The sequence below is a fragment of the Haliotis rubra genome, unplaced genomic scaffold (genome assembly GCF_003918875.1).
Source record: "Haliotis rubra isolate DU_JTF1 unplaced genomic scaffold, ASM391887v1 Scf1776, whole genome shotgun sequence".
NCBI classification, from domain to species: domain Eukaryota; kingdom Metazoa; phylum Mollusca; class Gastropoda; order Lepetellida; family Haliotidae; genus Haliotis; species Haliotis rubra.
In genome coordinates, this window is record NW_025765754.1 from 5,904 (window position 1) to 77,992 (window position 72,089).

Sequence of the window (72,089 nt, forward strand, 5' to 3'; positions counted from 1 at the left end):
ACATATGATTCGATCACTTAAAGAAGTCACGAGTACGAGTACAGTTCTGAAATAGCAACATGGAACTCGCCCGCGATCACTTGAGTCTATCTTGCCAAAGGGATGCAAATCGGTGCTGTCAGTTGCGGCGCCTGTGGACAAGTTGGCAACCGGGATCCCATGGCCAAGAATCATACAATAGTGGAATTGGTGTGCTTCTTTCTGTATTTAAGTTCTTTCAGTTCATATGGAACATTCCATCATCACTAAAGCACCGATCTGTTTCTAGGTCTTCTGCTTGAACCTCCCGGCCCCTGTTGGCCAATGTAGATCTAATGTAACCCTCTCAGACCCACAAGACCCGTACACAGCTGTCATCGACGGTCTCTACATCCTCGTCTGGGTCAGCAACGACATGACGACAATGATACAACAAGCCACGAAATGAACTCAGCATATCTCGACTCCTTAACATTTCTATGGCTATTTTCCTGAAGTAATCTCTCTCTGTATGGATATCTTAGTCTTTCGTCCATGCATTCTAGTGTGCATTTGTGTGTACGATGTTTTGTACAATTTTATATGTTTTGTATGTGATTAACAATGTTAAATGTTTTGCACACATTTCGTCCATGCATTCTAGTGTGCATTTGTATGTACGATGTTTTGTACAATTTTATATGTTTTGTATGTGATTAACAATGAAGCACACAGCTAAATGAGTTACAACTTCTTGTTTATTGCACGGAGCGACATTTCGTCCATGCATTCTAGTATAGATTCTTTTAGCTTGAAAACAGTGAAAGGCTCTACACCTAAACGCCGCTCTATGTAATCAACAAAAATTTGTTCTCTTTTAAGTCATGTGCTTCATTATTGACCAAATATTGTAGACATATTATGTCCTTAAAACCTACAAACCCATTATCCATGAAGAGAATAGATATCTGCTGCAAACATAGTCCTTGAATTCTGAAACATGTTAGGTTATACTTAGGTTATTGGTGGCACCTCAACGATACTTAAACTTCATGTTTACAAAACAAATGGTGAAGTTCATTTCTATTTGTATAGGACTATGACAATAATTACTGATTTACTTAAAATATTCATGACTACAACACAAATAGGTGAAGTTCATTTCATTGTTGTATATCGACTATGACCAGCTGTTTTAAACCAAACTAAATTATCTTTGCTGAAGCACTATAACTCTATGTGATATCTAGACCATTTTACAAAAGCCCTTTCCATAATGATAAGGGCGCTATACAAGTACACATATCCATTGTTCGATGTCCAAAACATATGTCACTATGTCTAAGCACTATCTAAATCACTATATATACTTATAAATCTGTCTAAATGTTTGATCTGTGGCTTATAAATATAATAATAGTGGCTGTAAATTGAATATTTTTACATTCAGCGAGAAATCACTTCATTTCTACTCTTGCTTTTAATCTGAACGTTGTTGTTTGTGACACGGTGTAAGTTGGTAACTGAATCTGCATTAGCTCAATTTTGTTAACCATTTTATACGCCATATATCGCATGCTTATACTTTCTGTTTGTATTTTTATATGAAGGCGATAGACGTCAAGCTATCGTTGAGTTGACAAAACATGATGTTATTTTTACAGCTTTACGATTGTCATTTACTATGCATTTACATTTACTCTCTAACAATGTGTATTCGTTTGTCTACCTACAACCCTACATATGCTTTGAGAACGATTGTGAATTATTTGGATTGTACATTATATTGCAGCATCAGCGTTTTCTATCTATCTTGTTGTTTACATTTGAAATGTTGTATATTTGAAGGTGTATAAGCATGTCATGAACATTAAACTATACACTGCCAGTTATGTTTCGTACGTTTGCTTATCATGTGTTGGTCGTATGCCCTTATATCTGAGCCTCTACAAATGAATATGTATCAGATGCCCCACGCATCAAGGATTACAAAGGATGTGTGTTCTAAAGGTGTGTAATGAGTCTGTGACTGGATTCCCACAGTTGTGGTTGTGCTGTGGTTGTGCTTTGGTTGTGCTGCTAGGATAGTCAGCATCACATTCGTGGGTTCACTGAGGTAAACTCCAGAGATTGGCATCACTGGCTTCCTTCCATGTCAAGATGCCACTCCGTGACATACGTGAGGTACTCTTTAATGCCTCGTTTGACCAAACTTTGACCTCCAGCCCATCCACCCAGAAATACTTCCACTATTTGTATCCGTGTGTTGTTGACGGTTTACTTATTGCAATAAACAAAATACAGTAATTTTGTATTTCTTGCTTTATTCAAAGCCAAAGCACATTGCATATTACATCTGTCATTGATTCAATGATTACCTCCCCTACCCGCAAGCTAACAGAAGATAGATATTCATTACAGAACAGCATAGTACAACAAAACGACCTCAAGCAAGCTAAAGAAGATAGATATTCATTACAGAACAGCATAGTACAACAAAGCGAATAAGTGAATCAGTAAGATTTTACGCCGGTCCCCAGTTCAAGCATCATCAAGATTGAGGAACACCAGAACACTCGGTAACACTGGGGGACCGTATGTTGTCGCAAGTTAGAGTGAGTCAGTTGGTTTTAGGTCCCCTTTGAACAGTATTTCACCTCTGCCGCGGTATGTCAAACTCAGTATCAGGAAATTATTGATTTAGGTCTCAGACGACAGCTGCCATGTTGCTGGAATGTTGGTGAGTGCTGTCTAAAAAACAAACAGACACTGTGGTCAAATCCAGAGATTGTGACATTCCAACTCGAGATGAGTGGATATCGCCACGCCTAAGGGCCGCAACTCCAGATCTGGCTTGGGCGACTGAGCCATCTGCGTATCTATGTTACTTGATGTACACGTGCCAGCTACTGATAGCGATGACAGCTACCTCTTCAAATCCAGCTGGGAGAAGGCAACTGATTGCTAACTGATCACGCCTTCACAGTGTAGTAGCGATTATTCGAATCTTGATCGCCATGGTCTACATACAACAAACAGAATAGAATGTTATAACAGACATTTTTTATTAGTTAGAATATTGTTTTGTCCCTAAAATTGTGCACGTTGTACTACCTTGGATTAAGGCAATACTTTAAGATGACACAAGCGAAAAATTTATTTCAAGGTCAAAATAAATCCGTTAAGATGGCCCTGTTCTAAGTTTGAACAAAACGTTCCCCTCAAGTGTTGAGACATTCCGCCAGTCCCCCCCAAGCCCAACCCCTTTACAGTAATGTGGATCTTCAAATAGATTTTTCGAAATACATGTACAATCATATCAATTTCAATCCAACTGTACACAGTATCAACGGAACTTGTTGTGCAATACCTACACAAAGTTTGAGAACAGACACTTTCTTTACATGACCACGTTTAACCTGTGATGACCAATAGTTGGAAGAGAAGCGGACATAAAGGACCGAAACTATGAAGGTTTACTTGGTTCCGGATCAGAAGGTTCCTACAATGTATGTAGGAAGTTTATTGTTATTCAAATCCAGAGGTTCAGTTTGTTTGAATATCATTAGAATTCGAAAACACAGCCCAGCTGATACTTGTGATAGGAATTCCCAATAACCTCAGCGTATTGACTTTATAGGTCAGGTATTAATATCTACTAGTCAGTGCACATTTTGGATATTGACCCTTATTTATTTGTGCCATGATATTTAATTTCCCTCAAAACAAACGAGGAATTTGGTATTTATGATGCAAATATCACTGTTATTTCTAAACACGCAACCAAGCAATATTCAATATAGAGTTATTGTTAGATTCCACTTAATTTGTAACAGTATGTCATTATCGAAATTTTCAGGACCTCGTCAAATAGATTAATGAATGATTGCACTCACTTTTCCTTTTCGAAGCTACAAAATGAATGATTATATTGGTGAATGGATGGATGGATGGATGGAAGGATCGGTGAGTGAATGAGGGAAACGATTTACAGATTTACATCAATGAGTTTTATGCATATTTGAGGTCCATGTTCTAATTGTGTAAAGAAAACTTCACATTTACATTAAACGTATCGATAATACTAGTATTTCATTGAACCAAGCAAATCTGTTTAAATTTTACATTTTACCCGGGGGTATTCTTATATATGATGTTATATTACGCCGCGCTGAACATGATGCATTAAATCATTTTTTCCAAGCCTCATATATCCAAGGACGTGTTCAAGCAATATTGTGTTTGTAGAGTCGGGAAGATCGATGTTATCACTCATCTCAATCGGTGTATCGTCATATAAAAGTGATACTACTTATTGTCACATGTATTTATCCGTGTAACAACCATTTCCTCGGTCTTCAACACATCACACCCACAACTAGCTAAGTGATCTACTTCAAGTGACTGCATTGATACCTTGACACTGCTGTATGGCAGTTCTTCATTTCGACATGTACAGGAATCAGTGGGTAGCCTAGTGGTTAAATCGTTCGCTGGTCAGGCCGAAGACTTGGGTTTGATTCCCCACATGGGTACAATGTATGAATTCCATTTCTGGTGTCCCCCGCCGTGATAATGCTGGAATGTTGCCAAAAGCGACGTAAAATTAAACTCACTCACTCGACATGTACCCGGCTCATTACGTTATGTATCTTTCATCTGATAATAATCACACATTGCATTGATTTGTGTATCGGAGACAATGCAAAATCAATTTACTATGAAGTCTGTTCTTGTCGAATTAAAGCTACATCAATGAGCGTTCCGTTATTTTCACTTAGTGTTTCCGGGCATAACCTTCCCAGATACAACACTTAAGAAAATCTCGATTCAAGCTCCCGAACCAATCTTCATCACTTTCTCGGGATGACGTGGACTGATGCTCTAACCTGGGCCTGCCCGAGAAGCTGAGACTCCAGATATCTCATTGGTTGATGGTATCGCTAGAGATATCCACTGATTGTCACAGCGAGATAATGTAGCATCTTGTGGATAGTACACTGTAAATGTCCAGTTTCAGACAGAAAAGAATTCCCAATAATTCCTATATAAGGAATATGTTTGACAAAGTTTGTATCATTCAAGACACTTTGAGAAACGAAATATATTTCTGTCTTGCTACCCATACTCAACATGAAATGTAAGTCAATCGCTCGTTTAAATGAAAATATGTACTTAAAACAGAGTATAATGATTACAGAATAGACGTATGTCTTGTATTCTGTTTCAATGCATTTCAGAAATTAATCAAATAGACCTAACATTGCATTATATTTCACATGTATTTCGTCAATTAGAATTCAATAGATATTTGACAAAGCAAGTAATGAACAATGCCATGTACATATCATGTATACTTCACAAACTTCAAACACATGGATTTTTGACTTATGATTAATTGATATTCATAAATGGAAACCTATTTATCAAAAACTATTATATTCCAGTCTTTTGGACAACTGCTCTGGCTTCCTATTTCCTGGGATCTTTGTTCTGGCACCAATTTACAGCATATGGGAGCCCAGCAGCCTCATGTGACGTCAGACACACTGACAACCCCGTGGTCAACGATGCAGTGACAAAGGAGCCCTTGCTACCTGCTACCCACCAGGGAAATAACGGACCAAGCAATACATCAAGTACAGTCGATGTTGATGACGTCAATGATGCCGCGGGTAGCTGCGAAGAATATTCTACCCGTGTGCTGACATCCCTGACGCTGGTTCGGAATGCAGTTAACATTGCATTTTCTAAAGCCGTAAGTACACAAAACCAGAGCGACAAAATAAAGAGTTTATGCTTTATTAAAGTAATGATTGAAAACGTTGTGGCTAAAGTAATTTCTGTCTATTAAGCCAACTCATGCATCACTCTTTTTACAATGTGTAAACAGCAGTCTTTGGCTCTGTATTTTCGTGCAAAAATTATTGCTTTATTGAAGACTGGGGAAAGAAATGAATTTGCAACCAGATTACTCCTACCATGTTTGAATGGATGTTTTGCTGGGAAAAGCAAATATATATTTTCAAAGATGTCCTATTTTCCTAGCATCGCTTGTATGATTGTATTTTTTATTTTACCAGTAAAATTTGAATATATTTCCAATATTGAAACATGTGGAGGTATTCTTTGAGCGCCGACCAAACGCCCTTCATTTCATTGTAAGGATATGATATCGCTGTACCCAAAAATCTAAATTCAAAATCAAACATATGATAAAATAATCTGAGAGGTTTCTTTTTTTTCTTCTTTTGTCTATATCAAAGTTCATCGTGATGTTGCTGGAATATTGCTAAGACCAGAGTAAACTCATACTTGTATCGTAGGAACATGGGTTGTCATAATGGCTTCAGGGATTACATTCGTAAAAGGAATTTACCAATGACTATGTTAATGGTCACTTGAATTGAGAATTGCTGCCCTTCGTCTGCATGGCGTTTCCTCATTCGGGAGGAGAAGGAGTATGGAGTGAGTGCGTGAGTGAGTTTTACGCCGCACTCAGCAATATTCCAGCTATATGGTGGCGGTCTGTAATAAATCAAGTCTGGACCAGTGATCAACAGCATGAGCATCGATCTACGCAATTAGGATACGATGAGTCAACCAAGTCCCGTTAGTCAAATCTTACGACAAGCATTGGTTACTGAAGATCAGTTCTAACACGGATCTTCACGGATGAGGGAGAATGCAAAGACGCGCAAAACGCTCCAAATGTCAAGTATATACATGCTTGTATGTGCAATGTTAACGCGGGAAATCAATTTGCTGGATATATGCATGCAATTATACCCCCACACTACCCTGTACATACCCAGTTTTACATTTTTATGATAAAAGACGCAGTTGTTACACATAAACTGTTATTCAGTGCTGTACCAATTTCCGTGGATCGTTCAGTTTCAATCCAGCAATCATCAGGATCCTTTTGATACCAGGGTTGTTGCTATTATACTTCGCGAGTTGATCAAAGTGGCATTGTCAAACTCTGGCATTAACGAAATCATAAACTGAATAAACTGAAATCACTGCATGACGAGTTCTTTCTTGAAACCCCTTTGATTCCAGAATTCGTCCCCGAACCCAAGCAAACCTGCGGGTGCTAAATGGGAAGGTATCCGAAAGATTTCAGGAATACTGAAGCCTGATTTTCAATGCATTGAATGCCTCTCAAAGCAGTGCAAAATCCAACTCACTCACTTTGTAACATGTCCAACTTTCAGTGTTCAACACTCTGCAGTCACTATCCCAACAAATGCAAGTCATCTAATTTCTGTGATGTCATCAAAGAGCGGGCGAGCAACACCGATTATATCCCCGAATGGCCACAAAACACGCCCATCAACTCGCTCATGGTAAAGTTGTTTTCATTATGTTCGAAAAAAGACATGTTCCGATTAAAACCAATAATTTAGAACCAATTCCTAATAAAATATTGTATTGCATGGATACATGAAGTAATTCCTTTGTAAATCATTCTAAAACATAACATTATTTTTCTGACAAGTTTATATTTCCTAAGTGTGAGCAATTACTACTTGGTAGGGAAAATGTATAAAATATGAATGAATTTATGGGAGTTTTATCGCCAAAAGACAATTGCGCGGCCAAATGTTGGTAACGAATGACACCTATATACAAGCGGAAGTCATTGAGCAATCCAATTGGCTTTGCGGAAGTTTGTTAAAAGGAAATGGAGACTTTTAGGATTAGAAATTAATGTCATTAGTCCTATTCAGCCTGCTGTGGGTCACATCCTGGATCTTCTGGCCTGTCTTGAGATTGGTGAGAAGAACGTGAACCAGGCTCCCATGAGTTATCGTCATCAAGTATCAGCCGCTTTCAACCGGACACGAACCGAGGTGTCGGGCCTGAACATCGCCATGGACGAACTGGTAAGACTGTCCAGAATGTTGCAACATTATTTCGGTTCCAGGATGATATGCGCGTTGCATCTTAGTGGGAACGGTTTCTGTGTCCTGCTTTGACCATTACATTTAAATAAACTACGGTTATAACGAACTCGAGGTGTCCGTTAATGTCAGTTCGTTATAACCATTGCTGATTATATGCAATTTGACTAAACTATATACCTTATGCCAGACCAGGAAACATGGTTTGTTACATCTGTCAGTAACTGTTCTTTATGAGCGTGTTCGATATAAACCGTGTCTAAATTTTCTGACACATTCCAGATTCTGACAAAACTCATTCCATTGAGAGTAATAGGCAAAACATATGATTCGATCACTTAAAGAAGTCACGAGTACGAGTACAGTTCTGAAATAGCAACATGGAACTCGCCCGCGATCACTTGAGTCTATCTTGCCAAAGGGACGCAACTCGGTGCTGTCAGTTGCGGCGCCTGTGGACAAGTTGGCAACCGGGATCCCATGGCCATGAATCCTACAATAGTTGGATTGGTGTGCCTCTTTCTGTATTTAAGTTCCATAAGTTCATATGGAGCATTCCATCATCACTAAAGCACCGATCTATTTCTAGGTCTTCTGCTTGAACCTTCCGGCCCCTGTTGGCCAATGTAGATCTAATGTAACCCTCTCAGACCCACAAGACCCGTACACAGCTGTCATCGACGGTCTGTACATCCTCGTCTGGGTCAGCAACGACATGACGACAATGATACAACAAGCCACGAAATGAACTCAGCATATCTCGACTCCTTAACATTTCTATGGCTATTTTCCTGAAGTAATCTCTCTCTGTATGGATATGTTAGTCTTTCGTCCATGCATTCTAGTGTGCATTTGTGTGTACGATGGTACAATGTTGTATGTTTTGTACAATTTTATGTTTTGTATGTGATTAATGATGAAGCACACAGCTAAATGGGTTACAACTTCTTGTTTATTGCACGGAGCGACATTTCGGTGTAGATTCTTTTAGCTTGAAAACAGTGAAAGGCTCTACACCTAAACGCCTCTCTATGCAATCAACAAATAATTGTTATCTTTTAAGTCATGTGCTTCATTATTGACCGAAGTTTGTAGACATATCATGTCCTTAAAACCTACAAACCCATTATCCATGAAGAGAAGATATCTGCTGCAAACATAGTCCTTGAATTCTGAAACATATTAGGTTATACTCAACGATATTGGTGGTACCTGGGCACTATCTGACGGTTTTACTGACTTAAACTTCATGTTTACAAAACAACTAGTGAAGTTCATTTCTATTTGTATAGGACTATGACAATAATTACTGAATTATGTGACAAGTAATATAACTATAGACTACAACACCCTTTCCATAATGATAAGGAATCTCTGCTAAATACACATTCCATTGTTCGATGTCCACAACATATGTCACTATGTCTAAGCACTATCTAAATCACTATATATACTTATAAATCTGTCTAAATGTTTGATCTATGGCTTATAAAAATAATAATAGTGGCTGTAAATTGAATATTATTTAGATTCAGCCAGAAATCACTTCATTATGCTCTTGGCTTTAATCTGAACGTTGTTGTTTTGTGACACGGTGTAAGTTTGTAACTGAATCTGCATTAGCTCAATTTTGTTAACCATTTTATACGCCATATATCGCATGCTTATACTTTCTGTTTGTATTTTTATATGAAGGCGATAGACGTCAAGCTATCGTTGAGTTGACGAAACATGCTGTTATTTTTACAGCTTTACGATTGTCATTTACTATGCATTTACATTTACTCTCTAACAATGTGTATTCGTTCGTCTACCTACAGCCCTACATATGCGTTGATAACGATTATGAATTATTTGGATTGTACATTATATTTCAGCATCAGCGTTTTCTATCTATCTTGTTGTTTACATTTGAAATGTTGTATATTTGAAGGTGTATAAGCATGTCATGAACATTAAACTATACACTCCCAGTTATGTTTCGTACGTTTGCTTGTCATTTGTTGGTCGTATGCCCTTATATGTTTAGATCTGAGCCTCTACAAATGAATATGTATCAGATGCCCCACGCATCAAGGATTACAAAGGATGTGTGTTTTAAAGGTGTGTAATGAGTCTGTGACTGGATTCCCACAGTTGTGGTTGTGCTTTGGTTGTGCTGCTAGGATAGCCAGCATCACATCCGTGGGTTCACTGAGGTAAACTGCAGAGACTGGCATCACTGGCTTCCTCCCATGTCAAGATGCCACTCCGTGACATACGTGAGGTACTCTTTAATGCCCCGCTTGACCAAACTTTGACCTCCAGCCCATCCACCCAGAAATACTTCCACTATTTGTATCCGTGTGTTTTTTGCCGGTTTACTTATTGCAATAAACAAAATACAGCTATTTTGTATTTCTTGCTTTATTCAAAGCCAAAGCACATTGCATATTACATCTGTCATTGATTCCGTGATGACTTCCCTTACCAGCAAGCTAACAGAAGATAGATATTCATTACAGAACAGCATAGTACAACAAAGTGACCTCACCAGCAAGCTAACAGAAGATAGATATTCATTACAGAGCAGCATAGTACAACAAAGCGACCTCACCAGCAAGCTATCAGAAGATAGATATTCATTACAGAACAGCATAGTACAACAAAGCGACCTCACCAGCAAGCTAACCGAAGATAGATATTCATTACAGAACAGCATAGTACAACAAAGCGACCTCACCAGCAAGCTAACCGAAGATAGATATTCATTACAGAACAGCATAGTACAACAAAGCGACCTCACCAGCAAGCTAACAGAAGATAGATATTCATTACAGAACAGCATAGTACAACAAAGCGACCTCACCAGCAAGCTAACCGAAGATTGATATTCAGTACAGAACAGCATAGTACAACAAAGCGAATCAGTAAATCAGTATGATTTTACGCCGGTCTCCAGCACTTTTCAAGCATCATCAAGATTGAGGAACACCAGAACACTCGGTAACACTGGGGCCGACCGTATGTTATCGCAAGTAAGAGTGAGTGAGTTGGTTTTAGGTCCCCTTTGAACAGTATTTCACCTCTGCCGCGGTATGTCAAACTCAGTATCAGGAAATTATTGATTTAGGTCTCAGACGACAGCTGCCATGTTGCTGGAATGTTGGTGAGTGCTGGCTAAAAACAAACATACACTGTGGTCAAATCCAGAGATTATGACATTCCAACTCGAGATGAGTGGATCTCGTCACGCCTAGAGGCTGCAACTCCAGATCTGGCTTGGGCGACTGAGCCATCTGCGTATCTATGTTACTTGATGTACACACGCCAGCTACTGATAGCGATGACAGCTACCTCTTCAAATCCAGCTGGGAGAAGGCAACTGATTGCTGACTGATCACGCCTTCACAGTGTAGTAGCGGTTATTCGAATCTTGATCGCCATGGTCTACATACAACAAATCAGAATATAATGTTATAACAGACATTTGTTATTAGTTAGAATATTGTTTTGTCTCTAAAATTGTGCACGTTGTACTACCTTGGATTAAGGCAACACTTTAAGATGACACAAGCGAAAAATTTATTTCAAGGTCAAAATAAATCCGTTAAGATGGCTCTGTTCTAAGTCTGGATAAAACGTTCCCCTCAAGTGTTGAGACAATCCGCCAGTCCCCCCAAGCCCAACCCCTTTACTGTAATGTGGATCTTCAAATAGATTTTTCGAAATACATGTACAATCATATCAATCTCAATCCCACTGTACACAGTATCAATGGAACTTGTTTAGCAATACCTACACAAAGTTTGAGGACAGACACTTTCTTTACATGACCACGTTTAACCTGCCATGACCAATAGTTAGAAGGGAGGCGGACATAAAGGACCCAAACTATGAACGTTTCCTTGGTTCCGGATCAGAAGGTTCCTACAATGTATGTGGGAAGTTTATTGCTATTCAAATACAGAGGTTCATTTTGTTTGAATAACATTAGAATTCGAAAACACAGCCCAGCTGATACTTGTTATATGAATTCCCAATAACCTCAGCGTATTGACTTTATAGGTCAGGTATTAATATCTTCTCTTCAGGTGATAGTGCACAATTTGGATATTGACCCTTATTTATTTGTGCCATGATATTTAATTTCCCTCAAAACAAACGAGGAATTTGGTATTTATGATGCAAATATCAACACTGTTATTTCTAAACACGCAACCAATCAACATTCAATATAGAGTTATTGTTAGATTCCACTTAATTTGTAACAGTTTGTCATCATCGAAATTTTCAGGGCCTCGTCAAATAGAAAAATGAATGATTGCACTCACTTTTCCTTTTCGAAGCTACAAAATGAATGATTATATTGGTGAATGGATGGATGGATGGATGGCTGGATGGATGGATCAGTGAGTGAATGAGGGAAATGATTTACAGATTTACATCAATGAGTTTTATGCATATTTGAGGTCCATGTTCTAATTGTGTAAAGGAAACTTCACATTTACATTAAACGATAATACTAGTACTTCATTGAACCATTGATTTGTGTAAACTACTGTTTAAAACTGTGCTAAACAAACTCACTCATTTGTCTAATTTAGAATTAACTGTGATGTAAATATTTTCCCTGTCACGATGCACATATTTCTAACACATGTTCTATGATTATTGCAGCCTTTCAAGGAGATACTGAAACAAACTATCCTTAGACTCCCACACAATGTACAATATTCTGACACGTCAATATTTCTTCAGATTCTGAAAATAGAGACAGATTCTCCTCATTCCTGTTATACGTAAAATACTATTTTCAATTTAACCCACAATAAATATTTTACATATTACATATTAGAACAGACACGACACATTGTTTCCAAAAAGGAATGTCAAAGACAGCAGTAAAGACATTCGTGAGTATTAAAGGAGCAAGTAATTGTGCTCATAGACATAAAGTAATAGTTATGCACAGACTATACGATGATATGATAAATAAAAACATCTAAAATGTAATAAATAAAAACAGAGTCCACTCCTGACCAGGTTGAAAACATCACTTCTTACACATGAATTCACAAGATGTGTCCCTTATTTCATGGCAATATTCACACCTTTAACTCATGGATTATTATGTTTTAATAAAAAAATGACATCATGGTATGAAAATGATACTTTTGGAAATGTTTCAGAGAATGATTGAGAGAGGATAAGATTCTTCTATGGGATAAAGGAGCAGAATGAAGTGCTGAGGTGTTGTCATTGACAACCGCTGTTACTCCTCTTGTGCCTTATCTTCCTCAAGGCGAATCCTTTCTTACGGCACAGCAGAACATCATAGACAAAACCATTCCTATAATCTGTAAAGGAAACACAAAGTACGGTCGGAATTATCTCGATATTTGCCATCAATCTCTTAATGGTCATATTTTATAAATCACTAATATTTAGGTATAGACGCTCACAAAGATAAACAATTATATTTGAAGCTATGTTGATCGAAATCAGTTTACTCTGAATTCTTTCAATTGATTAGAAAACCTCCATCTGCAATGTGAAGATTTCAACATCTCACATTCAACCTTCCCCTGTCACTAAGGATCTTGGTGTATATCTTGATGCCAGTTTGTCTGTAAGCGATACAAGTACCAAATTTTCACTCAATGTAGACAACACTATTCTCCGTCGATTCAACGCACAGGGGAAGTTGGCCGGCAGGTCAAAGTTTCCGCTATTTTGAAAAAACTGAATTTTTTGTCGATTTTCACGTTTTGATGGTGCTTGTGTTCAAAATTCGTCTCCTCCAGAACGGCATATAGTACAATCGTGTTCAACATATCATTTTAAAGCCCACACTCCGGACTACTTAATCTCTTCAAGGCATATTGATATCTTGAACATTTGATGAGTTATCACCCTTGGAATTTGGTTAATTTTTCTAAGACGCATTTGGATATGGTTCATAAAAATATCACAGCTCTGCAAAAAACACTATGGATTACATTGTTCAAGGTACCAAAATGTAGATAATTGAACGAGAAACATTTCACATTATGATTTTGTAAAATTCAATAATTACGTCACAATTACGACACAAACACAAACTGTACGATTTTTCACATTTCCGCACGTTTTGACGGTGCCTGTGTTCAAAAATCTTCTTCTCCAGAACGGCATATAGTACGATCGTGTTCTATATATCGTTTTAAAGCCCACACGTCGGACTACCTAAACTCTTCAAGGCATGTCGATATCTTGAATAGTGTCGGAGTTACTACCTTTGGAATGTTTATCAATTTTGTCAAAACGCATTTTTGTAGGGTTCACAGCTCTGCGAAAACACAATGGATTTTACAGTACCAAACTGTAGATGATGAAATGTGGAACATTTCTGCTTCACATTATTGTTATGTAAAAGTCAATAATTACGCCACAATTACGCCACAAACAGGGAGGGACATTAGGATTTTCGCATTTTGTCAGTTGTGAGATAACTGAAGGAAGCGACAGTAAAATCTAGCAACAATCGCCACTTCCTGGTTTTCCAATGCCCAAAGAAATAGTTCCCCTTATAACAGGCCGTAGCTCCTTTGTTCTTAGGCCTACAGTCAAAACCATTAGTGTTTTGGCTTCAATACTTCAAACACCCAAAACTCCGAGTTAAATCGACGCTCCAGCTGGCGTCCAAAGAAGCAGTACAAGTAAAGCCAGCCACGGGGAGTGAATGGGGGAGTCTGAAGACGGTCAGTATTGCCCATGAGGCAATCCTAGTTATTATTATTATTATATTTTGATGGTACTCTTTAAACGGATGTCAATCGATAAACATGCACCACTGAACTGAAAATGTATGCAGTCTTCAAACCTATCGATTTAAAATAGACAGTGAACATTTTTACTTCAACGATTTGCGATGCCCTTTTTTACCATGAGTCGCAACTGTTTCAGTATATACTTTGATGGAAATCTGGAATACATAGCTGTGAATGTTTTATTTTACAATCAGACATTTGTGCAAATAGATAGATAGATAGATAGATAGATAGATAGATAGATAGATAGATAGATAGATAGATAAACTTTACTCACCATAATAACAGCGCCAAGAAATGCCACTGCCGCCGTGATACCAAGGTTAGGTGCCAGTGTTTTGAAAAACTCCTCGGCACAAGGCTAGAAATCAGAGAATTTGTCAATGTTTAACACAATAGATTTCCACAAAGTGAGGAGTTCAGCCTCAAAAAACCCAGAGCTTTAAGAACATTTTGATAATATTTCAATTGATGAAGTTTTTATGCTGAAGTCAAACATATTCATATGAAGTTCCAAGGGACCCGATACACGTGAGATCTGACAACAGTGTGGATTAGGTGGCATGGCTCGGTCACTTCGCTAATTGTTTGATCGGCATTAAATCGGTGAGTCAATAATGAGACACGTGACTTTATGGATGACAACTTCTTGTTTATTGCATAGAGCGACGTCGATGTAGATTCTTACACTGCTAATTTCGTCCTAAACCGATTGCGTAGTTCGTTTCATATTCAATCATATCCCAGGTTTGAATATTTACTGACTGACGTCATACTGCTGGACGTGAAACATCATCCACCACGCACTTGGAACTTGTCAATTCGATATTCGACCCTGTAAATCCGCACGCTTATCCGGAGAAACGTCGGGTAATTAAAATTAACGAAAAGTGACAATTAAAAGGTTTATGTCCCCTTTTCATTTTCAAAGCCGGATCATCATGCGGGTTGCATTTCTGTAAAGGAGTTAACTTACCTTCTGATAAGTCTCAAGTTTACAGGAGACTTCAGTTAAGGTGTCAACAGGATAATCTGAAATTCCAGATTTGGCTCCACAGCAATGGAACTGCAACAAATGTTATAGGTCTCATTTCCCGGTGTGACGTTTCTCGATCTTTATGTGTGAGTGAGTGAGTGGTTTTCCGTTGCCTTTTTGCAATACTCCAGCAATATCACAGCGGGGGACACCAGAAATGGGCTTCACACAATGTACCCATGTGGGGATCTTGATCTTTATTAAGAGGATAGCAATTACGTCAATAAATCTGGGAGATATGATCCCATGTTATAAATATTCCATCAAGATTTAAATATCTAAGAACCACTATTTCGTTATTTTATGATGCCATTAAAGGGTACCCGTAAGTGCAGTGTCTTACCGCTTCCTGGAAGTTATGTATGAAGAGTTTGGCATCTGTGTCGCCCTTGTAGACATTAACTTTGCTCTGGAGGTAATTGCCGAATGCGTCTTTCACCTGTCAAGAAAGTGAAAGCAGATAACATAATGTGCAAGTGAGTGACTTTTTAAGTCACTACACATACGTACAGAAACACAGTATTGTTTTATAAGTGAATCTTGTTTAACTCCGCTCTGAAAATTTCTCCAGTTTCAACTTCATGAAACCAATCAGCGTACTTTAGTTTAATATTAGGTTGGGCATGGGATTCGACTCTATGATAATTACATCCTGGCATGCACAAGGGACGCAACTCTGAACAGCGAATTGGTAAGGCTTAAACGGCAAGTGATGCCGCCTATCTTACACTGATGCCTGGGCAATTTGCTTCGTCCAGCTGTTAAGGATATGGTGTGGCTATAATAATAATAATGAGTTATATGAGCTCGAGGCTGCTGGTATACATACGTTATCCATCTGGATGAGAACAATCACTCCAGCCGCAAGAAGAACCACAAATACGATGCACAAACTGATGAAAAACTGAAAATATGAAAACATACATTGAAACATTTTTTAAATAATATTTCAGTCATAATGTTCCGATAACATATCACAACGAGTTGTTGAACTGAACACAACTTTCAACTAAATTTCATTTTGTTTGTTTTTTGATTGCTTATATTTTTTATGTTATTTTTAACGCCGTATTTAGCAATATTCCAGATACAAATCAGGCCAGCGAGTCTGGACAAGAAAGTCTAGTGATTGATATTATGAGCGACGACCCATGTGGTCGGGGTAATCAAACAGGAAGTGACCTCACCACAACAAGAAGGCACTGGCTCCTTCTGATTGTTCCACAAACTCCGACAACGCCGACAAGGAGGATGACGCACCCGATGCTGATGAAAATGCTGGAGGCTGTCAGTAACGCGTTAAAATCGACAGACTCGTTTATGTATTCACCAGCGTCTGGGTCAACCCGAATCCAGATTCCAAATCCTACAATCCCAAGCCCAAGAATCTGAAATGAAATGATGCATTAGACAAAACAGAGCGAATGCTACAAGGATCTCAACATTGCCTTGAGTCAGATATTGCCAACATTGCCTTGAGTCAGATATTGCCAACATTGCCTTGAGTCAGATATTGCCAACATTGCCTTGAGTCAGATATTGCCAACATTGCCTTGAGTCAGATATTGCCAACATTGCCTTGAGTCAGATATTGCCAACATTGCCTTGAGTCAGATATTGCCAACAATGATCAATTCTAAAACATAAGACATAAGAACATATTACATTATTTCATCACTTTTATAGAGGTCATTCCATCGGTATTTGGATAAAATGATTACATTTAAAGCGACTGAGTGAATGAGAGGTCTCGTTTAATCGGCACTTTTATCAGAAGATCTGACAGAGTGTAAAAGTGTCAGTAAAACATGTAGAAAAGAGATTGGAATCCCCAGTGTTCCCCTCCTTATAGTTCTGTTCTTTGATGTACTTGTATATGAATAACGTCATTTCAACAAGAAGTTTAACTCAAGCTTTACATCGATGATCTGATATCGTTCAATAACTACCAAACAGCCAATTCCCTTCCACTGATTTACCCCACTGAACTTGTAATGACCATGGATACCGTCTAGTGATTTAAGTATTAAGATCCATGCATGACAAATCCAGAGTGACAACAAACTCTCAACAGGACTGTGTGACAGGAGGTATAACTTTAACAATTCCAATTGTCAACTTTCTCTTTATATCGACCAGTCTTCTAACAGCTCCAGTCTTTGGTGTTTACATTTCATAAGTTAAAAGGAACAATCTAGAATGGTCTTTTGACCAAGATTTAATAAGAAAACATTTGACTCATGTTCAGAATATGTTCGGCATCCAAATCCTGAAGCTTTCAAAAAGTTTAATGGTGGACACGTAGGCATCAGTGGCAGAATTGATCCAATTCCCTATTTTAAGTACACCATACATTCCCGAATTATTTCTATTAAACAATTGTCTAGCCTTAGCATGTGTTTATGACGGGTGCCACCGGTTGGACAGGATACGGTGGTTTTTTTCGGGAGTGATTCAAAAATGCAACAGTATGATATGGCAAATATCGTAAATCGATCCTGCTCTTGATACAGTTTTGGGGGGATGTGAAAAGATTTTAGTAGCTTATATTCAACATTGTGATCACACAGATTAAGATCACTGTAAACTTTATTCAAGATGGGTACAAATATTTTATTGATGCACGTGGTCCGGGCGGCAGTCAGTTGTATTGATTGAATAGGTCAACGTGACCCAACCGACGTCCACCGCTCTTTAAACTGAATCATTGTTGTTATCCGTAGTTCAGATCGATAAGTAAAACCTGTTCGAACGATTAATGCACTGGCGTGTCTGCTTTGTATTGCTGAATAGGACACTTGTCATCACATATACACTATACCTACTTATCATTACTACTTACAAATATCAGTATGCTTTTATCGATCGAACAGAAATAGTTATGTCGTTTTTTGTCGACATATTGATAACACCCCGATATACTACTCATGGGTTGGAGTGAGATTGTAATTTATAATTTAGTGCATTTAAATAACAGCGACCTGAAAGAAAGATGGCTTGACTAAACAATCCAATGAGTAATGTGCACATCGATTGTCACCATACTCTTAAACGTTGACACTATATAACATCGTCCCCGACCGTAGTGTTCTGTTCATTACGTTACTTGGTATGAACGATTCCTGGGGAAAACTCCCAACCCGGAAATCCCAACCCTATTAATAGATCTGGTGCGCAAATACACCTGTACGTATCACACAATACATTTTATTATTATGTATTACAGGACCCAGAAGAAATACGATCATGTGCAGAATAATATGGGATCCGTTAGCATAATATGTTTATATTCAGTACATAAAGGGCCCATACTGATAATACTTCCGTGTAAAAAAAATCAATATTGAGAGAAACGCTGTAAAATTCACTTATCGTTTTGTTGGTTTTGGAAGGAAGAATTCATATGACGTTAAACTTGTTTATAGTCGAAACATTTGTGATGATGCCAGATGTAGCATACGTTGTTATTGAGAACAGTTATGCATGCCAGGAACCAGGAACCAGACCGTACGTTAACATTCAGAACACGCTAGACTAGGGAACTGGATATCCCCATAACGGACATACACAAGAACAGCATTAAACTCACCAAGAACAGAATGTTGAATGCGTACATCAAATATTTGATGCAACTAATTCTTTCCCCAGAACACATCCTGCTGCTTAGTATTCCTCACGTATGCAGATTAACGGTACACCAGTATGTCCTATACGTTGTCCTGTGGACAAAGAACGGTCACAGCTGGTAGAAGACAATATCAGAATGTACATGCACATACAGGTGTAAGTCATACATTAGTTTGAATGTCAGGATAACTTCGTTACAACAAACACTACCTTTCTCTGTGGCTGTTAGACTCCTTGTGTAGACAAGTGGCTGGGATGTGACTGGTTGACGTGTGTTGCGTGACGCGTGTTCGATATGAGTCAAATGGCAAACCCTACTTTCGTTTTCATTTTGATTTATGCATTTATTGCGCCTGAATGAAATATTAATAATATGAAATATAACATACAAGCATCTATATAATTATCCTCATTATATATTGCGTGTGCTGAGGTGAATAGAACTAATCAAACCGAAAGCCATTCGTGACCAGCTCGTGTTATTCCGGGACAGGTGGAATAGCAAATGGGCGAGTGGTGACGAATGACCGAAAGCCTGCGTTTGTTTTTGTTTGTTTATTTTCTACATATACTATTCACACTTTGCTACGGATCAAAGCATTGATTCAACAGAAAACTATGATATGGGGTCAAATTTGGTTTAAATATCTAAGCCTATTGTAAACATGGATCCTAGGTTTCATTGCATCTTGTGGATCCCATACCTGCTATTGACAGGTGTTCGTACTTGTCAAAGACCCGTGCCATGATTTGCAAAATGGTTCATTGGTGCCATGAAAGCCATTTTTATGGTTACTCATGTATCACGTGCATACGGTTAGCTTAAAGTGGCTATTTTCCTAATATACTCTCCCAAAAAAGAAACGCATATAGGAATTTCAACTGTATTTTTATGTTTATTTTGAAACATCTTGTAGGCTTTATGAGTCAATGAAATATAGCGAAATTTCACACTGGGAATGCAGACTTATCCGTCTTTGGCACCAACTCGAGGAAAGTCAGTTTGAGTGTCACATGGAGACGTGTGGTGGCGCTGAAGTCAATACCTCGTGTGACCACCGTGGACATCCAGAACTGCACGGCATCGCCTCGGCATCGAACGAATAAGTCTCAGAATCTCGTGTTGCCCAATCGCAGCCCACTCTGCCTGTAGTGCCTGTGCGAGTTGCTGAAGTGTTTGGGGCTGAGGGTTACGGCGACGCACCCGTCTGTCCAGGGTGTCACACAGATGTTCGATCGGGTTTAAGTCCGGTGGTCTTGAGGGCCAGGGGAGCACATTGATGTTGTGGTTCTGGAGGCATAGTCCTGTTGAAACAACTCCCCTCTGGCGATCAATGATTGGAAGGAGGTGTGGGCGTAGGATTTCGTCACAGTACCGTTGAGCTGTCAGGTTGACCTGGATCATCACCAAATCACTTCTCCTACGGCAGGTGATCGCTCCCCACATCATAACACTTCCCCGGCCGAATCTGTCCACTTGGGGAACGCAAGCGTCGGCGAAACGTTCACGTCGACGTCTGTACACCTGCATTCTTCCATCGCGTCGTTCCAATAGAAATCGTGATTCATCACTGAACCAGATTCTACGCCAATTCGGTAGGTTCCAGGCCTGAACGTTGGTGCACCATTGAACTCGATGTCGACGATGTTGTTGTCGAAGCACAGGGCCAAAATAAGGTCTTCTGGCACGTAAACCAGCCTCTCTCAGCCTGTTCCTGACGGTCTGTGCAGAAAGCCTCCTCAATCCGGGTATTTGTCGAGCGGTACTGGTCGCCGTAGCTGTTCGATGACGCAGGTGAAGTACCCGGATGTAGCGACCCTTCGCCGCAGTGGTCACTCGAGGTCGCCCACTACGAGGGGCATCTGCTACCACATTTGGCCGGCGATATCTCTCTCAGAGCCGTGAAATGGTGCTTTGGTGTACATTCATGCTACGGGCAACTGCACGTTGAGACTGGCCAGCTTCAAGCAAACCAATGACGGTTGGCTTCACTTAGACGTGGCATTTTGCGTTCGTCAACAATATTCCACATACAGTGAATAATCGACAGACAGCGATCAACCTTTTATACCCATATCATTGAGACTATCTGATCCCCAACTTTCACGTGCATTGCATGTGAATTGTGTATTCTGTGACACTACACGCCGAAATTGAAAATCATGCTGTTAAATACGGGTATTTTACGGATGGTGCGTTTTGTTGTGATGTTTCAAAACATAAACACCATAGGACTCATAAACAGAGCAAAACCTTTTGTAAAATGACTCACGTTTTAATTCATTGCTACATGAAATTGTTATTTTCATGCTGGGCTTCTTTTTTGGGAGTGTATATGTGTTACTATATCATTATTTGACCAGTTTTAAATTGATACCATTTCAGATTATATATCTACGTTTAAGTAAAGTTGCGTATTTTTATGATCCTTAGCAAAGTGTGAGTAATATAGTTTGAATGCATTGACTGACTGGTAATATAATCGTTAGGAAATTGTCTTTGGTGAGCAAAAACTATTCAAACTAATGTTCAAATCATGTCATCATGATTTAGTTGTATGCTGTTAATACGCCATTGTGATAACTATACTGCATTTGTGTACTGCATTGTGTTATCTATAGTATTTATATAATGGATCATTATGCCATGGATTGAAATACCGAACACATTGTGTTCCAGAACCATATAGGTTTCATCATAGTGGCAAAGGTCTAATATCGGTATATCGTCGGCCTATCCCCCTTTATCACGCTGCAACGTATTGATATAACTGACATGCAGTTCAAGTGGCATTAAACGAAATCTGGGTGAGTTTATGTGTATGTTTTCATGTTTTCATGACACTATTGAGAATAATGATTTTCAGGAGAAATACGGAAAATTTGCGGACTTCACGAAATGTCACGCTTGCTTCTCAAGTACCAAGTTGTCTACATTGCTCGTGGTGCCTTCGGTTTGGTACCTTTGTCAGGAAAACAACCTTTTTTAAACCGAGTAAGGCAGAATTCTCCGAAATGGATGTATAGCATACAGTAGCAGTAGTTGTTGTAGTGAATGCAGGAGGGTATGTAAAATCGTGAGTGGTTTCACATCAAGAGCACTTCATACACAACAAATCACTGCCTATTCTGTGCGATTATAACATGCAACTGGATTCTAAGGAAAAACATTTTATTTCAATACACAACATACATCAATACATGCACAGAAAAATGTCAATGGTCGCGATGGCCCTGTCACAATACATAAAATACCTCCATGGTTTAATTTATGGTTTTCTATTGTCTGTGTATTTTGTTTAAAATATTTACTGCTTTCGCAATTGCTTGAATATTGCATTGTCGATGACACTGCGAAACCTTTGTAATCACAGTTAATAACTGCATAAAAAGCCATAAGATCTTATGACTATTTCAGAATTGTAAGTACCGTATTTTTCCATTATTGCGTTCAGCCTGAGCTAAGTCACCACATGACCATAGATATATTTACACAACCTGGACACTCCATAACAACAGCACGAGTGAAATGTTTGCTCTGGGGGCAATGATGAATATTACTATTATCTAGTTTAATATATATAGCGCTACAACAATGATACAAATGGATGTTTTGTACCTAGAACTCAAAATAAGAGCAAAACTTCAGACGTGAGAACAAATATTAGTGATATTTCGCTCTTTAAAAAAGTTAAATGTGAGTGAAGTTGACCCAAATCATTAAACTACTGTGACTAACATATTGCTGACGTGTCACTAGTCCACTGTTTCAAACATGTTATGTGTCAGTAGGTGTTCGTTTCTGGTTGCAGAAATTATGATATTGGAAGTAATGTTCCAGAAATGAACCAGTCTAACACAACTGTTGTTGCCTGACGACTTCGTCAAAGACCAAGTCATTGTTCTTCTCTCGACCTCTGTGTTCCATCAATATCCTGCCCTCCGTATTACACAGCTGAATATCAACGACAAACTCATTCCTAAAACCTGCGATATGAAAGAAAAATATATTCAGTTATATCCTCGGATTATCAGGAAAAAGTGTGTTGTCTAATATTTACCGATGCCCTTTGCATGTTTAGAAGGACAGTTTAAATAACAATGCCTCTAATAGCATTTTTATGTAATTGTATGCCACCATTACACCCATGTTGTATTTCTTTTGCCAGCTCGTTAATGAATATTGTAGATAAGAAAGGACTTACTATCCACCCTTGCCTAACACCCATTTGTCAAAATCTTCAGAATGTATTCAAATTTATTTACCCTGTGTTACTTCGGAGTGTCTGTTCCACTCTTGTCAAGCATGTTAATCAAGTATCTGTTTGAAATTGCATGCCAGTACATGCCATTGTTCCAAAACATTTGTCTTCTTCTAAGACGATGCTCACCATAACAGCAGCAGCACCGAAGGCGACTCCGATCGTCAGGACAACGTCGGGGGTCAACTGTTTTATATACTCGTCAGCGCAAGGCTAGAGATAGAACCAAACGTCATCATTAAACTGAACGAAACAAGTCGATGTATGCACCAGGGCATTTTGGTTGAAATGTCTACAAAAGCAAATAGTTAATGCGAGCAGACGTTCTCGCAAATCTGGACAGATTTTGTCCCATCGGTGGTACGTCGGTACTCATCAAAAACACACGGAAATTCAAGTCAAAACAACTGACCTTGTAGTGATTCTCTGGTGTACAGTTGTCCGTGGTTATGTTTATGATGCGATAATCGAAAACACCTCTTTCTCCTCCACAGCAGTTAAACTGAAAGACGGATGCATTAAAGTTAGCAAATGCCATTCTTAAAAGCAACCTGTGTAAATTTTGATTAGCCATCATTGATAAGCAAGAAACAATGGAATCTTTATTAACATGATAATGTAGGTGTCTATTGAGTTAACGGCATTGACGTCATGGTGACGTCATGGTGACGTCATGTGAATCACTATGACGCCTTGACATCCGTACAGACTAGACACTATAATGGGTTTTACAAAAGTGCTACTGGCTAATTTTGGTCAGCCTGAAGCACAGCTAAGTATATAGGTGTTAGTGGCACATCCACGGTGCCATTTGCCAGGACAATGTGAAAAAAATGGTTGTCCCCAGCCATGACAATACATACATCTTCATTTCAGTCTAAATGTCTTTACTGGGTAACGACGATAGCTAATATATTATATTTGATATATGGTTTATGAGAGAGTTGTAAGCAACGTCTAACATAATTCCTGATGACAATTCATAGATAATTGATAATCTATCGATGATTGAAGGTATTGACCGTTTCATAATATTTGGCTTTTCATGACGTATCTCAACTAGAATTATTTGTGATCGGATTATTTATTTTTCAAAATGTTTATTACTTTTAAGTTATCTTACTGTATTCTGAAAATTGTCCATATACGTTTGGGCATCTTGGTTATTAAACGCCTTGACTTTGCTCTGTAGGTGATCACGGAACGCATCCCGTAACTGAAAAGAAAATACACAATAATCATAATTATCATCTGAATCACAAAAAGAAAAGTTACTCAATATATTTATTGCATTCTGCAGTGTTTGCATTGATAAAATGATAAATTGGCTTTACCAGAAAATGTATTCATAATATTGTTTGGCTAAGTCATAAAAGGCGTTTTAAAAGGGAAAAGATATTATCAGAATGGCTTTCATCTGATCTGTTGTGTACTTACTGGGCTCCTTTGAGTTAAGACGATAATTCCAGTCACAAGAAGAATGGCAAAGAAGACGAACAAACTTATGAAGAACTGAAATAATAATAAAACTGATTACAATAGTGCCCACCACCCTGCGCCGTTAATATTGATCCGTAATAATGTTACGGCATAAATTGATCTCATATTGTTGATCACTGGATTGTCTGGTCCAGACTGGATTATTTACAGACCGCCGCCATATAGCTGGACTATTGCTGAGTGAGTGAGGACAACAACAAACAAACAAAACATGGGATCATGAAGCATGGGCATGTTAAAAACGTTTAGACAGTAACGGTTTGGCCATTACCGTTATCTCAGTGATTTGGAGGACGCGTTATATAGCAACGACCTGCACAGTGACCCCATAAAGCATAAACACCGGTTTACAATTATGTTCTGTTGAAACAAATCACCCTCCACCTGTACGTGTCTAAAATGATGCACTCACCACTATAAGGAGTTGCTGTTTCTTTCTGATTGCACCACAGACTCCGATATTCCCAATCACGAACATCACGGCACCGATGGCAATGAAGACATAAGCTGGTATGTACAATGCATTGAAATTGTACGCTTCATCTATGTATTTGCCGGTCACTGGGCCAAGACGGAGCCATATCCCAAAGCCTATTAAGCCGAGGCCAAGGACCTGATGAACGTAAAATGAAATACAAGTGAAATTTGGAGGTTTTAAACAAACATAAAATATTGGAATATGAACAAATATATGCAAGCGTTATCAATAATTATCCAAACGTTCCATTCCTGATATATTAAATCCTCAGTGAGCAAAACATTAGAATAATACTCTTTTCATCAAATCGTATGAGCGGCGGTGGGGTAGCCTAGTGGTTAAAGCGTTCGCTCGTCACGCCGAAGGCCCGGGTTCGATTCCCCACAATGAGTACAATGTGTGAAGCCCCTTTTTAGGTGTCCCCCGTCGTGATATTGCTGGAATATTACTAAAAGCGGCGTAAAACCATACTCACTGACTCAGTCTAATCGTCTGAACTTGTAACAGTCGGGTTAAAACTTATGCAAATCTAATGCCCTAATAATAGCTGGGTTTGGGGTTTTGGGTTTTTGTGACGAACGAAAGCTAAAATATATGAACGAATGAAGGCACCAAAGCGTATTAGTTCTTCTCTATCTGCGGCGTCAGAATAAAGAAACATACCCTGGGTGTACTCCAATCTAGGTTTTAGGAGAGGGTTTCACTACGTTGGCATAACTTGTACCCAATCCATTCTCTTGAATAAATATGTTTAAATCAAAATCAAATCGAATCTAGTAATTGTACTTGCAATAATGTGCCGTCCATATTCTTGGATAACCGATATTAATTCATCAACGATAAATTTACGCAATTGTTCTTATGGTCAGTACTTATCTTGAAACCATTTTAGAGGGACACGTGGTTGCTGTAAAGTCTAAAGCGCCGGTTTTAGTAGTACAAAGTTGTGTGATCAGGGCAAGACCTGTGATTGTAGGTTCGCATCCCGGGTCGTCCAGAATGTTTGTAGGTTTGCCAGCATTTCTACCTGGTGTCATTCCGTGACATAACTACAGTACTGTTACAGCTAGGGTGAACTCACTCACTCAAGGTAGAAACCATTAAAACAGTTCGTTCATACATACATACATACAAACATACACACATACATACATACATACATACATACATACATACATACATACATACATACATACATACATACATACATACATACATACATACATACATACATACATACATACATACATACATACATACATACATACATGTATACACGCATACACACACATACATGCATACATACATACATACATACATGCATACACACACATGCATACACATACATACATGCATTCATTCATGCATACACGCATGTACATGCATGCATACATACATACACACATACATGCATTCATTCATTCATGCATACACGCATACACGCATACATATATATGCATGCAAGCATACATGCATTCACACACACATACATACATGCACACACATACATACATACATGCATGCATTCACGCATTCACGCATACACACATACATACATACATACACACATACACATACATACATACATGCATGCATGCATGCATGCATTCACGCATACACGCATACACACATACATACATACACACATACACACACACACATACATACATACATACAATCTAGACATACTAGATATTGTGGAGCATTGTCCAACGCTGTTCAGCTACAGTGCCACGCAATCAACCAAGTCACGGATCATGGCCGCAGTCCATTCAGTCGACTCTTACGACAAGAAAATATCGTACCGACATATTCTCATACGGGTACACAAACTTGTACATGTATAAAAGCGTAAATGTATCACAGGACTGAAAGAATTAGTGACAATGGCGTTGGCAGTTATTGCGGCAAGAAATACAGCTTTGACAACAGGCTAGATAGAGCTTTTAAAGCCATATTTATGACAGGACGCGTCTTGGACATTCTATAGGACGGCACTTCTGATTTGTAAAGGAGAGGAAATTTTCCTTTCATGCCATTTGTATTGATTTCAAAGGTAGCATTTATTGACAGCTCCCCTATTTGTATAGAACACATACTTCAACTCAGGTCAAATGTTTTATACGTATTTTGTTTCCTCTCACACCTTGCGTGGCAGACACTGGGATGAAATATGCATGCATGACTTGATACATGAACAAGGGATTTAGATAATCAGCCACGTACTTGTGCTGAAGAGGCAATCCGTTGTTTACGTGACGTTGAATTGATCTGTTCTTACCTGTTACTGTGTATAACTATTTGTTGATAAGGTTCAGAAGAAAAGGTTATAAAATGCATCCAAATGCAAGACAGTATCTTTTAATACATTACTGTACGGACACGAAGAAAACTGTACTAACACTCACTGTACTGTATATACTGAATAACTCATCAATAACAACAACGAGAGTCACAAATGAGGAAACACTTTTCGGAAGAAACACATCACCATATCTGTTGGCTTGATGACGTTGACAATGCATCTGTACAGGCATGTGAACGCCAACATTATGAGGGTCAACATACATATATAAAGGAAACAGCAAGGACATGATATTTACGTGCGTTTCTCGTTTTGTTTCTTGCCATTCTGCAAATTGTAAATAAGCATACATGAATTTATGGGAGCGACTTTTAAGTAATGACTACTTGTGTTCAATCCTTTTCAGGGGAATGAAATATGTTACGTAATTGAGTTACATAATTCTACATGCAGAGACTGCCTGGTGAGTCACCCCATGTTGTCACTCCATGCATCTGTAAACATGAAATGAATGTCAAACTTTCACTGAATACTTTTGTAATCATTCACACCAAGTGGTGTTCTAACGAGGCCCATACCTGTCGACAGGCCCTGGGAATAATATAACGAAACAGTCACAGAGAATGTTTCACATACCAAAACATTTTTCAAGTTGTAATGAGCATATTTGTCTGACATTTATAAGCATGTAGAATGTGAACGTCGAGGGAGTTATCCCCAAACGTATCTTGCAGTACACATGTATACAAGAACAATACTACACTCACCATGAACAAAATGTTGAATGCGTACATCAAATACTTGATGTTGTCAATCTTTCCTCCAAGACACATGGCTCCTTGCTTTGTAATCCAACCATAAACAAGGTGATCTATTGACCCGGGAACCTCAGGTGTGTTCCGGTCCCGGCGTTGTCGTTCTCCACACACCTACAAGTACTGAACGCGCAGGTATATCACGTCTCATTCAGGTTGCTTTCTATGCATCAGCGAGTACTAGCAATAGCTCGAACAAAATATATAACTTGCGTATGCTGTCTCTCTGTATCATGTATATTAAGTGTTGACATTATGTTTTTAAAACTTGTCTGTGTCATGTCAAATCGCAATACCAACAGGATTTGTCAGTTCTTACATATTGTGTACCTTTCAAAATTATAATGTTAATCTACAGGTAAATATTGCGTTAATTACACAGAGACAATGTTTAATTCCACGGGGTGATGTTAACAACATCTCGGGCTAGAGTAGAAATAGGTTAAGACTGTGGAGCTTGGTCCCGATGCAATAGCACTGGTCATGCTTCACTTAATTTTCACGATGCGGCCATTCATAGTATAGACTTTAAATGTAACTGTAGGATACAATAACCTTGTATATAGCGGGTTAACTATATAGCATTGCCGTATTACACGAGGACGCGCACTTAATGTTCAATGCGTTAATGCATTTGTTGTTCAAATGTGCACGCAGCAATATGCCAGCTAAATGGCGGCTCTCTCTCTCTGGCGGAAAAAATACCTATTAAAAAACTTATATGGCGCTATTTCCAGATTAAACTGTTCTGCAGCGCTTGAGACTGACGGAGAGTTAGTTGTATGCTTCACAGAAGTAGTGAGTCTTTAGCTGTGATTTGAATGACTCCAGGACGTGGTTAGATCTCAGATGTTGTGGGAGTTCATTCCCAAAGTTTGGTTCGGCAATTTGGAACAACGGCTGGCGATGTGATTGGGTTTAGTGCAGGTGACTGAACGAGAAACTGGTGAGAGGATCGAAGAGATCGGACAGGTTGATATCTGGTTATCATGCTGGAAAGGTACTGAGGAGCTTGATTGTGGAGACACTTGAAGACAAGCAGGACAATTTGTAATTGATCCGCTGTGGCACTGGCAACCATGGTAAATGTTTGAGAACTGGTGTAATGTGATCATGTCTCGCTGTTCTTGTTGCTGCGCGGGCTGCTGAGTTTTGAACAATTTGTAACTTCCTTATCAGATACGATGGCAAACCTTGCAAGAGTGAGTTACAGTAGTCATTGCGTGACAACACACAGGCATGGGCCAAGAGATGGCGGTCCTTTTGTTCATGTACTTTCGTACCAAGGCAATGTTGCGGATATGAAAATAAGATTACCTACAGACAGGACTTATGTGAGACTCAAGTGTCAGAACACCGAGATTTCGGGTCTGTTGGCTTGGGCTGATCTTATGGTTGCCGATGTGGAAATCTGGCAAAACAATGTCATGTTAGCTTTAGATAATGGGATGTCATCCATTCTTTTATCTCGTCAATGCATGTTTCCAGCACTATGAAGGTGACAAAAATGGATGATTTCACAGACAGTTTAAAGCTGAGTGTCGTCTGCGTGTAGATGGAACGAGAGTCCATGTGATCATGTGATGTCACCAAGTGCTGAAGTGGAGATGGTGAACAGTATGGGCCCCAACACTGAGCCTTGCGGCACACCATACAGCAAATCTGATGAGTCAGAGGAATGAACATCAGTGACAACACGTTGTCGCCTGCCAGTCATAAATGATTCAAAGCAACCCAGAACTCTCTCAACATTTCCATAATCATAAAAATTGACAAGTGATCGAACGTGTGTGCTGTACAACTGTATCATGAGACTGTATTTGGTAGATAATGTCACTCTAGGGTCTGTTTTGAAATGCCACTCAAATATTTACCATAAAACTTTATGAAAGATTTGAACCAACAACCACTTGTTTCTGGGGTATTATCAGTTACTAGCTCCTAAGATATCACGTGAGACACATCAGAAAAGTGTAATTATGTCCGCATTTTAGGACTTGCTTTTGTTAACATCAATTTGCACACACACACACACCAAAATCACACACACGCACATAAACACCTGCAAACACGCACACACACACTTAAACCACAAACACACACACCACAAACACCTGCAAACATGCACACACACACATGCACCACAAACACGCACACACACACCACAAACACGCACACACAGGCTTAAAGCACAAACACACACCACAAAGACCTGCAAACATGCACACACACATGCACCACAAACACGCACAAGCACATACACCACAAACACACATCACAAACACGCACACACACGCTTAAACCACAAACACACACGCACATGCCACAAACACCTGCAAACATGCATGCCCACACACACCACAAACATCTTCAAACACGCACACACACACACGCGCGCGAGCGCACGCACCACAAATACGCACACAAACACCTGCAAACACACAGACCATAAACGCCTGAAACACACACGCACGCACATGCACACGCCACAAACACCTGCAAACACGCACACACTCGTAGACAAACCCTGGCGAGATTCGAAATAGGCGACCTGGTAGTCATTTGATCAGTGGTTTTGCCACAGGTTTTGCATCGTTCATGAATCATTCACTGGCTGTTCCGCCCACTCGTAATTACACAGGCGCCATTACAGCGTAACCAGAACAACGCTGAACGCAGGGTTAACAACAAACAAACGGAACCCAATTGTAAGACTGCGATCTTGAAAGATCTACAAAAAATGTATGTCTATATCAATTATGTACACCTGAGCGAAAAGTGGGTCAAGTTGTACCTGATGTTGGAAGTATCGGTGAGTGCGTGAATGTTTTGAATAACTTTGCATTCCACAATGCTGTAAATATGAAACGATTGATTGTTGTTGCAAACGACTAAGTTCTAAAATGAAAAACAATGTAAACATCGTTACAATAAACACATTTTATTCAACGAAGGCACTGACACAGGGATACGATGAGATATGCAGGTGACCCATATGAAAGTATAAAAGCAGTAGCAGGCATCACTAAGCATACTTTCTATTCTTCCTAAAAACTGTTCAGGTTTGCTTATCTTCCCGATTTCTTATTTCATGTAATTCTTATAAACGAAATACATATACGGGTATATCTCAAAATTAATAACGTTAGTCCATTAAACATATAATTGAATGTTTAGAATTTGCTAAAAAGAAATTGCTAATGCTACGTGACGATTCATGAAAAAAGTATCCCTGTACCTGCATTTTTAAGCCATCTACTCTACTTTCATTTCGATAACAAAACACTGAGAAACAATAATGTTGTATGCTAAGCAGACAAGTAATTAATAGCATCTATAACTAGCAAACAATGAATGAATTCAAAACATGCTGAACATTCTAGAGCATCAGTTAACAAACATGTAATGTAGTTTATTTTAAAAACAAACGTATTATTTACGGGCGATTATCCTTTCGTTTTTTGTTCTTGTTTTGGGGAGGGGTTTTTTTTATTATTTTTTTTAGAAACTGTACATTATTATCCAATTACCACAAGCATGAACACTGATTAAAAGCCTTTACTCCCAGTTCATGTTGAAAGACAGTGCATGTATTTGATTCATGGTTAAAGATTGTTATTGGTATATGTTGCACCAATATTTTTTTATATTTAGGAAGTAAACTGCATTGTTTCGAAGCGATCGACCCCAAGACAACTGCAAATGTACAATGTACCTAATAGACATCGAGATTACCGCTGAAAGCCTCTCCAAATAAGCATCATTCTGCCATTTTGAAAATTACACGCGAACTCTTTGGTACCAACGTTGATATTTGGTTGAGTCAAATATTTGGAGTGGGCTTTCGATTTGAGTCGAGGAAACACCCATGATACCCTGTAAAAACTTATGGCGCTGCCTATGCTCAAAATTTGTTTCTTAACATTTTTTCTACTTTACGACTTTAATAGGCATTGAGGTGTGTAGCACCACTACTTCGTGAGACAACAATAAGCAGGCATTTTTAAAGAAAATGAAGCAAGACACTGAAAGTTTAGTTTTACAACGCACGTCACTATTACGACGTCACAGCGCTCTTTGTGACGTAAACGTCGTGACATCACAGTCTGGTTCAGAAAAGAGCACATCTCTCTTGGTTGTTGCTAAAAGTTGAAATACATTTACAATGGATTTCTATCCTGTTTTAAATGTATTCTCAGTCATACATTGACTATTGCTCAACGCCACTTTTCACGCTTTCTCTGCTCATATAATTAAATACATATGTCTACCATCAGCGACGAGGAAAAAGATAATTTTGTATGAGATTGCAGTCGTTTCAATCAGAGTTTCATTATTGAGATTTGATACCCCAGTTTCACCAGTCAAAATCGAGAGGAGTTTCCAACCAATTCCTCGATAAAAAGCAAACACTAACGACAACACCTCCTAGGAATCCTCTCCCTGTTGGCGATACAGGTCAGCTTTACCGACGTTCTTCTTTCATGTACCAAGGCAAATCACTATACCTAGGTAAATAGTAAAAATAGGTTTCGAAATTCATTGAATTGTTTACAAAAAAATATACAGAATCTTTAAGTATTCCTCAACAATTATTGCAAATGTTTTGTACTCTTCCTCGTTCACTCTTGTAGAAATACTGCTTATTGCGCTATTCCTTGTTTTTCTAAAAGAGGGTTAAACTATCTCTAAGTCCAATGCCAGGATTCATAACTTTGCTGCCTATGTCTGCCTCTTGCTGTGTGCCTCTCAGCTACTCTTCCTGATAGCACAGCAGAAGCACATTGACAAAACCATTCCTAGAATCTGTAACATGAAAGGAAAACGAAAAATTGGTGCCATGGAAGTACTTAAATACATACATGCAATATCATTCAAATATGAATAAGAGCGGTGGGGTAGCCTTGTAGTTAAAACGTCCGCTCGTCACGTCTAAGATCCGGGTTCGATTCCCCATATGGGTACAACGTGTGAAACCCATTGCTGATGTCCCCCGCCGTGATATTGCTGTAACATTGCTAAAGGCGGCGTAAAACCATGTATTAATATATCGACATTTACAGCCAATTGTGATATGATTACTTGATTGATATAATTGACATAACTGCTCAACACGAACCACATAATGTCTATAAAGTCAACGTAAAAAAATGCCTGTGGATTATTTTCTGAATCAGATTCCACTAAACGACAATGTAGTCGCCAGCATGTGTATGGCAGCTGGTGAACATTAACGACTTGTGAACTGATGAGGTAATTCTCAGGACAAAAATACACGGGTATGTATTGGTTCGCTGGTTTTCGAATGTTAAAGGCACTTCGTACACACTAATGCATTATTGAACCAGTGCAGAAATGAGGTTATTGAAGTTACCGTAAAGGTCTCCATCAAGGCCATCTGTTTCAAGCCTATGAGCCATATTCTACCTTCCACCCAACACATCACGTCATGCAAATGCCCTTAGTGAACCAAGACTTGATTGTCTTCATTATAACCACAGAAATATGACGGCGGTCTGTTAATAATCGAGTCTGCACCACACAATCCAGTGATCAACAGCATGAGAATCGATCTACGCAATTGGGATACGATGACGGGTCAACCAACTCTGCGAGCCTGACCACTCGATCCCGTTAGTCGCCTCTTACGACAAGCATGGGTTACTGAAGATCAATTCTAAACCGGATCTTCACGGGTCACAGGAAAGTGAAATATATAGGAGTTAAAAATAAATGGCTTAATGTCGAACAACTAAAGTGTTGGCGCAATGGATACACCATGTCCTCGCTCACCATGATGAAAGCAGCACCAAAGGAAATCCCGGCAGTCACCTTGAGGTTAGGCGACAGGGTTTTGAAAAACGCGTCCGCACAAGGCTGTGAATTAGAAATGGTCAGTTCGAAGATATATCCATTTGTTCTGTGAAAAAGCAAATGATTTTGTATACTTTGAACACATTTATGGAAATGTTTTACGTGACAAATAATTGTGCATAGGCCCAGGAGTTTCTATAATCAGAGCCCATTGCTTAACATATGCAGTGGGTTATGAATTTCCGTCAATGTTGATGTGCTAAGGTACATTAACATATTGAAGATTTTCAATCCGTAGTGTTTTATAAGTTAAGAACACCATTTAACAACGTGAAGACTTCAAGCATATCGTGGTTTTGCTTTTCTGTAGTCATATCAATGGTTATGAATCATTCCTGAAAATACATACCGTCACATAATTCGCTAGTTTGCACTGACTGTCGAGGTTCACGATGCTCAGTACATAATCAGAAACGCCGGTTTTAGCTCCACAGCAATTAAACTGAAACATGAGGTATCATCATCATCATCATCATCATCATCATCATCATCATCATCATCATCATCATCATAACCATCATCATCATCTTCTTCTTCTTCACCATTATCATCACCTGTGCCATTGTTATTACCGTTACCATACATATACCTCTTTATCATCAAAATAATCATCATCATCATCTTTAACAACAACTGTGTCATTATTATCATCATTTTATCTTTATCACCATTATAATAGCTATTTCATCATTATTATTGATGTTGTCTCCTTGGCAATGAACATACGTTCTTACACACATACTAAGCTCCTGTCCCCTTCATATAATTGTGAAATCATCTGAGATCAAATGCGTTACCGTATTCTGGAAATTGTTCATGTACGTCCTCGACTCTTCACTATTGTCCTTCACCCTGGTCATCAGGTAATCACCGAAAGATTCTTTCACCTACAATCAACAGTAGGAGTATGAAATTAAATATTTCTTTTTGCTGATAACATTGTATCAGTTGCAGACTGTGTTGTTGATCTGCAGGGAAAGTTGAATGCTTTATAATTATTTTCAATAAATGGGGATTAGTTGTAAATATGGAAAAGTCTAACATCTCGTGTTTCGTAATGGCAAAAAGCTTAAAACGGCCTGGGTGCTAACAGTATTGACCGTGTGAGACACTAGACTTGGTGCTAACAGTATTGACCGTGGGAGACACTAGACTGGGTGTTGGCAGTATTGACCGTGTGAGACACTAGGCTGGGTGTTGGCAGTATTGACCTTATGAGACACTAGGCTGGGTGTTGGCAGTATTGGCCGTGGGGGACACTAGACTGGGTGTTGGCAGTATTGACCGTGGGAGACACTAGACTGGGTGCTAACAGTATTGACCTTATGAGACACTAGGCTGGGTGTTGGCAGTATTGGCCGTGGGGGACACTAGACTGGGTGTTGGCAGTATTAACCGTGGGAGACACTAGACTGGGTGCTAACAGTATTGACCTTATGAGACACTAGGCTGGGTGTTGGCAGTATTAACCGTGGGAGACACTAGACTGGGTGCTAACAGTATTGACCTTATGAGACACTAGGCTGGGTGTTGGCAGTATTGACCGTGGGAGACACTAGACTGGGTGTTGGCAGTATTAACCATGCGAGACACTAGACTGGGTGCAAACAGTATTGACCTTATGAGACACTAGGCTGGGTGTTGGCAGTATTGACCGTGGGAGACACTAGGCTGGGTGTTGACAGTATTTACCATGTGAGACACTAGGCTGGGTGTTGGCAGTATTGGCCGTGGGGGACACTAGACTGGGTGTTGGCAGTATTGACCGTGGGAGACACTAGACTGGGTGTTGGCAGTATTAACCGTGGGAGACACTAGACTGGGTGTTGGCAGTATTGACCGTGGGAGACACTAGACTAGGTGCTACCAGTATTAACCGTGGGAGACACTAGACTGGGTGCTAACAGTATTGGCCGTGGGGGACACTAGACTGGGTGTTGGCAGTATCAACCGTGGGAGACACTAGACTGGGTGTTGGCAGTATTGACCGTGGGGGACACTAGACTGGGTGTTGGGAGTATTAACCGTGGGGGACACTAGACTGGGTGTTGGCAGTATTAACCGTGGGAGACACTAGACTGGGGGTTGGCAGTATTAACCGCGGCAGACACTAGACTGGGTGTTGGCACTATTGGCCGTGGGAGACACCAGACTGGGTGTTGGCAGTATTAACCGTGGGAGACACTAGACTGGGGGTTGGCAGTATTAACCGCGGCAGACACTAGACTGGGTGTTGGCACTATTGGCCGTGGGAGACACTAGACTGGGTTTTGGCAGTATTGGCCGAGGGAGACACTAGACTGGGTGCTAACAGTATTAACCGTGGGAGACACTAGACTGGGTGTTGGCAGTATTGGCCTGGGGGACACTAGACTGGGTGTTGGCAGTATTAACCGTGGGAGACACTAGACTGGGTGCTAACAGTATTGACCTTATGAGACACTAGGCTGGGTGTTGGCAGTAATAACCGTGGGAGACACTAGACTGGGTGCTAACAGTATTGACCTTATGAGACACTAGGCTGGGTGTTGGCAGTATTGACCGTGGAAGACACTAGGCTGGGTGTTGGCAGTATTAACCGTGGGAGACACTAGACTGGGTGCTAACAGTATTGACAGTGGGAGACACTAGGCTGGGTGTTGGCAGTATTGACCGTGGGACACACTAGACTGGGTGTTGGCAGTATTGACCGTGGGAGACACTAGACTGGGTGCTAACAGTATTGACCTTATGAGACACTAGACTGGGTGCTAACAGTATTGACCGAGGGAGACACTAGACTGGGTGCTAACAGTATTGGCCGTGTGAGACACTAGACTGGGTGCTAACAGTATTGACCGTGGGAGACACTAGACTGGGTGTTGGCAGTATTGACCGTGGGAGACACTAGACTGGGTGCTAACAGTATTGACCGTGTGAGACACTAGACTGGGTGCTAACAGTATTGACCGAGGGAGACACTAGACTGGGTGTTGGTAGTATTGACCGGGGGAGACACTAGACTGGGTGCTAACAGTATTGACCGTGTGAGACACTAGACTGGGTGCTAACAGTATTGACCGTGGGAGACACTAGACTGGGTGTTAGCAGTATTAACCGTGTGAGACACTAGACTTGGTGCTAACAGTATTGACCGTGGGAGACACTAGACTGGGTGCTAACAGTATTGACCGTGGGAGACACTAGACTGGGTGCTAACAGTATTGACCGTGTGAGACACTAGACTGGGTGCTAACAGTATTGACCATGGGAGACACTAGACTGGGTGTTGACAGTATTGACAAAGGGAGACACTAGACTGTGTGTTGGCAGTATTGACCGTGGGAGACACTAGGCTGGGTGTTGGCAGTATTGACCGAGGGAGACACTAGACTGGGTGTTGGCAGTATTGACCTTATGAGACACTAGGCTGGGTGTTGGCAGTATTGACCGAGGGAGACACTAGACTGGGTGTTGGCAGTATTGAACGAGGGAGAAACTAGACTGGATGTTGGCAGTATTGACCGAGGGAGACACTAGACTGGGTGTTGGCAGTATTGGCCGTGGGGGACACTAGACTGGGTGTTGGCAGTATTAACCGTGGGAGACACTAGACTGGGTGCTAACAGTATTGACCTTATGAGACACTAGGCTGGGTGTTGGCAGTATTGGCCGTGGGGGACACTAGACTGGGTGTTGGCAGTATTAACCGTGGGAGACACTAGACTGGATGCTAACAGTATTGACCTTATGAGACACTAGGCTGGGTGTTGGCAGTATTAACCGTGGGATACACTAGACTGGGTGCTCACAGTATTGACCTTATGAGACACTAGGCTGGGTGTTGGCAGTAATAACCGTGGGAGACACTAGACTGGGTGCTAACAGTATTGACCGAGGGAGACACTAGACTGGGTGTTGGCAGTATTGACCGTGGAAGACACTAGACTGGGTGTTGGCAGTATTGACCGTGGGAGACACTAGACTGGGTGCTAACAGTTTGACCTTATGAGACACTAGACTGGGTGCTAACAGTATTGACCGAGGGAGACACTAGACTGGGTGCTAACAGTATTGACCGTGTGAGACACTAGACTGGGTGCTAACAGTATTGACCATGGGAGACACTAGACTGGGTGTTGACAGTATTGACAAAGGGAGACACTAGACTGTGTGTTGGCAGTATTGACCTTATGAGACACTAGGCTGGGTGTTGGCAGTATTGACCGAGGGAGACACTAGACTGGGTGTTGGCAGTATTGACCTTATGAGACACTAGGCTGGGTGTTGGCAGTATTGACCGAGGGAGACACTAGACTGGGTGTTGGCAGTATTGAACGAGGGAGAAACTAGACTGGATGTTGGCAGTATTGACCGAGGGAGACACTAGACTGGGTGTTGGCAGTATTGACCATGGGAGACACTAGACTGGGTCTTGGCAGTATTGACCTTATGAGACACTAGGCTGGGTGTTGGCAGTATTGACCTTATGAGACACTAGACTGGGTTTTGGCAGTATTGACCTTATGAGACACTAGACTTGGTGCTAACAGTATTGACCTTATGAGACACTAAACTGGGTGTTGGCAGTATTGACCGATGGAGACACTAGACTGTGTGCTAACAGTATTGACCGTGTAAGACACTAGACTGGGTGCTATCAGTATTGACCTTATGAGACACTAGGCTGGGTGTTGGCAGTATTAACCGTGTGAGACACTAGACTGGGTGCTAGCAGTATTGACCTTATGAGACACTAGGCTGGGTGTTGGCAGTATTGGCCGTGGGGGACACTAGACTGGGTGTTGGCAGTATTAACCGTGGGAGACACTAGACTGGGTGCTAACAGTATTGACCGTGTGAGACACTAGACTGGGTGCTAACAGTATTGACCGTGGGAGACACTAGACTGGGTGTTGGCAGTACTGACCGTGGGAGACACTAAGCTGGGTGTTGGCAGTATTGGCCGTGGGGGACAATCGACTGGGTGCTAGGAGTATTGACCTTATGAGACACTAGACTGGGTGTTGGCAGTATTGGCCGTGGGGGACACTAGAGTGGGTGTTGGCAGTATTAACCGTGGGAGACACTAGACTGGGTGCTAACAGTATTGACCGTGTGAGACACTAGACTGGGTGCTAACAGTATTGACCTTATGAGACACTAGGCTGGGTGTTGGCAGTATTGGCCGTTGGAGACACTAGACTGGGTGTTGGCAGTATTAACTGTGTGAGACACTAGACTAGGTGCTTAAAGTATTGACTGTGTGAGACACTAGACTGGGTGCTAACAGTATTGACTGTGTGAGACACTAGACTGGGTGTTGACAGTATTGACCGTGGGAGACACTAGACTGGCTGCTAACAGTATTGACAGTGGGAGACACTAGACTGGGTGCTAACAGTATTGACCGAGGGAGACACTAGACTGGGTGTTGGCAGTATTGACCGTGGGAGACACTAGACTGGGTGCTAACAGTATTGACCGTGTGAGACACTAGACTGGGTGCTAACAGTATTGACCGAGGGAGACACTAGACTGGGTGCTAACAGTATTGACCGAGGGAGACACTAGACTGTGTGTTGGCAGTATTGACCATGGGAGACACTAGGCTGGGTGTTGGCAGTACTGACCGATGGAGACACTAGGCTGGGTGTTGGCAGTATTGGCCGTTGGGGACACTAGACTGGGTGCTAACAGTATTGACCGTGTGAGACACTAGACTGGGTGCTAACAGTATTGACCGTGGGAGACACTAGACTGGGTGTTGGCAGTACTGACCGTGGGAGACACTAGGCTGGGTGTTGGCAGTATTGGCCGTGGGGGACACTAGACTGGGTGCTTACAGTATTGACCTTATGAGACACTAGGCTGGGTGTTGGCAGTATTGACCGTGGGGGACACTAGAGTGGGTGTTGGCAGTATTAACCGTGGGAGACACTAGACTGGGTGCTAACAGTATTGACCGTGTGAGACACTAGACTGGGTGCTAACAGTATTGACCTTATGAGACACTAGGCTGGGTGTTGGCAGTATTGGCCGTTGGAGACACTAGACTGGGTGTTGGCAGTATTAACTGTGTGAGACACTAGACTAGGTGCTTAAAGTATTGACTGTGTGAGACACTAGACTGGGTGCTAACAGTATTGGCTGTGTGAGACACTAGGCTGGGTGTTGACAGTATTGACCGTGGGAGACACTAGACTGGCTGCTAACAGTATTGACAGTGGGAGACACTAGACTGGGTGCTAACAGTATTGACCGAGGGAGACACTAGACTGGGTGTTGGCAGTATTGACCGTGGGAGACACTAGACTGGGTGCTAACAGTATTGACCGTGTGAGACACTAGACTGGGTGCTAACAGTATTGACCGAGGGAGACACTAGACTGGGTGCTAACAGTATTGACCTTATGAGACACTAGACTGTGTGTTGGCAGTATTGACCGTGTGAGACACTAGGCTGGGTGTTGGCAGTATTGACCGAGGGAGACACTAGACTGGGTGTTGGCAGTATTGACCTTATGAGACACTAGGCTGGGTGTTGGCAGTATTGACCGAGGGAGACACTAGACTGGGTGTTGGCAGTATTGAACGAGGGAGACACTAGACTGGATGTTGGCAGTATTGACCGAGGGAGACACTAGACTGGGTGTTGGCAGTATTGACCGTGGGAGACACTAGACTGGGTCTTGGCAGTATTGACCTTATGAGACACTAGGCTGGGTGTTGGCATTATTGACCTTATGAGACACTAGACTGGGTGTTGGCAGTGTTGACGTTATGAGACACTAGACTTGGTGCTAACAGTATTGACCTTATGAGACACTAGACTGGGTGTTGGCAGTATTGACCGAGGGAGACACTAGACTGTGTGCTAACAGTATTGACCGTGTAAGACACTAGACTGGGTGCTAACAGTATTGACCTTATGAGACACTAGGCTGGGTGTTGGCAGTATTGGCCGTGAGGGACACTAGACTGGGTGTTGGCAGTATTAACCGTGGGAGACACTAGACCGGGTGCTAACAGTATTGACCGTGTGAGACACTAGACTGGGTGCTAACAGTATTGACCATGGGAGACACTAGACTGGGTGTTGGCAGTACTGACCGTGGGAGACACTAGACTGGGTGTTGGCAGTATTGGCCGTGGGGGACACTAGACTGGGTGCTAACAGTATTGACCTTATGAGACACTAGGCTGGGTGTTGGCAGTATTGGCCGTGGGGGACACTAGACTGGGTGTTGGCAGTATTAACCGTGGGAGACACTTGACTGGGTGCTAACAGTATTGACCGTGTGAGACACTAGACTGGGTGCTAACAGTATTGACCGTGGGAGACACTAGACTGGGTGCTAACAGTATTGACCATGAGAGACACTAGACTGGGTGTTGACAGTATTGACCGTGGGAGACACTAGACTTGGTGTTGGCAGTATTGACCGTGGGAGACACTAGGCTGGGTGTTGGCAGTATTGGCCGTGGGAGACACTAGGCTGGGTGTTGGCAGTATTAACCGTGGGAGACACTAGACTGGGTGCTAACAGTATTGACCGTGGGAGACGCTAGACTGGGTGCTAACAGTATTGACCGTGGGAGACACTAGACTGGGTGTTAGCAGTATTAACCGTGTGAGACACTAGACTTGGTGCTAACAGTAATGACCGTGGGAGACACTAGACTGGGTGTTGGCAGTACTGACCGTGGGAGACACTAGACTGGGTGCTAACAGTATTGACCTTATGAGACACTAGAATGGGTGTTGACAGTATTGACCGTGTGAGACACTAGACTTGGTGCTAACAGTATTGACCGTGGGAGACACTAGACTGCGTGCTAACAGTATTGACCGTGGGAGACACTAGACTGGTTGTTGACAGTACTGACTGTGTGAGACAATAGTCTGAGTGTTCACAGTATTAACTGTGTCAGACACTATACTTGTTGTTGACAGTATTGAGAGTGTGAAACACTAGACTGGGTGCTATGTGAGACAATAGACTGGGTGTAGACAGTATTAACCGTGTGAGACACTAGACTGGGTGTTGACAGAATTAACTGTGTGAGACGCTAGACTGGGTGTTGACAGTATTAACTGTGTCAGACACTAGACTGGGTGTTGACAGTATTATCTGTGTGAGTCACTAGACTGGGTGCTGTGTGAGACACTAAAGTGGGTGTTGACAGAATTAACTGTGTGAGACACTAGACTGGGTGTTGACAGTATTAACTGTGTGAGTCACTAGACTGGGTGTTGACAGTATTATCCGTGTGAGACACTAGACTGGGTGTTGACAGTATTAACTGTGTGAGTCACTAGACTGGGTGCTGTGTGAGACACTAAAGTGGGTGTTGACAGTATTGACCGTGGGAGACACTAGACTGGGTGTTGACAGTATTGTGAGATTAGATACTGTACATACATGTACTTACACATGGACATGTAGTTACTTTCTCACTACCTCTCTCAATCTAACCCGCTCTCTCTATTTCGCCCTCTTTTTCGCTCTCGCTCTCTCTCTCTCTCTCTCTCTCTCTCTCTCTCTCTCTCTCTCTCTCTCTCTCTCTCTCTCTCTCTCTCTCTCTCTCTCTCTCTCTCTCTCTCTCTCAATATATCGATCTATCTTACTCTCTCTCTTTCTTTCTTTAGTGCTAATTCTTACAAGGTTACTCACCACATCCATCTGCGTCAAGACGACCACTCCTATTGCTAACAGAATGGTTGTGATGATAAACAGACCTATGAAGAACTGAAATGATAAAAAGATATCACCCTCATCATCAACATCCAAACATCAGGTTTCCATCGGTCCTGCTTTTAGGCTGAGTTAAAGGCCTTAAACGTGCCTCTTTCACAATCACCTTACAACAAAAGATAGTACCCAAACAATCCTCTAAAGAGTTCAATAGCCATGATTGTTTCTTCAGGAAGGGACAGCCAGGTGTTCGAGAAGCACGTGCACAAGTGCCGACAAAGTTATTTGATTCATTAACCTGTGCTGTGCCGTCTCCATCCTTTCTCGCACACCTGGCTGTCCCTTTCTTTGTACTCCTCCTTCGTAACAAATAGTGAACTGTGTCAAAATTGTAATTATAGTCTGTTGTTTTTTTATTTTTAGGACATAAATTCTGCAAATAAATCACAGCGTTGGTCTGATGTTTTGATTATGATCAGCGTTTCATTGAGTATTATGTGTTTATTATTTTTCAAATTAGGTTGCAATTCATCGTTCCGTTTTTGAGCCGAACGGACTATAGTCGAGGTTTTATAGTTTTCTGTTGAAGCGTTGAAATTACACGAGTGACCTTTTACATTTAGGGCGTGTGTTTGTTTGTTGTTTAACGCCACACTCGGCAATATTCCTGACGGCGATCTGTAAATAATTGAGATTGGACCAGGCAATCCAGTGACTGACATCATGAGCATCGATCTACACATCCAGATACGATGACATGCCTCTACCATGTCAGAGAGCCTGAATTTCTTTGTGTCATCAGTTACCGAAAACCAATTCTACCCTAGATTCCAAAGGGATGTACCATAGACAGAGATCATATGTTAGCATATGTTTAAAGCAACATTCAGCATTTTGTTGACATTGTCTGTAAATAATTGAGTCAGGACCTGATGATTTTGTTGTCATTGTCTGTAAATAATTGAGTCAGGACCTGATGAGTTTGTGATTTTTTAGTGTGAGAAGTCTACTATGTGTACTATGACACACAGTCAGCAAGGTGTCACATTTCAGTGGCTGAGTGGGTCAGATCGCAGACTTTGTGCTGGCGATTAGCTGCCTGAATGGGGCTAAACCAAAAACGTTCAAGAATCTGTATTTCACATAACATGTCTTACATTTGACCACTTTCTAAGTGGCATTGTCGATTCATATCTTTTGGTCATAGGAACCATGCCAATTTATGCTTGTCAGAGGGTACACAAAAGTACGTGATGAAGACAACCGTGGTTTATTAAAGCCGTGGTACGGTGGCTGAGTGGTTTGGATCGTTCAGTGTGTGGGTTCGAATCCCAGATAGGCTTCAACCCTAAAGAATAATAGAATCTTTACTTAAAAGTGTAATCTCAAATATAATTTGTGTTAAAAGTGACCCATTTTGACCCGAAATCCTGTAATTCGCCTCACATAGCATAGGTTGGGAACAGGACTTACTACGTAATCTAAACAAGAGGTGATTTACCAATATGTAACTGATAACTGACCACGACCAGGAGGCACTGGCTCCTTCTGATTGTTCCACAGATTCCAATAATGGCCAACAGGATGATGACAGCCCCAACACCGATGAAGACGTAGGAACCAGCATGCAAGGCGTTGAAGTTGTCGGAGTCGTCGATATATTCGTAAAGACGTAGCCATATTCCCAAGCCTGTCAGACCCAGGCCAATCGGCTGCAAGGATACAACGCATGACTTGTAAAACAAACACTCAATAATACAATCAACTGATACAATATCCATTTATGCAATATCTCAAACTTGTACAAGTAAGATTTGGCTTAAAAGTAATGTTAAGTCCATATTATGTAACCAATTTCATCAACGCTGGAACGAATGTATATCAAAATCTTTAAAGGCCGCAATTATAATATGTTTAAGTTATGTCCATACCCTGAAAGCTATTTATTACACTTCCCATTAAATGCACGCATATGGCTTACCCATAACCATAAACTCCCAATAGAAACAGGTAGATGGTATAATGTTATTAAAGAAGAAAGATAATGTACATTGTGTAAAAATACAACAGGAGATGACTTTCACTTCATGTTATATTGCCCATGTTTAAGAAATGTAAATAATGCATTCCTACCAAACTGTTATTGTAATTAACCATCATTAGATAAATTTCTATCCCTAATGTCTTGTACGCTTAAAGCACTACTATGTGAAAACTGGTCTACTTATGTTCCCACAAACAAATCTGTACATTTCTATTTTCTCTATGTCACTATTGTGATCTTCGTGAAAATAAACCATTCATTCTGAGAGACAAGAATAGCTGCAACGTTGAAAGATCCATGCAACTGAAAACTCATGTCAGTTGGCTTACATGTTGTTTAACGCTGTACTTCAGTACTCCGACGGTCTGTAAATGATCTAGTGTGGACCAGACAAACCTATGATTGATAGTATGAACACTCATTCATGTCGTTGGGTTACAATGACCTTCAATCAACAGAGTAACCAACAGCGTAGCCAACATTAACAAACCAACATTTACAGTAGCCTGTTAGTATGGCTGTTCAGAGTCCAATCTAACCTGGATTTCCCGACGTTACTTTTAATTTATTGAAAATATCCAAAACACGATGTTTACACAAAACATTTTCAATTAACAATAAAAGCGACGAAAGTTTTCTATAAGCAAAGGTAATCTCTGTTCATTACCCATTGTCCGTCCAGATGTTCCAAATGTAGGTATGTGTTTATAATCAATATCAATTAGCGAAGACACCGGGTGGTTTGTTTTCGATCATAACGGTATATCCGGCCGAATCAGTGGCTCTCGTGACAAGCACATGTAAATGCAAGCATATAGGATCATAAGACGTATATCCGGCCGAATCAGTGGCTCCCGTGACAAGCACATGTAAATGCAAGTAAATAGGATCATAACAATATATCCCGCCGAATCAGTGGCTCCCGTCACAAGCACATGTAAATGCAAGTAAATAGGATCATAACAGTATATCCCAACGAATCAGTGGCTCCCGTCACAAGCACTTGTAAATGCAAGTAAATAGGATCATAACAGTATATCCCGCAGAATCAGTGGCTCCCGTGACAAGCACATGTAAATGCAAGTAAATAGGATCATAACAGTATATCCCGCCGAATCAGTGGCTCCCGTCACAAGCACATGTAAATGCAAGTAAATAGGATCATAACAGTATATCCCGCCGAATCAGTGGCTCCCGTCACAAGCACATGTAAATGCAAGTAAAAGTAAAAAGGATCATATGGTACCGGTCTGAAACCAGCATCAAGCCGGGTTGTGCATCCGACATAATGTTGGTAACTGGTACGTCAATTTTTAATATGTCCTCCATGTTTGTACCATAAAATTGTCTACGTTCTTTTCATTGCACATTCCATTTTTTGTTTGAACGGATAATCTATAACATTGTGATCATTGAAAATGTTTTGTCGCTTGAAGATAAAATGACCTTATCACGCATAGACCAGAAGGGTCACGACGTCTCGAAGTATATTCTTACTTCTTCATTCACCTGATTCACCTGATGACGGAGTAAGATTATACTTCGAAACGTCGTGACCCTTCACAATAAAGAAGTTGTCATCCATAAAACTCTTGTCTTCATGTGTATCACACTTCTAAATGCACTTCAAAGACTTCAAAGACACGGGTAGTCGAATACTGTAAGTGCCAACAGAAACCCATTATCCCGAGTTCGAATGTTACATTCACCCCGATTATTCATTTAGTTTCACCTGTGCTCGTAGAGTTTCAATAAGAATAAATGAATGAATGTTGCTTTACGCCGCAACAGCAGACATTGGCGGCGAAGGTTTCAATAAGACAGGTTAACATCCAAAACATTAGGGGTCATCTCAAAGGCCAAGCTGACACATTCTGTGACTGATGGTACTGATCGGCATTAAGCCGAACCGACTAGATCCACATTTAAGGATTATTATACTTCATCAAAATAAAAGGATGATGTTCAAGTGACTATCCTGTTGTTACCATGCGCGTCCAGCTCCGATTTCTCGAAACAAACTTAAGTTTTTACTCAAATTGAAAATTTGTTTGACAATTTGAAACAGCTGAATGTTTAACTCAGCTGCATGTTTAAAATAATAAAGCCCCAACAACGTAAGTATTCTAGTCACCAAACTCAAACTGTCTACTACGTTTGAGTTTAATATCGATTTCAGTACATTCTGGGAAATGCGTTTTCTCAAATTTGAGTAAAAATTCGAACTTAAGTCAAAACTCAGACTTAACTTTGTTTCGAGAAATCGGGGCCTGACTGATTATATAAAGAAGAGGGTATTTATGGATGTCAACTTCTTTATTATGAAGAACACAACGTTTAGGAGTATATCCTTACTCCTTCATCAGGTGAATGAATGGTATAAGGCAGAGAACATATTACGTACATGCAGAGTACATTATGTTCCTCATAATAAAGAAGTTGACATCCATTAAAAAATCTCTTCATTATTTGTACTACTTCTACATGCCATTCAAAGACCTGACTATATAAGATCGTCATGAAATATTCATGCTTAATTACTAACGCTATTTAATACAGAGGAAATGACCTGACATTGACTTGACATTGAATAGGACCCATTGTTAACAGCAACACTACACAGAATACAACGCCCACCTGTTAACGCGAGGGAGTGCTTTGTCAAATACATTCCGTCCTGGGCTTAACCCGCGCCTTGTCATTGTGTGGATACTCGTCATGCAGTATTGCTGAACATGCACGGGGACTGCGTGGAACATTATCAGTCGAGGCAGATGTCGCGGGGGAGTTGTCGGACAGGACACGCTCACTTGTCTCAGGAACGTGCATTCACAATGCGCTGTATGTGTCACCTCTTCGCTATTTGTTTTCGACATACTCATTTGGGTCTGGCGTTTGAATCACCTCGGTCCTTGGTGTTTACTGTATTACTCATGTATGAGCTGTGCGGAAGAAGCGTATTTAGATGTATATTTATAAATTTCGTTGTCGTCGTCGTCATCATCATCATCATTATCATCATCATCAGCAGCAGCATTATTATCTGTAGCAGCAGCAGTAGTAGTAGAAGCAGTAGCAATAGCAGTAGTAGTAGTAGTAGTAGTAGTTGTTGTTGTTGTTGGTGGTGGTGGTGGTGATGATGTTGCTGCTATTGTTATGTTGTAGTTGCATTAACCTTTTTAAACGGGACACATGACCATAGGTCATTTTGCAGTCCAACATGTTTATTAGAGTCATTTAACCTCCCTTTGTTTGTATGCATAAAAAATTAGCGGTTGGTGTGTCCCATATATTTCCCAATTAAAAGATTATCTCACAGATGTTGCTGTTCTTGCCATGGCAAAAGCCCCATTACATTTGTGACGCCGACTTGTGTTGTTCTCTCCCGCTCACACACCCTCTCCCCAACTCCCAAACTCTCCAAATGCAACACCCTAACCCACTCACCCTGGTTTGATTTCCGACATGCCCCCCGTCTGAACCCACAGGGATACAGTTAACAGCTGATCCCCAACTATATCTCTCATAAACACGTTTCATGACTGTAGGGCAGGAGACGCTCACCTTCTCGTGAACACCTGGTCACATCGTAGTGTCATAACGATGCACACAGATACAGGCCTGTATAGTCGGAATTGCACAATCAATTCTGTGTTTAGAATATACTCCATATATTTAATAACAGTCAGGGCTAGTAATAGATATAATGATAGTCCGAGATCAAGTCCAACAAAAGCCTCTGCAAAGCTTTATTTCACAAATAAAGCTTTTGTCAGGCCCTTAGATCTCGCCCCCAGTATATCTACTACTTTTGAGCCCCCAGTTAACTTCCCGACCACACGTGGCACTACTGTGCTGCACTGTACCACAATGACGTGTTGACAGGGGGTAACATTGTACCATACGGTATGATCAATAATTCCTCTCTAACGAACCCTCTACCTGGCCCATCTCTCAAGTAGTACAAGTTCGGCTCGTCAACTTTGATGTCCACTTTATCTATGTTGTAAGTTTTGACTGACCATATCGGATCGGTAGAGGCACCTCACGAGGGCCCTATCTGGTATCTGTTTCTCCTTCCCACGCAACGGTGCAGCAGACTCAGCCACTATTGATTTTAGTTTGATAGCGTCGGCTGGCTTCTTGCCGGTGAGACGGGTGATTTCATGGTTGATGGCCGACACCACCTGGGGCAACCGCGCTACCCATTCAGTCGATCGTTTCCCCGGGTTGGCCATCTCTCTCGCATACTGATGCCCGAATAAGCGCTCAGCCAAAGTCCTATTGAATCTCTCAACAATGGCTTGGCTGCGATGGGCTCCGGCCGTGCCACGCCTGACCTTGGTATCGTGTTTGTCCAGCAGGTGTGACACGGCACCCATGAACTCCCGCCCGGGTCAACTTGCAGCTCTGTCAGCCACGTCAGCGGGCTGCGCTTGTATACACGTTCGAATCCGCGGGCTACCTGGACCGAGTCTTTCGTGGTTAAGGGTTTGTAGCGACTGGCCACGTCCACGACGGATAAGGCATACTTGTATCTCTTATCGTGGGGTAGGAACAGGAGGTCGGCCTGGTGAACGCTATTGGGTATGTTAATACCGAACTTCCTTCTAGGCACGTAGCGTGGTGCCGGTAAATAGATCTGCCACAGGGCTTGTTTTTCAAGCCACGCTTTGGCCTCCTCCAGGGGTACTCGCGCCATTTTAGCCAGCTCATGTACAGCGCTAGCTCCTTTCCAGTACCCATGCGGGCTGTAGTAAATAGCCTCAAACTTTCTCTGGTTCCGTGACATGTCAGCCTATGTACACCTATGTTCTTGGTTCAATTTTCTCATGCCCGTACGCGTACGTGTTAATCCCATCAATAGCTATCCAATGATTAGTGTCCATCAGCGACAGGGACGTCTTGTTTATAGTCAGTCCGTATATCCTGTGCCCATCACTTCTAAGCGTGTTCATTTTATGCCTAAAGGTACGGGTCTTGAACAGGGCTTCCTTGAATCTGGCGTGTTTGATGTGTTGTTTCACCACGTACTTCTTAACACCCTTCGCCTTCCGGATCTCACCATTGTCGGCCTTCAGGATGGAGTACATCTTAGGCCTCAAACCTATGTACTCGGCTATGGGCGTGCCAGCACACTCGTCTTTCATCTTACCTAGGACTTTTTTATTGACCGTGCTGAGTATGGCATGGTCCTTGGGGTAGTCACTGGTGTCATACAAATCGAGGCGTTTTTTCATGTCCTCGTACACGTCCTCGGTTCGAATCCCCATCAGCAGGGAATCCGTGTCAGTGTACAGCACTTCACACCTGTCGTCGTACTGTTTCTTCAGTTTGTTGTAGTAAAAGTCGTACATCAGGTGTTTGGATAAATCGAGGATGCTCATCCCCACGTAAACAGGCCGATTGAATTTGATGTGGCTTTTCTTCATGTGTAGGGCAACCAGGTCGTCGGTGAATATCTTGCTCCGGTTGAATGCCGGGCTGGCTATCAGTCTCCTGAGCTTGTCTTCCTCATTCGACCGAACCAGCTTCACTGTCACGCGTTTCCTCGGGTTCTCCAGTCTTACCAAACACCGAGTTGTTCATGAGTTTGTAGAGGTTTTTCTCAAAGTCACTGGTGGCAAGCTTTCGGAGGTCTGTGTTCATTCTGATGTAAGGCTCCATCCAGGGACTCTGGTTGAACACGAGCACCCTGTGTATTTTGGTCAGCCTCATACCCAACGACAGGTACAGCTGTAGGTTGCGATAGTGAACGATGTACTTGGTCTTATTCATTAAGTTGGGCACAAGTTTTTCAACGTCTGCCACCCGCCCACCTAACAAGTTATGTTGGTACTCAGACATCGAGTCTCAGAATATGATTGGTTGGCTTGCTTGGGTCGTAGCCCTTCACATATTGATTATTTGCTTTCGCATATCATTTGGTTGCCATGGAAATCCCGCCTCGCAAGCCTTTCTCAATGAATAGGTGCATGTTGTAATCGGTGAGCAATTCCAACTTAACTCCGGTCTTTTTCAGCAAGGCATCCCACGATAGACCTGGGCTGGTGTAATACCATGCGGGGTCGAGTTTATACTGCTTGAAACATGTCCGCCTAAACGTCTCAAACACATCGGCTAGCAGCAGTACATCTGTCCTCAAGTACAGGTCGTGATAGTCACCCAGATTCTTACAGCCGAGTTTATTCCATATCGCATGCGAGTAATCGTCTTGGGATATTGTCGAGTCGGTCAGATTGCTGTAAAATTCTCTGATGGGGGGTAGTCGGGTCTCGGTGAACTTGGCCCAACCATCCATGTACTCATAGGGGTACACACGCTTCCTCATCAACAGGGGTCGAGTCTTGGCGTCGGTATATCGATCAGTGATGGGGAAGGTATCGTTGGCCTTGACCAGACTGTCGAGTGACGACAGGAGGAAGTGAACCGAGTCGATGAATCTCAGACCGTTTAAGCTGAAGTAGATGTATCTCTCCATGTTGTTGGGGATGCACGTCAGGTTGCCGTCGACTTTCGCAATGGCCTGCATGATAAAGTGAGAGTCGTACCCTCTCAAGTTGTGGAAGACCACGGGGATGTTTATTGTCTTGGGGGTAATTCTAAGCTTGACGTTACACGCGCTGAGAGCGGCGCCTCTATACTTACCGGTGACGTGGCAGTGATCTCTCACCGAATCACCGTTCAGTGGTGAGTCACACACGTGGCAGTGAGTGCTGCAGGCGTGAGCTAGCTGGTCGGCTTGAGTCATACGCATGGGAGCGACTGTATACAGCGCATTCCTGATAGTTTTTCTTCCTCCTGCAAACACTTTAGAAACTTTTCAGCCGCGTCGGGACCCCTATACACTACCGGAGCTTTCGTTTCCCCATCACATCGGACGACCACGTATCCAAACCCGCAGGCCTCATGCTCCTGTGTTTTGTGTGTGAAGCTCTCGCCTGTGGGTAGAGTGTTGGGGGTACCCCCAATATCAACAGGTTTGACCAAGGCTTCGAAGTCGGCGTAGATGACATAAGGCACAGACATTTGGTTCTTGTGGCTGTCGAATTTGAGGATATTGCCACCTTCCTTAGGCATGTCGACTCGTATGGCCGTCTGCCCCACAACTTGGCAATCCTCCCGGTGGGATTGTAATAAATCAGCTCGGCTGAAACCGTGCAGGCATCGTACACAAAAGTGTTTTTTCCCAACGTGTTTCGACTGGTCGTGCAACAGCCGACTGAGATGTTTTATCCACGTGTAGTGACACTTTTCACCTCGCTGGATCATGAATATATTGATCACGCGGTGGGGTCCCCCCAACGGACTGACCCTGTGTACTATTGTTGTGTTTCCTTCGTGCCCTAATACGTTTATGGCTATATCATTCTGTTTTTCTATTTTAGTTATCTGAGATATGGGGGTGGGTTCATCTATACCATCCCAGTTGAGCCCATCGTCTTGGGGATAGCTAGAAAGCCTGTTCGAATTAGTGTCAGCTGGAAACAAGGCTGACCTGATAGCTACCCTCAGGCAATCGTCTCCTCTATTCTTGACGTTGACCATGGCCTGTTTTTTCTTATAGTAGGGGGGCAAGTCTAGGTATGACCCGCCTCTGAACGGCACGTAGTTAGCTATGTCTAGATAGACATTATCGATTTTATCAACAACCCACCCGGACCCCATGTGTGTGTAGCGTTCTAGGTATTCTCGTATCTGCTGAAAACTGGTATCGATTGATGCGTCTATAGTCTCTGTATGAGTCACGACCTCTTGTTTACCTCGGAAGTAAGGCTGAACGTACTCAGTGACCCCAGTGGGGGTTCCCCCCACCTGCTTATCGAGTGACATTTTCACTGTGATTTGAAACTTTATACTTCCCAGATTGTTTAGTTCTTCATTGACTTTATCAGCGATTATAGGCTTGATATCGACGATGTCTATGTTCCTATCAACATGCATTCGCCAGCCTCTCAAATAGTTACCTACAGCGAGCTCAGTGGGTATGAACTCTAGGTCAATAGCTCTTGTCTGCCGTAATAGTTCTACAAGCTGTGGCTTCCTCATATGGGAATAACCACCTAACCCCAAATCGTGCCTGAACTTTTAGTTGTTTTACAGTGGGGGCTTTGCTATGGGGTCATGTGATAACAATGCGACTAACCCGGCTCTCCCCAGGTGGGAATAACCCGTGAACCCAAGCTCCTTTGCTTGGAGTTTTAGTTGTTTTACCGTAGGAGGGGCTTGTAGGCCTTGTAACCTCAACAAGGCTGATTTCCGCATTCTAGAATAACCAATTACACCCTGCTGCTTGAGCTCACGAATAGTAGACATAGTTGCGTACACACCTAAGTATATCAATCTCTAATTGGACCACCGGCAAGGGAGGTAACTCTTCCAACCTTGATAAAAAATTAGTGAGGCGCCCATAAAATCCTTGAGTAAATATCTAGATTGCTATCCTGAGGAGGCGTCTACGTTCTTTTCTGTAGTCTTTTTTCTTCTCGTAGATAAGATGATGTCTGACTATGTTCGCCCCCGTGAGCTTTGCATAGGCAGTAGTGCCCTTTCACCCCGATACCACACACAGAACACGTGTAGTTAGGGCTTCCCATGTGGAAAGAACAGTACCCCTCAGTCCTGCATCTTCTACCACAGGCCTCTGTCTTCCCCATAAGTATGTATTCGCATCGGTACGGAGCAGGTCTCATCTTTGGCATACTTATATGAGTACTTAGTCTAATTGTTTTGCAACCAACGCAGTCGCTGCTAGACCCAGTGCGATGAAGACCAGTTCCTGGTCCATTTGCCCCTTGGATGGTGTGTAGTACTGAGCGAGTGTGGGCTTAGGAGGGGAGTGGTTCTAGCTGTTTACCTGTTAGTAGGTAGTATTCTCTCGCTGCGTCGTCGACATCATGGAATGTTTTAACGGCATGGTTCTCACGCCTGAGTTGTTCGTTAATGTAATCGATCCTCTGGACACGTTTTTTGCGTACTCGGATTGTGCTGCTTGTAATCGTTCCACAGCCAGGTCGTACCGCTTACGTTCCGCGTCCGACCCCCGTAGGTTTGAGAAGAGGAAATTACTCCCGGAAAATGGCAGGGCATTTACTAACGCCCCGCCGACCATCATGGCGATCGTAGCCATCCTATTATATATTAGTACATTTACTTCAAAATATTTTCCTGTAGGATCCCTTATTTTACTAGGATGTCCTTGGTGGCCATACCAAGGTTCATTATGAGCATACCCATATCCTGCAGGTTGAAATCTAGCTTGATAGATGGTTGTTTAAGCACCATTTTGGTCAACCGAGCGTACCCTACAGCTAGACTGGCGACCACGGTTGCGTGGTATGCGTCGTTGACGAATGTTTTCCCCTCAGACATTATGTATATGATATAAAAATATATATTTTATAACATGATATGTGGGTTGACCTCTAATTCGGGGGTTCCTCCCGGGGAGGGAAAGCCTCCCTGGGTCGTGTATATAACCATGAGATAGCCAAGGCAGCAGTTGCACCTGCAATCAACAAGAGTGGAGCCGGGTTCCACGTGACACTTTTATGTTGGTTACACCACCTTTTTTTACCGGCAGCTACTCTCTTAGGGTTCTTCTGCCTGGTGACTGTAGGAGGGTTCACCTCCCTGGGGGTTTCCCCCAGTTTGGGTTCCTCCAACGTGGGGGTTAGGGATGGGGTCTCTTCCATTTGGGGTTCCCCCAACGTGGGGGTTTCCTCCTGTGCAGTATCCATCTATACTATTATTATTATTTTTCCCCTCCTTAAATTGGCAATGTTTTGCCGTGATAATCGCCGCCGTCACCAGGGCTAAAAACATACCGTATTTGTGGTACAGCACCCAGCTGATAGAGCTCAAGGCCTGTTTGATAAAAGGATCTTTCTCAAGGGCCTCCCACAGGTAAAGTTGGCGTTCCTGGGGAATGGGAAGGAAGAACGACACAATACCAGTGTATATCTGGGTCATAGCCGATCCTATAGTCTTTGTCATCTCGGCCCCGAGTCTAGCCTCGTATCTCGCGTACAGCTTATCGAGTTCTTCAGCTGACATTTTGTGAATTTTATCGGGAGTGTAGTCCCCAAAGTAATGTTTGGCTTTGCCACCAACAGCCAACGCCACCAGTCTCTCTCTCTTATCATCGTCCCCTCGCTTATCATCGTCCCCTGGCACCAACAGTTGTTCGAGCAGTTCATCACACTCCATCTTATAATGTTACAAGCAAGTTTTAGTTTTAACAATATAATACCCGATGCAGGCGAAACACAGCCAATTGAAGGTTAAGTTGCACACGACGAACACTTCAAAAAAGTCATAGCTTAGCTTTGCTTAGCATTTGCTTAGCTTTGCTTAGCTTTGCTTTGCTTAGCTTTGCTTAGCATTTTCTTAGCATTGCTAAGCTAAAACACCCTATAGGCCACGGGTTGGTCGGTCTTGAGCACGAGTTTAGCATGTTCAGTTTCAGCGAGCTGTTTCTTCACACGTTCCCGTTCTAATTTGCTCATCACATCGTTCTCTCTCAAACACTCCTCGAACGAATCCCTGTCCTTGCAGTGGAATAAGGCCACCCATCGTGTCTGCTCCCTGAAGTCTTTCAACACAGAGTTGAACTTCTACGTTAGCACCCAGACGCTGGGATTTGCGTGTCGGCCGGAGAAGGCCAGGTACGATAGCATGTCTCTCTTTTTTGTTATCTCACGATTAGCGATGCAGTCGTCCAGTATGAACAGCGTCGACTCCCCTTTAAATTTGTTGTGATAAGCTTTCAACTAGTCCTGTAGACGTGTTCCCGGGTCGACTTTGTGTACGTCCGGGTCCGTCATCACCCAAGGTCTTTCCGTGTACGTTCTATTCATGTTCAGAGTAGGGCACATGATAACGATGTTGTTGAACACATCCAACATATCAAGCACAAAAACGGTCTTCCGACAACCAGTCTGCCCGCACACTATGGCGCAGTGTGGGTCGCGGGGCAAATCAATGCCACCGGCAGGCAGTGGCTTGCTGCCATTAGTAGATGGCTTGCTGCCATTAGTAGAAGGCTTGCTGCCATTAGTAGATGGCTTGCATGAATCTCCCATTGTCTATATTAAGTTGCGCTCCACGGGGACGACCAGGATGCCTTTCATCGATCGCGCCGGCACGTTCAGGTTGATGTTCAACACAGTGTCGCTCTTATCCCGCACGACTGATCTATGGCGCAGTATGCGATCGTACAGGATGGCCACCTTCCCCGAGTACTGGCTTCGAACCTGCCTGGCCAGCTCCGGGCTAGTGACCATGTCGAAATCCAGAGAGATGTTGTTTATGGTGTAACTGGTATCATCACCGTTTGGCGTACGAACGACTTTGCTGTAGTCATTAAACGTGAGCTCGTATTCAAGCCTATCCCCCAGCGCAGCCTGGTAAAATGGCGCATGTCCCGAGAGCAGCTCGAAGTCGAGCGGCACGCAGAACCTGTTCCCGTCCGCTTAGGCGATGGCATTTCACCGTCCGATATCTTGTCCAGCTGGTCTTGCGTGAAGCCGTATCCCACGCGCAACCGGGTCGATTTGCTGATGCCCTGGTACACGTCATTGACGCGTTCTCCCCGCAAGCTCCCCGTAGCAGTGAAACACGTCGCTGTCGTCAATGCTCAGCACCTCGTTACCGCTGATCTTGATGGTGGTTTTCTTGATGATGGCTCGACCTACATTCCGGAGGTCAGCGTGAGGTTAAATGCCAGTCGAACCGTGCCTGGTACAATGAGGTCATTCTCGCCCAGGTTTGGGAATCTTACCAACAGCGTTTGGTTCTGGTCTATCTTGCTGGGATTGTTGGTGATGGTCACCGACTGGCACACGGCTCTGACGCCTAGAGGCTCTCTTGATCTTCGGAAAGGATCTAGTTTTCTACCATACATTGTTATATACATGAAATATATAAGTTTTAATACTAAATAATGGCTGAAGGTGGTCATGAGGACATCCCTATGGGTGATATGTGGGATGATAGTGCCCATGCATTCGGGGAGGATGAAACCTCATTCACTAACAACCCCTTAAGTACTGAACTTGTACAGCCGGCCGTCGATGATTATTACGACGCAGTTGAAAATAGAGACAACATCAAGCCGTTGGGGCGAGACTATACCAAGTTTAAAAAGGGCACGCTGCGATTGAAGGCTCACCCGGGGGTCGATATCATGAAAAAAGATAGGTAGCTGTATGCTTTGTCAGCACTCACCAGTCGCCCTGGTGGGAGTCAACTGATCCGTGATGAACTAGGCTTCAATACGGTGGCGCACGGCCTAAGCTTCCCCCGAAGGTCGTCCAAGATCTGCAAGCATTCAGGGCCGAACTCAACGGTGAAGGTGATATACCCCAACGTGCTAAAGAAACATTGGACAGCGTCAAAAAACTGTTGAGCGCGTACTGGAACAAGCCTTTGCTGGGTCTCGAATTTCCCCTGAGAGAACTGTAAGGTCTAGACGAAGCCTTGAAACATGTACACGGAGAACTCGTGAACAACATGGGGAAACTGAACGAAGTTGATGAGCACATCGCTTGCGAGAAAATAAAACTCACCGCAACAGAGGACGATGATATGAAACGGCGTATCGAGGAGAGAATAAAAGACGAGAGAAGGACTCGGTTGGAATCCGCTTCCTCGAACCGGGAAATCCTCCGATCACAGATCAGCCGTGTGCGGGAAACCATCGATCAAGTCCTAAATGAGGACACCACGTTAGCTGACAGGATCCAAATCCTGTTCCGGGAGCAAGGGATCACCATCGTCAGCATTCTGACTGTATTGGGCTTCATCATATCAACCCTGGTGGTGTCACTGAGTGGGGGCAGCCCCACACACCCAACACCAACACCCACAGGTGACGCCAGAGACTGGATTAAAAAACACATGAAATCCCTCGGGGAGGCCCTGGCTAAACTGGCTGGTAAGGCCGCCGAAGCCCTGCCCGGCATCCTGGGTAGCATCGTCTCGTGGCTGCTGAGCGCTCTGGCTAAAAGTGCCACGTGGCTCAGTCAAAACCTGTGGGCAGCCATCGTCCGTGGCGGGTCTGGTGTACGTAGTGGCTAAGGAATTTTTAACCAAATGAGACCCAAACCGACTGCGATCCCACCAACCACCAGGGCTGTTTTACAGTCGTTGTGCTGCTGATTGGATTGTGCAGGCTGTGGGGGTGTTGGTTGAGCCCTGGGCTCCGGGGGTGGCGCCACTATACCCGTTTCACCGGTCGTGGGTGGTGGGACGTGGGGGGTGTTAACATGGGGGTTGACGCCCAACTTTTGGTCCGCCGTGGTTATGACAATTTCGTTGTTGCAGCCCACCACTGTTTTTACTCTCAGTTGCATATCGCTCGGAGCCATGTACAGTCCCACGTCGAAGACGTAGTCGATTTTCGACCTGGCGTATTCCAACACGTCTTGGTAGCGTTTGATGGCACTCGGGAGATCAACTGGAGCATTGATAGCATCCTCAACGTAAACAACGAACTGTTTCTGAGCGTCGTAAGCAGTCCCCCTTACCGAGGATGTTGGAACGCGTTTGCGTCTTCGCACCCAACAGCGCCCACACGTACGTTCGAATCGAGTCGTTCAACCTGATTACACCAGCACGAGTGAACCCTCTCGACGTCCACCATAATTATTTTCCAATTGTCTTCAACGTATGGGGGTTGCTCTACCTTTTTGATGGTGAAACCAACGTCGCCAAAGTCCATACGATCATCTCGCCATTCGTTACTCGACAGAGTAAATTCTGGCCGAAGTAAACCTTGTTTCAGTAGATCATCGCTGGCTTCTTTCACCGGTTTTGACCCAATGTGTATTGGTTTAGGAACGAGGTTGGAGAATGTATGGAAGAAATTACCCGTACTAAACATATTGTGCTTCATAAAGTGTACCACTGTATCTTTTCGTAATGCTTTTACGGAGAGCCAAGCACTGTACGGAATACCCAACCCGTGGTTCACTCCTCCTGGTATACGCCAATCCGTTTTAGGGTTGATTCCGAATTCACCACAAATCCGTTCGTAAGCACACCGATCGTGTGGATTGTTTGATGCATCCCACGCCTTGTCTTGTGGAAGCGGGGCGCTGATCTCATTGAGGATACGTCTGATCTGGTAGTACACATGGAACGTGAACACAGACTGACTCAACGGCCCACGCCGAGTGTCGGTCAATGTCAAACCACACCCCGTTGTAGCGCACCACACGGCGAAGTTGAGTTGATTCTGCAACGTATACCCATCGTTCGGAGGCAAACTGTTCGACTTAGAAGATGTTGAGAGCACTACCGTCGCCCGAAACAAGCCATATACGCTCGTCTTAACCCACGACGACACGTGGGTGTTGTTGTCAATATTAGGCTCGGCTCCCCCTACGTGTTCACGGAGAACAAAGACAACTACCTAAACAAAGTCGTGAACAACGGAACCCTGCTCGTGGCTTACGTCCCGGCTCAGAGCTGTAGCGTAGTCATCAGCCCAGCCGTCAGTATGGCAGCCCACATGCTATCTAGCAAGCCCGCGGTGCAAAACGTGGCATTGCAGTTGGTGGCTGAATTCGAAGGCGTGGTGAAAACACGCAAAAATTCAAATGATGCGTACATCTAAATCCAACGATTCACTCGTGCGTCAGAATTCGTAATGTGGTGCTATTCAGCAAAAGATACCAACAAGAGGGAACATCACACACCTACCAGGAACAGCACACAAGAACATCACAAAACTCACCAGGAACAGCACGTTGAACACGTGCATAAAACACTTGGTCATGTCTCCACACATGGTTATCTGATAGTACTCCACACAGAAACAACGACAGCAACAGCTTCAGCGTTCTCACAGTATCCCCTTAACGACGCCCTGCCTCTGACACACTTACAGTGACTAGAGTCTACCGCGCATGTACAGGAGGTGTGGGTACAGTCAGCTTGACCTGACCGGCGTGTGATATGTAGTAACAGTTACAGTACTTTTTTCACTGCTCTACTGCCTCCGTTGACTATTCAAAACCGGTTTAGACGCACGGCGGAAAGTCGGTATTTTTGTACGACAATATAAGCTGGAGCTGCCTCACACATTTGACTATGTTTAATCGGATTTACCTTTCGTAACCTTGAAGCAAGGTGGGGTTTGAGAAATTATTGATTTTCTGTTTTTTTAATACTGTTTTTATTTGGTAGTTACCATTAACATCACAACTAATGTTGATGTATCCTTTGTTTGGGTCTTATCATGTCATATCAATATGCATACAGTTAATTTAATTATATTTCTAATATGAATACGATATATATCATAACTATTCACCCCATTGTGTATGCTTGTTTCTACCCGTGTGGTGAAACATAACCAGTGCCATATATATCATATTATCATATGTGCACATATCACTTTTGCCAAGCAACCATTGGTCCTGTATTTCGTCGTCTCTGACGTCATTTAACAGTTGGACGTGACGTCAATGAAGATGGCCATCACACTTGCTTGCGGTGTTTTACTGCACAAACATACATGAATAAAAAAAGATAATGAAGAAATTATTTCAGTCGACCAAGTGTGTAATAGGACTTATAGGAAACTCGTGCAAATTGGCTAAGTATTGGCGTTGCTGTCGCTCAGGCAATACAAAATTTCACACTCGTTTCGTATAAGTCGTATGGCACACTTGCTCGTGTAAGAAACGTTATATATGTTTCACTGTATTACAAAATATACGTTACAAAAGCATTGTGTGGATAATACTTTTGCAAATATGTATCACTCTTTGATTCGATAAATTAGAAATGGAACAGTTATATTGAAAAATCAGAAACGCTGAATGACGTATGACGAAATACATGTGTCTGTTGTGTCATCTTGCCGTCACAAAGTGTATATAAGTTTTGCATTTACTTTTAATGTCATGAATTTTCAGATCTTTTTCCTGAATAAATGTAGACATAGCCACTTAAATATCACTCTGGGGATCAATATCATCTGTATCTAACAGCACTACAGTCAACAACACCTGCAGTTCTTTGTAACCAAAACCTATACATTCATATGGACTTTGTTCAAAGAAAGCAGAAGAAAACGGTCAGCAAAAACTGTTATAGATAAGTACATTTAAATCTTTTTATTGTACCCTGACAAAATTAACCTTACCTAGCAACGCTCAAGAGAAGCAGAGCTTTAGATAACCATTACAGCAAAAGCTGGCGGAAAGTTAATGCAACATTTAATGTTTAATGCAGTTACAATGTATCATTTTACCATGAATAAAGGTCGTTACTTTAAAACCATGGAGGACTGGGGGCGTTATGTGTGTGTGTGTGTGTGTGTGTGTGCGTGCGTGCGTGCGTGCGTGCGGGTGTGTGTGTGTGTGTGTGTGTGCGCGCGCGCGCATTTATAGAGAAAGGGATCAGGAAAAGTGGCAGGGTCTCCTTGCATCACATCAGCTTGAATGTAATAACCAATTATACTAAACAATTTGAGTAGTATATATAATGATAGTCCGAGATCAAGTCCAACAAAAGCTTCTGCAAAGCCTTATTTCACAAATAAGGCTTTTGTCAGGCCCTTAGATCTCGCCACCATCGTATCTACTACTTTTGAGACCCCGTTAATTTCCCACCCACACGTGGCACTAATGTGCCGCTATGCCACGTTGACAGGAGGTAACATTGTGCCGTATGGTATGATCAATAATTCCTCTCTAACGAACCCTCTACCTGGCCCATCTCTCAAGTAGTACAAGTTCGACTCGTCAACTTTGATGTCCACTTTATCTATGTTGTAAGTTTTGACTGACCATATTGGGTCAGTGACTCGCTTAAGGCTATCACCCTCGTGTTCCCCCGGCTGGTATAGATACCTCACTAGGGCCCTATCTGGTATCTGTTTCTCTTTCCCACGCAATGGCGCAGCCGACTCTGCCACTATTGATTTTAGTTTGATAGCGTTGGCTGGTTTGTTCCCGGTGAGACGGGTGATTTCGTGGTTGATGGCCGACACCACCTGAGGTAGCCGCGCTACCCATTCAGTCGATCGTTTCCCCGGGTAACCATCTCTCTCGCATACTGATGCCCGAATAAGCACTGAGCCTAAGTCCTATTGAATCTCTCAACTATTGCTTGGCTGCGATGGGCTCCGGCTGTGCCACGCCTGACCTTGGTATCGTGTTTATCCAGCAGGTGTGACACGACACCCATGAACTCCCGCCCGGGGTCAACTTGCAGCTCTGTTGGCCACGTCAGTGGACTGCGCTTGTATATGCGTTCGAATCCGCGGGCTACCTGGACCGAGTCTTTCGCGGTCAAGGGTTCGGCTTCCTTGTAGCAACTGGCCACGTCCACGACGGTTAAGGCATACTTGTATCTCTTATCGTGGGGTAGGAACAGGAGGTCGGCCTGGTGAACGCTATTGGGTATGTTAATACCGAACTTCCTTCTAGGCACGTAGCGTGGTGCCGGTAAATAGATCTGCCACAGGGCTTGTTTTTCAAGCCACGCTTTGGCCTCCTCCAGGGGTACCCGCACCATTTTAGCCAGCTCATGTACAGCGCTAGCTCCTTTCCAGTACCCATGCGGGCTGTAGTAAATAGCCTCAAACTTTCTCTGGTTCCGTGACATGTCGCCCCGACAGGGTAAGGTAATTACATATACACCTATGTTCTTGGTTCAATTTTCTCATGCCCGTACGCGTACGTGTTAATTCCATCAATAGCTATCCAACGTTTAGTGTCCATCAGCGACAGGGACGTCTTGTTTATAGTCAGCCTGTATATTCTATGCCCATCACTTCTAAGCGTGTTCATTTTATGCCTAAAGGTACGGGTCTTGAATAGGGCTTCCTTGAATCTGGCGTGTTTGATGTGTTGTTCCACCACGTACTTCTTAACACCCTTCGCCTTCCGGATCTCACCATTGTCGGCCTTCAGGATGGAGTACATCTTAGGCCTCAAACCTATGTACTCGGCTATGGGCGTGCTAGCACACTCGTCTTTCATCTTACCTTGGACCTTTTTATTTACCGTGCTGTGTATGGCATGGTCCTTGGGGTAGTCACTGGTGTCATACAAATCGAGGCGTTTTTTCATGTCCTCGTACACGTCCTCGGTTCGAATCTCCATCAGCAGGGAATCCGTGTCAGTGTACAGCACTTCACACCTGTCGTCGTACTGTTTCTTTAGCTCGTTGTAGTAAAAGTCGTACATCAGGTGTTTGGATAAATCGAGGATGCTCATCCCCACGTAAACAGGCCAATTGAATTTGATGTGGCTTTTCTTCATGTGTAGGGCAACCAGGTCGTCAGTGAATATCTTGCTCCGGTTGAATGCCGGGCTGGCTATCAGTCTCCTGAGCTTGTCTTCCTCATTCGACCGAACCAGCTTCACAGTCATGCGTTTCCTCAGGTTCTCCATAGTCTTACCAAACACCGAGTTGTTCATGAGCTTGTAGAGATTTTTCTCAAAGTCACTGGTGGCAAGCTTTCGGAGGTCTGTGTTCATTTTGATGTATGGCTCCATCCAGGGACTCTGGTTGAACACGAGCACCCTGTGTATTTTGGTCAGCCTCATACCCAACGACAGGTACAGCTGTAGGTTGCGATAGTGAACGATGTACTTGGTCTTATTCATTAAGTTGGGCACGAGTTTTTCAACGTCTGCCACCCGCCCACCTAACAAGTTATGTTGGTACTCAGACATCCTGTCTGGGTTAACCCTCATACGTTTGGGGGCCAGGGGGTAGCTGTTGCGTGATGTGTGTAATGCCTTGGGGTATTCCAAGTCCACCTCGAGGATATAACCTTTGTTCGAATCTGGTGCGATGCTCATAACATCAACCTCTTGCGATGCCCATTTGAATCCCCCTGTGGGTAGATACTGGCTCATGGCCCAGCCATACAGGTTGTTGGCGTAGAGGTAGAGAATATGATTGGTTGGCTTGCTCGGGTCGTAGCCCTTCACGTATTGATTATTTGCTTTCGCGTATCGTTTGGTTGCCATGGAAATCCCGCCTCGCAAGCCTTTCTCAATGAATAGGTGCATGTGGTAATCGGTGAGCAATTCCAACTTAACTCCGGTCTTTTTCAGCAAGGCATCCCACGACAGACCTGGGCTGGTGTAATACCATGCGGGGTCGAGTTTATACTGCTTGAAACATGTCCGCCTAAACGTCTCAAACACGTCGGCTAACAGCAGTACATCTCTCCTCAAGTACAGGTCGTGATAGTCACCCAGATTCTTACAGCCGAGTTTATTCCATACGTTAATCGCGTGCGAGTAATCGTCTTGGGATATTGTCGACTCGGTCAGATTGCTGTAAAATTCTCTGATGGGGGGTAATCGGGTCTTGGCGAACTTGGCCCAACCATCCATGTACTCATAGGGGTACACACCCTTCCTCATCAACAGGGGTCGAGTCTCGGCGTCCGTGTATCAATCGGTGATGGGGAAGGTATTGTTGGCCTTGACCTGACTGTTGAGTGACGACAGGAGGAACTGAACCAAGTCGATGAACCTCAGGCCATTCAAGCTGAAGGAGATGTATCTCTCCATGTTGTTGGGGATGCACGTCAGGTTGCCGTCGACTTTCGCGATGGCCTGCATGATAAAGTGAGAGTCGTACCCTCTCAAGTTGTGGAAGACCACGGGGATGTTTATTGTCTTGGGGGTGATTCTAAGCTTGAGGTTACACACGCTGTGAGCGGCGCCTCTATCCTTACCGGTGATGTGACAGTGGTCTCTCACCGAATCACCGTTCAGTGGTGAGTCACACACGTGACAATTAGTGCTACAGGCATGGGCTAGCTGATCAGCTTGGGTCATACGCATGGGAGCGACTGTATACAGCGCATTCCTAATAATTTGTTCTTCCTCCTGCAAACACTTTAGAAACTTTTCAGCCGCGTCGGGGCCCCTATACACTACCGGAGCTTTCGTTTCCCCATCACATCGGACGACCACATATCCAAACCCACAGGCCTCATGCTCCTGTGTTTTGTGTGTGAATCCTGTGGGGATACCCCCGGCAACCTCAACTGGTTTGACCAAGGCTTCGAAGTCGGCGTAGATGACATAAGGCACAGACATTTGGTTCTTGTGGTTGTCGAATTTTAGGATATTGTCACCTTCCTTAGGCATGTCGACTCGTATCGTCGTCTGCCCCACACCTTGGCAATCCTCCCGGTGGGATTCTAATAAATCAGCTCGTGTGAAGCCATGTAGGCATCATATGCAAAAGTGTTTTTTCCCAACGTGCTTCGACTGGTCGTGCAACAGCCGACTGAGATGTTTTATCCACGTGTAGTGATACTTTTCACCTCGCTGGATCATGAATATATTGATAACGCGGTGGGGTTTCCCCAACAGTTGGGGTTTCCCCAATGGTTGGGGTTTCCCCAACACTGGGTTGACCCTGTGTACTATTGTTGTGTTTCCTTTGTGCCCTAATACGTTTATGGCTATATCATTCTGTTTTTCTATTTTAGTTATCTGAGATATGGGGGTGGGTTCATCTATACCATCCCAGTTGAGCCCATCGTCTTGGGGATAGCTAGAAAGCCTGTTCGAATTAGTGTCAGCTGGAAACAAGGCTGACCTGATAGCTCCCCTTAGGCAATCGTCTCCTCTATTCTTGACGTTGACCATGGCCTGTTTTTTTCTTATAGTAGGGGGGCAAGTCTAGGTATGACCCGCCTCTGAACGGCACGTAGTTAGCTATGTCTAGATAGACATTATCGATTTTATCAACAACCCACCCGGACCCCATGTGTGTGTAGCGTTTAGGTATTCTCGTATCTGCTGAAAACTGGTATCAATTGATGCGTCTATGGTCTCTGTATGAGTCACGACTTCCTGTTTACCTCGGGAGTAAGGCTGAACGTACTCAGTGACCCCAGTGGGGGTTGCCCCCACCTGCTTATCGAGTGACATTTTCACTGTGATTTGAAACTTTATACTTCCCAGATTGTTTAGTTCCTCATTGACTTTATCAGCGATCAGAGGCTTGATATCTGTGATGTCTATGTTCCTATCAACATGCATGCGCCAGCCTCTCAAATAGTTGCCTACAGCGCGCTCAGTGGGTATGAACTGTAGGTCAATAGCTCTTTTCTGCCGTAATGGTTCTACAAGCTGTGGCTTCCTCATACGGGAATATCCACCTAACCCCAAATCGCGTACCTCGACTTTTAATTGTTTTACAGTGGGAGGTTTTGCTACGGGGTCATGTGATAACAATGCGACTAACCCGGCTCTCCCCAGGTGGGAATAACCCGTGAACCCCAGCCCTTTTGCTCGGAGTTTTAATTGTTTTACCGTGGGAGGGGCTTGCAAGCCTAGTAACCGCAACAAGGCTGATTTCCGCATTTTAGAGTAACCAATCACACCCCGTTGCCTCGCGATCTGCTTGAGCTCCCGAGTAGTAGTCATAGTTGCGTACACACCTAAGTATATCAATCTCTAATTGGGCCGCCGGCAAGGGATAAAAAACCTTGATAAAAAACGTGAGGAGCCCATAAAATCCTTGAGTAAATATCTAGATAGACCTTATCGATTATTTCCTCGACCCACCTGGAACATGCGCAGCATAGTACTGTGTTTTGTATTACTTGCAACGAGTCGTCAACAAGTATATCTATCTCCCCATGCACATCTACTCGCCCCCCATCAAAGTAATTCCAAGTGTGCCCAGCCCACGGCACAACAAACCCTACTTTCACCATGATTGTAAACGAGCACCCCTTATATAGTTCACTAACAATCATGGGTTTGAGGACACTGATATCTATACTTTTCCCCACATACATCTGCCAGCTTCTCAGGCAACTTTCCCTGGGCTCAGTTTCCACAAACATAGTTATACCTAAGTGTGCACAGTCTCTAGTTGGGGACTTATCCTAAGAAGGTGCCTACGTTCTTTTATGTAGGCCTTTTTATTCTCGTAGATGAGATGATGTCTGACTACGTTTGCTCCGTGAGCTTTGCATAGGCAGTAGTGCCCTTTCACCCCGATACCACACACAGAACACGTGTAGTTAGGGCTTCCCATGTGGAAACAACAGTACCCCTCAGTCCTGCATCTTCTACCACAGGCTTCTTTCTTCCCCATAAGTATGTATTCACATCGGATCGGAGCAGGCCTCATCTTTGGTATACTTATATGAGTACTTAGTCTAATTGTTTTGCAACCAACGCTGTCGCTGCTAGGCCCAGTGCAATAAAGACCAGTTCCCGGTCCATTTGCCCCTTGGATGGTGTGTAGCACTGAGCGAGTGTGGGTTTATGTAGTGGTTCTAGCTGTTTGCCTGTTAGTAGGTAGTATTTTCTCACTGCGTCGTCGACATCGTGGAATGTTTTAACGGCATGGCTTTCACGCCTGAGTTGTTCGTTAATGTAATCGATCCTCTGGACACGTTTTTTCGCGTACACGGATTGTGCAGCTTGTAATTGTTCCACAGCAAGGTCGTGCCACTTCCGTTCCACTTCTATCTCAGCCGCATGTGACTCTCGTACTTCGCGAAGAGGAAATTACTCCTGGAAAATGCCAGGGCATTTACTAACAGTTAGTTGCGCCTGCAATCAACGAGTGAAGCCGGGTTCCACGTGATTTGTGGTACAGCACCCAGCTGATAGAGCTCAAGGCGTGTTCGATAAAAGGGTCTTTCTCAAGGGCCTCCCACAGGTAAAGTCGGCGCTCCGGGGGGATGGGAAGGAAGTACGACGCAATACCAGTGTATATCTGGGTCATAGCCGATCCTATAGTCTTTGTCATCTCGGCCCCGAGTCTAGCCTCGTATCTCGCGTACAGCTTATCGAGTTCTTCGGCTGACATTTTGTGAATTTTATCGGGAGTGTAGTCCCCAAAGTAATGTTTGGCTTTGCCACCAACAGCCAACGCCACCAGTCTCTCTCTCTTATCATCGTCCCCTCGCTTATCATCGTCCCCTGGCACCAACAGTTGTTCGAGCAGTTCATCACACTCCATCTTATAATATAACAAGCAAGTTTTAGTTTTAACAATATAATATACGGTATAGGCGAAACACAGAGAAATGAAGGTTAAGTTGCACACTACGAACACTTCAAAATAACCATAACTATAACTATAACTGATAAGTGCTAAACGCTAAGCAAACGCTAAGCATTGCCAAGAATTGCTAAGCATTTGCTAAGCATTTGCTAAGCATTGCTAAGCTAAAACACCCTATAGGCCACAGGTTGGTTGGTCTTGAGCACGAACTTAGCATGTTTAGTTTCAGCGAGCTGTTTCTTCACACGTTCCCTATCATGTTTACTCATCACATCGTTCTCTCTCAAACACTCCTCGAACGAATCCCTGTCCTTGCAGTGGAATAAGGCCACCCATCGCGTCTGCTCCCTGAGGTCTTTCAACACAGAGTTGAACTTCTGCATTAGCACCCAGATACAAGTTCCCTATCATGGCCACCTTCCCCGAGTACTGGCTTCGAACCTGCCTGGCCAGCTCCGAGTTAGTGACCATGTCGAAATCCAGAGAGATGTTGTCTATGGTATAACTGGCCTCATCGCCGTTCGGCGTACGCACTACTTTGCTGTAGTCATTAAACGTGAGCTCGTATTCAAGCCTATTACCCAGCGCGGCCTGGTAAAACACACGTTCCCTATCATGTTTACTCATCACATCGTTCTCTCTCAAACACTCCTTGAACGAATCCCTGTCCTTGCAGTGGAATAAGGCCACCCATCGCGTCTGCTCCCTGAGGTCTTTCAACACAGAGTTGAACTTCTGCATTAGCACCCAGATACTGTGATTTGCGTGTCGGCCGGAGAAGGCCAGGTACGATAGCATGTCTCTCTTTTTTGTTATCTCACGATGAGCGCTGCAGTCGTCCAGTATGAACAGCGTCGACTCCCCTTTAAATTTGTTGTGATAAGCTTTCAACCAGTCCTGCAGACGTGTCCCCGGGTCGACTCTGTGTACGTCCGGGTCCGTCATCACCCAAGGTCTTTCCATGTACGTTCTATCCATTTGCAGAGTAGGGCACATGATAACGATGCTGTCGAACACACCCCTGTAGTACCCCTCCAACATATCAAGCACGAAAACGGTCTTCCCACAACCAGTCTGCCTGCACACTATGGCGCAGTGTGGGTAGCGGGGCAAATCGATGCCGCCGGCAGGCAAATCAGTAGATGTCCTGCCCCCATCAGTGGATGGCTTGCACGAATCTCCCATTGCCTATATTAAGTTGTGCGTCCATAATCACGTACAGATATAATTTCAACTTCCCCGCGGGTTGAGCCTTCTTGGTGATCTGGATGGTTCTCCCTTCGCTGCCGTTGTCTATGCGGCGACCACTACCGTGCAGTTTATCGTCATCCGTGGATCGCATGTCCAACCATAGCGCGTACTTGGTGGTAAGATATTCACCGATCTGCACGGAGGATAGGTCCAGGTCTTTGGTTATGTATGGGTGTTGTTTGATGGCCGGTAGCTTTTTTATCTCATCCCACTGCTGGTATGGCCTCATACCATGACTGAACAGCTGGTTGGGCAGGCCCTCGATGGTCACTTCAACCTTTTCAATCTCGGGGTTGAAAAACTTCTCGCTGTCCCTTCGGAACGGCTGGTAATCCTCCACGGGGACGACCAGGATGCCTTTCATCGATCGCGCCGGTACGTTCAGGTTGATATTCAACACAGTGTCGCTCTTATCCCGCACGACTGATCTATGCTGCAGAACCCTATCATACAGGATGGCCACCTTCCCCGAGTACTGGCTTCGAACCTGCCTGGCCAGCTCCGGGCTAGTGACCATGTCAAAATCCAGAGAGATGTTGTTTATGGTATAACTGGCCTCATCGCCGTTCGGCGTACGCACTACTTTGCTGTAGTCATTAAACGTGAGCTCGTATTCAAGCCTATTACCCAGCGCGGCCTGGTAAAATTGCGCGTGTCCCGAGAGCAACTCGAAGTCGAGCGGCACGCAGAACCTGTTCCTGTAAGTTTGGGGATGGCCTTTTCACCGTCCGATATCTTGTCTAGCTGGTCTTGCGTGAAGCCGTATCCCACGCGCAACCGGGTCGATTTACTGATACGTTAATACACGTCATTGACGCGTTCTCCCTCGCTTTTCCAGAGGTCCCCGTAGCAGTGAAACACGTCGCTGTCGTCAATGCTCAGCACCTCGTTACCGCTGATCTTGATGGTGGTTTTCTTGATGATGGCTCGACTTACGTTCCGCACTAGCTCGCGTTTGTCGTTGTCAGAGGTCAACGTGAGGTTGAACGCCAGTCGAACTGTGCCTGGTACAATGAGGTCATTCTCGCCCAGGTTTGGAAATCTAACCAGCAGCGTTTGATTCTGGTCTATCTTGCTGGGATTGTTGGTGATGGTCACCGACTGGCACACGGCTCTGACGCCTTGAGGCTCTCTTGATCTTCGGAAAGGATCTAGTTTTCTACCATACATTGTTATATAAATGAAATGTATAAGTTTTAATACTAAATAATGGCTGAAGGCGGTCATGAGTACATCCCTATGGATGATATGTGGGATACATTCGGGGAGGATGAAACCTCGTTCCCCTAAAGTACTGAACTTGTACAGTCGTCCGTCGAAGATTATTACGACACAGTTGAAAATAGAGACAACATCAAGCCGTTGGGGCGGGACTATGCCAAGTTTACCATCGATAAGAAGGGCACGCTGCGATTGAAGGCTCACCCGGGGGCCGATATCATGAAAAAAGACCGGAAGCCGTATGCTTTGTCAACACTCACCAGTCGCCCTGGTGGGAGTCAACTGATCCGTGATGAACTAGGCTTCATAGATTACGGTGGCGCACAGCCTAAGCTTCCCCCGAAGGTCGTCCAAGATCTGCAAGCAGCCAGGCCCGAACTGAGTAATACCCCGTACCCCAACGTGCTAAAGAAACGTCGGACAGTCTCGATAAAATATTGGCCACGTACCATGCCCACCCCTTGCCAGGTCTCGAATTTTCCCTGAGGGAACTGTACGGTCTAGACGAAGCCTTGAAACATGTACGCGGAGAACTCGTGAACAACATTGGGAAACTGAACGAAGTCGATGAGCACATCGCTCGCGAGAAAATAAAACTCACTGAAACTGAGGACGATGATATGAAACGGCGTATCGAGAAGAGAATAAAAAAGTTGGAAGACGAGAGACGGACTCGGTTGGAATCCGCTTCCTCTAACCGGGAAGCCCTCCGATCACAGATCAGTCGAGTATGGGAAACCATCGACCGAGTCCTAAATGAGGACACCACGCTAGCTGACAGGATCCAAATCCTCTTCCGAGAGCAAGGCATCACCATCGCCAGCATTCTGACTGCATTGGGCTTCATCATATCAACCCTGGTGGTGTCATTGAGTGGGGGTACCCCCACACCCCCAACACCACCAAGTGGTGGGGGCATCAAAGACTGGATAAAAAAACACCTGAAATCCCTCGGGGAGGTCCTGGCTAAACTGGCTGGTAAGGCCGCCGAAGCCCTGCCCGGCATCCTGGGTAGCATCGTCTCATGGTTGCTGAGCACTCTGGCTAAAACTGCCACGTGTTAACATCGGAGTTGACGCCCAACTTTTGGCCCGCCGTGGCTATAACTATTTCGTTGTTGTAGCCCACAACTTTTTTTACTCTCAGTTGCATATCCCTCGGAGCCATGTACAGTCCCACGTCGAAGACGTAGTCGACTTTCGACCTGGCGTATTCCAACACGTCTTGGTAGCGTTTGATGGCACTCGGGAGATCAATTGGAGCATTGTGATAGCATTCTCAACGTTAACAACAAAATTGTTTCTGAGCGTCGTA

The 72,089-nt window shown here is 43.1% G+C and overlaps 3 protein-coding genes and 1 long non-coding RNA gene across 4 annotated transcripts; all 4 read right to left on the minus strand.

Annotated features, from left to right (window-relative positions):
- Positions 1-2,265: 2,265 nt before the first annotated feature.
- On the minus strand, positions 2,266-11,916 carry LOC124273182. Its single transcript, XR_006897570.1, has 2 exons — positions 10,397-11,916; positions 2,266-2,336 (listed from the first exon to the last, which is right to left on the minus strand). It is a non-coding gene; the product is annotated as an uncharacterized LOC124273182 (long non-coding RNA).
- Positions 11,917-12,968: 1,052 nt separating this feature from the next.
- On the minus strand, positions 12,969-19,633 carry LOC124273178 (CD9 antigen-like). Its single transcript, XM_046708396.1, has 8 exons — positions 19,533-19,633; positions 19,285-19,414; positions 16,883-17,083; positions 16,525-16,599; positions 16,039-16,134; positions 15,636-15,725; positions 14,937-15,020; positions 12,969-13,207 (listed from the first exon to the last, which is right to left on the minus strand). Exons 2-8 carry the CDS (start codon positions 19,348-19,350, stop codon positions 13,148-13,150), a joined length of 672 nt encoding a protein of 223 aa, XP_046564352.1. The 5' UTR covers positions 19,351-19,414; positions 19,533-19,633; the 3' UTR covers positions 12,969-13,147.
- A 2,844-nt stretch (positions 19,634-22,477) lies between these two features.
- Positions 22,478-28,818, minus strand: LOC124273179 (CD9 antigen-like). Its single transcript, XM_046708397.1, has 7 exons — positions 28,635-28,818; positions 25,497-25,697; positions 25,022-25,096; positions 24,708-24,800; positions 23,997-24,086; positions 23,714-23,797; positions 22,478-23,309 (listed from the first exon to the last, which is right to left on the minus strand). Exons 1-7 carry the CDS (start codon positions 28,698-28,700, stop codon positions 23,250-23,252), a joined length of 669 nt encoding a protein of 222 aa, XP_046564353.1. The 5' UTR covers positions 28,701-28,818; the 3' UTR covers positions 22,478-23,249.
- Positions 28,819-32,753: 3,935 nt separating this feature from the next.
- LOC124273181 (CD9 antigen-like) lies at positions 32,754-60,075 on the minus strand. Its single transcript, XM_046708398.1, has 7 exons — positions 60,019-60,075; positions 44,758-44,946; positions 43,214-43,288; positions 35,354-35,443; positions 34,906-34,998; positions 34,476-34,559; positions 32,754-33,488 (listed from the first exon to the last, which is right to left on the minus strand). Exons 1-7 carry the CDS (start codon positions 60,070-60,072, stop codon positions 33,432-33,434), a joined length of 642 nt encoding a protein of 213 aa, XP_046564354.1. The 5' UTR covers positions 60,073-60,075; the 3' UTR covers positions 32,754-33,431.
- Positions 60,076-72,089: the final 12,014 nt, after the last annotated feature.

Coding starts and splice junctions, on each gene's coding strand:
- LOC124273178 (XM_046708396.1), bottom strand. CDS start 19,350: ATGTGTTCTGGGGAAAGAATTAGTTGCATCAAATATTTGATGTACGCA. Junction 17,084..19,284: donor CATTCAACATTCTGTTCTTG/GTGAGTTTAATG, acceptor ATTTCATTTCAG/ATTCTTGGGCTTGGGATTGT. Junction 15,021..15,635: donor AACTTGAGACTTATCAGAAG/GTAAGTTAACTC, acceptor TCTGATTTCTAG/CCTTGTGCCGAGGAGTTTTT.
- LOC124273179 (XM_046708397.1), bottom strand. CDS start 28,700: ATGTGTCTTGGAGGAAAGATTGACAACATCAAGTATTTGATGTACGCA. Junction 24,801..25,021: donor TCTTAACTCAAAGGAGCCCA/GTAAGTACACAA, acceptor TTTTCTTTTCAG/TTACGGGATGCGTTCCGTGA. Junction 24,087..24,707: donor TGGACAATTTTCAGAATACA/GTAAGATAACTT, acceptor TCCGTCTTTCAG/TTTAACTGCTGTGGAGGAGA.
- LOC124273181 (XM_046708398.1), bottom strand. CDS start 60,072: ATGTGTGGAGACATGACCAAGTGTTTTATGCACGTGTTCAACGTGCTG. Junction 43,289..44,757: donor GCCAGTGCCTCCTGGTCGTG/GTCAGTTATCAG, acceptor TTATCATTTCAG/TTCTTCATAGGTCTGTTTAT. Junction 35,444..43,213: donor TCTTGACGCAGATGGATGTG/GTGAGTAACCTT, acceptor TGTTGATTGTAG/GTGAAAGAATCTTTCGGTGA.